At 52.3% G+C, this 70,075-nt stretch overlaps 1 pseudogene; it reads right to left on the reverse strand.

Annotated features, from left to right (window-relative positions):
- Positions 1-47,028: 47,028 nt before the first annotated feature.
- LOC135363181 (histo-blood group ABO system transferase 2-like) lies at positions 47,029-47,641 on the reverse strand (annotated as a pseudogene).
- Positions 47,642-70,075: the final 22,434 nt, after the last annotated feature.

Consider the following 70,075-nt stretch of genomic DNA (forward strand, 5'->3'; position numbering starts at 1 on the left):
ACTGAGGCTACGGCTCACGCACGGTCTGGGGCTGCACACACTGAGGCTACGGCTCACGCACGGTCTGGGGCTGCACACACTGAGGCTACGGCTCACGCACGTCTGGGGCTGCACACACTCAGGCTACGGCTCACGCACGGTCTGGGGCTGCACACACTGAGGCAACGGTTCACGCACGGTCTGGGGCTGCACACACTCAGGCTACGGCTCACGCACGGTCTGGGGCTGCACACACTGAGGCTACGGCTCACGCACGGTCTGGGGCTGCACACACTCAGGCTACGGCTCACGCATGGTCTGGGGCTGCACACACTGAGGCTACGGCTCACGCACGGTCTGGGGCTGCACACATTCAGGCTACGGCTCACACACGGTCTGGGGCTGCACACACCCAGGCTACGGCTTATGCACGTTCTGGGGCTGCACACACTGAGGCAACGGTTCACGCACGGTCTGGGGCTGCACACACTCAGGCTACAGCTCACGCACGGTCTGGGGCTGCACACACTCAGGCTACGGCTCACGCACGGTCTGGGGCTGCACACACTGAGGCTACGGCTCACGCACGGTCTGGGGCTGCACACACTGAGGCTACGGCTCACGCATGGTCTGGGGCTGCACACATTCAGGCTACGGCTCACGCACGGTCTGGGGCTGCACACACTGAGGCTACGGCTCACTTACGGTCTGGGGCTGCACACACTGAGGCTATGGCTCACGCACGGTCTGGGGCTGCACACACTCAGGCTACGGCTCACGCACGGTCTGGGGCTGCACACACCGAGGCTACGGCTCACGCACGTCTGGGGCTGCACACACCGAGGCTACGGCTCACGCACGTCTGGGGCTGCACACACCGAGGCTACGGCTCACGCACGTCTGGGGCTGCACACACCGAGGCTACGGCTCACGCACGGTCTGGGGCTGCACACACCGAGGCTACGGCTCACGCACGGTCTGGGGCTGCACACACCGAGGCTACGGCTCACGCACGGTCTGGGGCTGCACACACCGAGGCTACGGCTCACGCACGGTCTGGGGCTGCACACACCGAGGCAACGGTTCACGCACGGTCTGGGGCTGCACACACTGAGGCTACGGCTCACGCACGGTCTGGGGCTGCACACACTGAGGCTACGGCTCACACACGGTCTGGGGCTGCACACACTCAGGCTACGGCTCACGCACGGTCTGGGGCTGCACACACTCAGGCTATGGCTCACGCACGGTCTGGGGCTGCACACACTCAGGCTACATTTCACGCACGGTCTGGGGCTGCAGTGGCCACAGGCGGAGCTCTTCTTCTGAGGGCCAGCATGCAACACACAGCGCCTGGTTCCATGGCTTCGATGAGCGTGAACTGGAAACACAGAGCTGGTAGGGCCCTCCTCATGTAGCAGTGGGCTCTCCCCAGGGCCCTCTGGGTCCCCTTGACCCCAGAACGGTGTCCCAGCAGGCCGCCGGTCACTTTGTTACCGTGAGCCTTTTCAAGCACACTCGGAGTCCTCATTTAGAGTCTCAAATGCCCTGGGGGCCAAATCTGGAGTTAGAGTGGGATGCTTTTCATGTGATAACTTGTTTTGATGAACATTTATTTTGAGCAGTTTGCATTCATCTTGAATACTTGGGTCCATTAGGTTAATATTAAATCATTCATGAGCTCAGAGGTGGGGCCAGTGATTCAGCTGTGCTCTCCCAAGTAGGGGGCCTGTTGGCCTGCTGCTCCTGCTGCTGGCGGGGGGGGCGGGTGCTGTGCGTGCGTGCGTGCGTGCGTGTGTGTGCGTGTGCACGTGGGTGAGCCACTGGTAGGGGATGGGCGTAAGGGTGACCATGGGCGGGGCCTGGGACCCTCCAGACTGGGAGGTGGGAGGGAGTGAAGGAAGGGTTCACTTCACCAGATTAGAATGAGATTGAGTTCTCTGATGTTGGAGGCCGTTCCCAGCCCTGCCCCCTTAGTAGGTGGCCCTCTGGGTGAGAGGCTGTGCCTTCCCAGGCCAGCGAGTGGGGTGGGGCTCAAGAGGGGCCCTGTAGGCAGCATCCAGTGCCTCTTGTCCTCGCTGTTGGGGATCAGGAGAGCAGAAAGCCAAGAGACCCCAGTGAGCGGGGACACCTCTGTGCAAAGGGAAGGCTGGGAGTCTGGTTTGGGGTAAATTCATGACGTCTCATCAAGATAGTCCCTGGCTGGGGAATAGTACATGCATTCTGCTAAATCAGCGGGCAGCATGACATTTGCTGGCGTTTACTGAGTGGTCTGCACTCCAGGCACGGGGGCTTTCCTGTGCATCCCCTCCTGTGCTCACCCGTGTGCTGGTGCATTCATCTCCTGGGGACACACAGACGGAGGCTCCGGCCACATCACAGGCTGTCAGGACAGATGGAAGGGTGAGCTGAGCCACACGCACCTGGGACACGAGCTGTCCATATGAGGCAGGTGTTCCCGCGGGACAAGAAACTGAGGCTCCGAGTGGTCCTGACTTGTCCGTCCGTGGTTGTCCGGCATAGGAGCGAGAACACTGGTGTGTGCGCCGAGGCTCCTGGGCAGCGGCCATCTCTGCTGAGACGCTCTGAGCAACGCCTGGTCCCCAAGCTCCAGCCCTGGGTTTTCGTGCCGCGGCCTGAGGGTGGGGAGACGCGGGCAGAGTGGGGAGTCTTCCAGCCATGACGTGGGCGCCGCTTGCAGGGGCGAGCCTCATGCCCACGTGGGTCTGCAGGGCCTCCCACAAGAAGAGCTGGTGGGCAGTGAGCAGCCGCCCTCAGACTCACTTCTTTCTGGGACACCACCCGAGTCACAAGGATGCCAGTGTTCTCTGCGGCGGTCCTCCCACCGTCCACGTCCGCTCCCAGCTGCCATCCCTGTGCGCAGAGCTCCCCCCGCTGCATTATTTATGTTCTGTAGATCTGCCTCTTGGCATCTGCTCTGGAGGGTCTGCTCGCGGCCTCGCCCTGGTTGCCGCCCGCGCGGCTGGGAGCCCTCTTGGAGGCCGCTGGAGCCCGCTCATTGCTATTCTCGCGTGCGGCAACACTTCTTCGAAGGCCTGTGGAATCCGGGCATCCGTCCCCCCTCGCTGGTGGGAGAACGGAAGAAAGTCGCCATGCCTCTGGTTGAAGTCAAGTAGCCGGGCAGCGGCGGGCGCCTGCCCAGATTGCCGATGAGCGCTCTTTCGTGGGGAGGCTGGGCTGGGATTGTGTGCACGGAGCCGGAGTGGGGGAAGGGCCAGGGTGCTGCTGTTTTCCTAGCGTCCTTCCCGTCCTTACCTTTGTGAGAAGGGGGAACAGGACCGAGGGTTTGGCCCAGACCCATCTTCCCGTCCTCAAATTTCAGGCCTGGGTGTGGCCCAGGCTGCAGTCCTGAGCAGCCCTGTGCCGAGGGCAGGCGGCCTGAAGCAGAGCCGGGCACTGGGCCTCCAGGGGTGGTGGCGGGTGAGGGTGGTGCTGTGTGCAGGGAGGACAGTGGCAGGCGGAGGTCTGGCCCAGGGCCACCCCGCTCTCCTCCTCTTGACCTAGTACTTTCTTCATCCACACTCTGAGTATCCTGGCGGCCCAGCCTGGGACTGGTGCTTGGAGGGTGGTCACGCCCGCACATCACTGGCAATCACGAATGCTGCCATGGGCAGACGGACAGAGGGCTAGATAAAACTGGTCCCGATTGTTACTATGGCAATATACCTGTTTCTGTCTTTTCTCCAATAAACTAGTAAACCCTTTGGTTCGGCACTCCTCCTGGGGTATTTTACATTCGTAACATTTGGCAAAGATCGATCCTACGAGAACTTGGAGCCTGACTCTATTCTAACATTGGGGTCATGGGGCTGGGGGACATACTGTTCCTGGTCTGGAGGGTCTCACAGCTAGGAGGTATGGGGGCGCAGAAGGAGGCCCACCCATGCAAAGCAGAGGGCAGAGAGTGGGAGCAGGTGGGGAGGTGCTCCGGGTTGCTGGGGGAGAATTGTCCAGGCCATGTGGAGTGGGGAGGCTATGTAGAAGTCCCATGCAGCAGGGTTGGGGGTGGGCTTGGTTGAAGGAGGTGGCCCTTGGTCTAGATGTCAGCCCCTACCCATATACTGTGGATGGGAGCCATCTAGCCAGGGGTGACTCCCCCCCAGTGGAGCCTTGCCATGGAGCTGGTGAGGAGGGCACAGTCTGGAGTGAGTGGGCTCTGTCATGGGGTGGGGGGCTCTCCTTTCCTCCTGAAATGGGCGGGGCTCCCTGGTGTGGGGGCTTCTCACCTTGCTTGCTGGTGCATGTTGTTTTCTTGAGTGCACCCAGGAGTGTTGCTTTCAGATCTGTGAGTGGATTTGATCGTGTAGCTGTGGCCTGAGAGAAGTTGCTGGTGGAACACGTGGTGATGGTGATGGTCTACACTGCCCGAACTGACGGCAGTGTGGACGGATCCCTTCCCTCTGTGTGCTCCCGTGCATACTGGGGCTTGAGCTCACCCTTTAAGGACTCTTCGCTGCTGGGCGCTCCCAGGGATGGAGGACATGGTTACGTGCAAGCCGGCTTTGAAGGCACAGGGCTGCTTGCGGGTGATTTGCCTTCACAGCGGAGCCTGGAGCCGCGTCCTTCAGAATGAGCCCACCACCCTTCCTGATCTGGAAGTTGGAGATAGGGGCATCTGTATCCTGCCCTGTGTCCTTTGTCACCAAGCCCTCAGTCCAAAGCCCACTCCCATCCAGCCACCACTGTGGCTCCCAGTTGGACTTCTTGCCGCTGCCCTGGCCGCCTGCTGCTGGTTCCCAAGGATGCTAGTCCGGCTTTTCCTCAATGATGGCAGCCTCTGGGTGTTTCCCTGCAAGGACCGCTGCCTTCTCTCCAGCCCCTTGCTCCAGGCCTATGGGCTTCCCCTGCCCCAGCCCCCGTCCCCAACCCAGGCTGTCCAGTTCAGTCGTTTTAGAGTCTGCAGGTGAATTCCAGCTTGGATTGTCCGTGTGGTGTAGACTCCAGCAGAGGAGTGAGGGGCTCTCGCTCTGTGTTCTCTGGCCCCTCCGAGTTCTGATTCCATCAGCCAGCAGGTCCATCGGCCTTGTCTCCCTGCCCCTGAGCCCCTTCAGTCCACTGGCCCACTTCCCCTCCCCATTCTGTCCAGGCTTCTAGAAGGTTCCACTTGCCTCCTCCAGGTACAGGGAGCCAGGGCAGTTTTGGACTCAGATAGATGTGGGTCCACGTCCAGTGGGGCCACATTTTCTCTGGGAGAGGTGGGTGGGCACGATCTCTTATCTCGCCGTGTCTGAGCTTCCTTCCCTGTGGGTGGAGATGGGAGCATCTGCCCAGGTGAGGGGCAGCCATACCCATAAAGGGCAGGTGAGCGGTAAAGACTGTGAGGCTTGCAGTCAGGTAGGTCAGCGGGCATCCTAGCTCCGCCATTGCCCCTGTGTGGCGTTGGCCCTGACGGCCACTGAGGACTGCAGACCAAGGGGCCAGGGCAGGAGGACCTGCTCCCTGGCTCTGAGCTCGTCACCCCACCCTCCCTTCTCCTCTCTGCTCATGGCTGTGACCACTGAGTCCAGCCAGGCTCGACCCCAGAGCCTCTCTCCTCTTAGCCCCCACTGCCCCTCCATTGTCCCTGCGCTTCCTGACGGCTCTTCAGAGAGAAGAGACGGGGCTCAGGGAGAGGCCGACCTAGGAGACAGGCCGCATCCTGGAGACAGGGCCGGGTGCTCTCCAGCCGGGCTCCCAGAGGCCTGGCCTTGGTGGGATTGGTCTCTAGGTCCCAGTGCTCAGACCAGCGTCTGACACAGGTGTGTTACTCAGTCTCTGATGTTTCAGTGAAGTGGCTTAAAGGAAATAACACTAAAGAAGTGTGTGCCTGCGTGAGTGCCTGCTGGAGGTGCCAGATGAGTGAGGGGTCAGGCGGTCGGGGGCTCAGAGGGAGGTTAGACCCCGGGGTGGCGTCCTCCCCCGCCCCCCAGCACTGCACCATGAGGGAAGACTGGTCACACCAGAGCTGTGGCAGCTCCGCATTCCTCTCTCTCGTCCTCCCCGTAAAAGCCGTGTGCAGCAGGCCTGGTTAAGGCCGTCAGATGAGAGAGCAGGGGCCCGGGTTAGTGCTCCGTGCAGAGCCACCGAGCTGGTAGGTAGCAAAGCCAGGAGACAGGCCTGCTCTGTGGCTACCTTTGCGACCTGTCACCTGAGCTTGCTGCTTTGGTCCCGGTGCATGTTTGTGAGTCCACCAAGCCGGGCACGGGCCTGGTTGATCCGTGGAGCCCCTTCTCTCAGGAGCACTGGGCAGAGAGCGTAAGAAGCAGGTGAAGAAAGCAGGGAGTTTCACAGCTGGACTCTCCCTCCACTTCCCCTTCCCACACTCATACACACTGACTCACACTCAGCTTTTGAGTGGGTATGTCCTTGCTGTTGAGACCGTTGGAGGTTCGTATGGAATAGCGGTTTTCAGGTGCTTACCTGAATTCTGGGTCTCAAGCGTGTCCTCCCCCCAGCACCTGTAGCAGGCCTGTGTCCCTCACCTGGAGAGCCCTGCTTGCTGCATGGAGTGAACAGCGACAGGGATCGTTAAAGACTGTAGAGAGTCGTGCATTTCCTAGCAGGTGGTTTGTGTCCCGTGCTGCCCGGTAGGGAAGGACCAGAGCTCTTTCCTTCCTGTACGAACCGATGACAGTAACATGCAGGTGTCGTTCATGTCTGGGCCGAGGCCACACCCTGCACGCTCTCGGGCCTCAGGTGCTTCTGTGGCCTAGCCAGCACAGGAAGGATCTTAATAGTATTTTAAAAGCCGTGTTTGAAGTGCACCTACTGCACGCGTGCAGTGAGTGTGCTGGTGGTTTTGTGTTCCGTTCACGCCCGGCTACGGGGAAGCGTCGGCTCCTGGGTGCAGGGCTCTGGGGCCGTCATGAGCTGCCGGGCCTCCAGGGAACTTCTGAGAGACGGCATCTGCATCCCTAAGTGGGACTCTGGGGGTTTGGGGGTTCTGGACAAAGGTGCTCATTTGGGCAGGACTGTGGCAGTTTCTGCCTGATTGTCCGGCTCATTCTATGCACTTGTCAGCTCTGTTTATCATTAAAACGAAGATGCCAGGAGCTGGCCCCCCGCGTGTTTCCGGCAAGTGCAGTGGGGCTCCCTTATGCTTTGCCGCTGTTGTTCAAGGTTTCTGACTCTGTTTTCGGTAAAAGTTGCTGATAGCTTGGCAGGCAAATAATTGCCAAATTACATAGCAGGGAAATGCTGTCGGGGCAAATGATTGGTTCTAAAACAGCTCAGCAGCCTGTGATTTTTGGCTGCTTTCTGTTAAGTGTGAGTCACGCCTCTGTCTTCCTTGGTGTAGAGCCTCTCAGATCCCGTCCTAAGGCCACATGCGGAAGGCAGGTTGTGGTTGGCGTTTTACTGTTAGGGGCCTTGTCTTTGCCCACCTGAAATATATTTGCAACCCCCAAAGTGACACTCACGATCATTTAAGGTAACCGTCAGAATCTATGGAATATAAGTTCCTGAAAGCACAGCCTTGTATTGGTCTGCGTCCCCCGACCTCCATCTGGGGCTCCCCGACCTCCACCAGGGCCCCCTGACCTCCACCTGGGTCCTCTTGACCTCCACCGGGGTCCCCTTACCTCACCTGGGGCCCCCTGACCTCCACTTGGGGCCCCCGACCTCCACCAGGGTCCCCCGACCTCCAACTGGGGCCCCCGACCTCCACCGGGGTCCCCCTGACCTCCACCTGGGGCCCCCAACCTCTCCCCGGGGCCCCCCGACCTCCACCTGGGGCCCCCGACCTCCACCTGGGGCCCCCCGACCTCCACCTGTGTCCCCCCGACCTCCACTGGGGCCCCCCGACCTCCACCTGGGGCCCCCTGATCTCCACTGGGGCCCCCGGCCTCCCCTGGGGGCCCCCAACCTCCACCTGTGGGCTGCGGCCCGCTTTCCTGAGTCCTGTCCTCTTCAAAGGGCCTCAGAGGCCTGTGAGCTTCAGGATGCTCGGGTGCAAGGCCCGTCTGCTAGCTCAGGGGTTCCAGGTGATTGCCCCCCCCGCCTCCTCCCACAGCTCCCCTGCCTGCTAGTGGCCTTGGGGGAGGGGTGTGTCCCACCTGCCCACCTCCCGCCACATCCAGCGACTCACACAGGCGTTGCCCTGGAGGGCAGGGAAGGAAGCCCACAGGACAGACTGCAGGATTTCCCTTCGCCTCTTCTAGAAGTTTATACAAATTGAGCCCTTGCGGTAGGGGCTCTTTTTGTCTGGCTTCCTTCACGCTTCGTAATGATTGGAGATTTATCCATAATTTGTGTTATACATCCGTCAGTGCCGTTTTGTTGCCGAGGGATCCTTCGCTGTAAAGGATCATTTTCTAGAATCCACAGGCGGCTATTTTCTTCCCTCCCTCGAGGTTAGAAGTGTCACTGGGCTGGGGGCAGCTGCGCGGACAGAGGAGGGGCTACCCGGGCCCCAGAGCTGCCAGGCACGGTGGGTCCCCCTGGAGCTGCGCCAGGGCCACAGCCTCCACTCTGGTGGCCCGCAATGCTGAGCTTAAGGGTTTCGATGTAGATTCTCGGGGCATTGAGCACATCCAGGTGAACAAAACCCCCAAGATGCGACACAGAACTTACCGGGTTCATGGTCGGATTCACCCACACGTGAGCTATCCCTGCCACACTGAGATGATCCTTACTGAAAAAGAGCAGATTGTTCCTAAACCAGAAGGGGAGGTTGCACAGAAGAAAAAGATATCCCAGAAGAAACTGAAGAAACAAAAGTTTATGGCCTGGTAGTAAATTCTGCATAAAATAAATGCAAATAAAAGTTTAAAAAATCACAGAATATAGTAAAATAGCGAGGAAATGATCAGTTTTAAATATTATCTCTGCTTTTAATATAACTTATAAATTTATAATGACTTATTTTTAATAGCTGTATTTAACAACTGGTTTGCAAAATGCCTGAAAATCTAACAGCTCTCATGATATTTTTTTTCAAAGATTTTATTTATTTATTTGAGAGAGAGAGAGAGCATGGGGAGGTGGGGAGGTGGGGACGGAGTGGCAGAGGGAGAGGGAGAAGCACACTCACCACTGAGCAGGGAGCCCAACGAGGGGACCCATCCCAGGACCCTGGGATCATGACCTGAGCTGAAGGCAGATGCTTAACCCACTGAGCCACCCAGGTGCTCCTTTCATGAAACAATAGGAGGCAGCTCCAGCACCGCCTGGACATGGGCCTTCTGGACATTCCACAAAACCTCACTTGGTTCCATCATATTGACGACATATAATTATTCAAGCAGGATGAGCCAGAATTGGTGAATATGTTGCTGGTATTGGTACAACAAATGTACTCCCAAGAGTGGGAGAGAAACCCTATGAAGATTCAAGGCCCGGAGCAGAGCAAGATGGCAGAGGAGTAGGAGACCTGGATTTCGTCTCCTCTCAGGAATTCAGCTGGATAGGGACCAAACCATTCTGAACACCTACGAACTCAACAGGAGATCGACGAAAAGAAGAGCAACACCTCTCTGAACAGAAAAGCGACCACTTTCTGGAAGGTAGGACGTGCGGAGAAGTGAATCCGAGGCGATATTCGGGAGGATAGACGGCGGGGGAGGGGGCTCCGACGGCCGCTTCTGGCAAGTGATAGAGCCATGGAGCACAAAATCGGAACGTTTAAAAGTCTGCTCCAATGAGGGACGTCACTCCGGTGGCTGAGCGGGGGGTGGAACCCTCCGGGACAGTGTGCTCTCAGGACCCTCGGGGTCACAGAAAGACCGGGGGTGCCTGAGTGCGGCAGAGCTCCCAGGTAACGGAGCAGGGAAGCTGGCTGCAGAGGCAGAGCCCAGGCGCGGGACCTCAGCTCGGAGTGGCCATAAACCGTGATCCGCAGCCCAGTCGGGCCCCTGCTCCTCCAGCAGGGACCCGACAAGCGGCAGATCTGGGGAGACTCACCTTCCTCCCCCGGGAGGAGCCGCGCGGGAGGGCACCGCAGGGATATGCTGGGTTTGGAGACTCCACCCGGGGTCGGGTGCCAGAGAGAGAAACGCGCGGTCACAGGCCGGGTGAGCACGGAGTGCGGCCGGAGACCGGGGAGACTGGAGTGACTGACGGCTTTTCTCTGGGGGCTCACTGAGGAGGGGGCCCCGAGTTCTCGGCTCCTCCGGGGCGGAGATTGGGAGGCCGCCATTTTCACTCTCCACCTCCAAAGCTGTACAGAAAGCTCGCAGGGAACAAAAGCCCCGGAGAGCAAACCCGAGCAGATTACTTAGCCGGGAGGGGGCAAGGGCGGGGCAATTCCGCCTCCGGCAGAGACATTTGAGAACCACGGCAACAGGCCCCTCCCCCAAAGATCAGCGAGAACAGCCAGCCAAGACCAAGTTTACCGATCAATGAGAACGGCAGAACTCCAGCGCTAGGGGACTACTGCACATAGAATTCATGGCTTTTTTACCATGAATCTTTAGTCTTTCAAAGTTAATTTTTTTTAACTGTCTTTTTTTCTTTTTGAATTTTTCTTTTTCCCTTTTTCAACCAACATCTTATCAATCCCTTTAAAAAAAAATTATTTTTCATTTTTAGAGTCATATTCTATCCCTTCATAGTAGTTGCCCCTATTTTTGGCATATATATATATATATATATATGTATATGTTGTTCTCTCTTTAAAATTTTGAGATAGTTTCTTCTAACAGATTAAAATATACCCTAAATCTCTAGTACATGGTGTTTTCTATTCCCCTGCCTGATCACATTCTCTCCCTTTCTTTTTCTTTTTTTAAATCCTGTCTTCTTTTTTCAAACAACTTATCAATTCCTTTTATAAAATTTTTTATAATTTCCATCTTTACAGTCATATTCCATCCCTTCATCATATCAACCCTTATTTTTGTACATATATAAGTTTTTCTTTCTTTAAAATTTTGGGAGGCACTTTCTTCTAAAAGACCAAAATACACCTCAAATCTAGTGTGTGGCACTGATCTATATACCAGCCTGATCATATTTGATGACATTCTGTTTTTGTTGTTGTTGTTGTTGTTGTTTTCTTTTGTTTGTTTTTGTTTGTTTTTATCTTTATCTTTTTCTTTTTCTTTTTTCTCTCGTTCCATTTTTTTTCCCACTGCTTCAGGTCTTTTCTGATTTGTTTAGAGTATATTTTCTGGGGACATTGTTACTCTGCTAGCATTTTGTTCTCTCATTAATCTGTTCTCCTCTGCACAAAATGACAAGATGGAGAAAATCACCTCAACAAAAAGAACAAGAGGTAGTACCGACTGCCAGGGACCTACTCAATACGGACATTAGTACGATGTCAGATCTAGAGTTCAGAATCATCACTTTAAAGATACTAGCTGGGCTTGAAAAAAATATGGAAGTTATTAGAGAAACCCTTTCTGGAGAAGTAAAAGAACTAAAATCTAACCAAGTAGAAATCAAAAAGGCTATTAATGAGGTGCAATCAAAAATGGGGGCGCTAACTGCTAGGATAAATGAGGCAGAAGAGAGAATCAGTAATATAGAAGACCAAATGATGGAAAATAAAGAAGCTAAGAAAAAGAGAGATAAACAACTACTGGATCATGAGGGCAGAATTCGAGAGATAAGTGATACCATAAGACGAAACAACATTAGAATAATTGGGATCCCAGAAGAAAAAGAAAGAGAGAGAGGGGCAGAAGGTATAATGGAGCAAATTATAGCAGAGAACTTCCCTAATTTGGGGAAAGAAACAGGCATGAAAATCCAGGAAGCACAGAGAACCCCTCTCAAAATCAATAAAAATAGGTCAACTCCCCGACATCTAATAGTAAAACTTACGAGTCTCATAGACAAAGAGAAAATCCTGAAAGCAGCTCGGGAGAAGAGATATGTAACCTACAATGGTAGAAACATTAGATTGGCAACAGACCTATCCACAGAGACCTGGCAGGCCAGAAAGGACTGGCAGGATATATTCAGAGCACTAAATGAGAAAAATAGGCAGCCAAGAATACTCTATCCAGCTAGGCTGTCATTGAAAATTGAAGGAGAAATAAAAAGCTTCCAGGACAAACAAAAACTAAAGGAATTTGCAAACACAAAACCAGCCCTACAGGAAATCTTCAAAGGGGTCCTCTAAGTAAAGAGAGACCCTAAAAGCAACATAGACCAGAAAGGAACACAGACAATATATGGTAACAGTCACCTTACAGGCAATACAATGGCACTAAATTCCTATCTTTCAATAGTTACCCTGAATGTAAATGGGCTAAACACCCCAATCAAAAGACACAGGCTAATAGACTGGATTAAAAAACAAGACCCATCGATATGCTGTCTGCAAGAGACTCATTTTAGAACCAAAGACACCCCCAGATAGAAAGTGAGGGAGTGGAAAACCATTTACCATGCTAATGGACACCAAAAGAAAGCTGGGGTGGCAATCCTTCTATCAGACAAATTAGATTTTAAATCAAAGACTGTAATAAGAGATGAGGAAGGACACTATATCTTACTTAAAGGATCTATCCAACAAGAAGATCTAACAATTGTAAATATCTATGCCCCTAACATGGGAGCAGCCAATTACATAAGGCAATTAATAACAAAAGCAAAGAAACACATTGACAACGATACAATAATAGTGGGGGACTTTAACACCCCCCTCACTGAAATGGACAGATCGTCGAAGCAAAAGATCAACAAGGAAATAAAGACTTTAAATGACACACTGGACCAAATGGACTTCACAGACATATTCAGAACATTCCACCCCAAAGCAACGGAATACACATTCTTCTCTAGTGCCCATGGAACATTCTCCAGAATAGATCACATCCTAGGTCAAAAATCAGGTCTCAACCGGTACCAAAAGATTCGGATCATTCCCTGCCTATTTTCAGACCACAATGCTTTGAAACTAGAACTCAATCACAAGAGGAAAGTCGGAAAGAACTCAAATACATGGAGGCTAAGGAGCATCCTACTGAAGAATGAATGGGTCAACCAGGAAATTAAAGAAGAATTAAAAAAATACATGGGAACCAAGGAAAATGAAAACACAACTGTTCAAAATCTTTGGGATGCAGCAAAGGCAGTCCTAAGAGGAAAGTATATAGCAATGCAAGCCTTTCTCAAGAAACAAGAAAGGTCTCAAGTACACAACCTAACCCTACACCTAAAGGAGCTGGAGAGAGAACAGCAAATAAAGCCTAAACCCAGCAGGAGAAGAGAAATCATAAAGATCAGAGCAGAAATCAATGAAATAGAAACCAAAAGAACAGTAGAACAGATCAACGAAACTAGGAGCTGGTTCTTCGAAAGAATTAACAAGATTGATAAACCCCTGGCCAGACTTATAAAAAAGAGAAGAGAAATGACCCAAATCAACAAAATCATGAATGAAAGAGGAGAGATCACAACCAACACCAAAGAAATACAAACAATTATAAGAACATATTATGAGCAACTCTATGCCAGCAAATTAGATAACCTGAAAGAGATGGATGCATTCCTAGAGATGTATCAACTACCAAAACTGAACCAGGATGCAATAGAAAACCTGAACAGACCTATAACCACTAAGGAAATTGAAGCAGTCATCAAAAAACTCCCAAAAAACAAAAGCCCAGGGCCAGATGGCTTCCCAGGGGAATTCTACCAAACATTTCAAGAAGAATTAATACCTATTCTTCTGAAACTGTTCCAAAAAATAGAAACGGAAGGAAAACTTCCAAACTCATTTTATGAGGCCAGCATTACCTTGATCCCAAAACCAGACAAAGACCCCATCAAAAAGGAGAATTACAGACCAATATCCCTGATGAACATGGATGCAAAAATTCTCACCAAAATACTAGCCAATAGGATCCAACAGTACATTAAAAGGATTATTCACCACGACCAAGTGGGATTTATCCCTGGGCTGCAAGGTTGGTTCAACATCCGCAAATCAATCAATATGATACAATACATTAACAAAAGAAAGAACAAGAATCATACGATCCTCTCAATAGATGCAGAAAAAGGATTTGACAAAGTACAGCATCCTTTCTTGATCAAAACTTCAGAGTATAGGCATAGAGGGTACATACCTCAATATCATAAAAACCATCTATGAAAAACCTACAGCGAAGATCATTCTCAATGGCGAAAAACTGAGAGCTTTCCCCCTAAGGTCAGGAACGTGGCAGGGATGTCCACTATCACCACTGCTATTCAACATAGTATTGGAAGTCCTAGCCACAGCAATCAGACAACAAAAAGAAATCAAAGGCATCCAAATTGGCAAAGAAGTCAAACTCTCACTCTTTGCAGATGATATGATACTTTATGTGGAAAACCCAAAAGACTCCACCCCAAAACTGCTAGAACTCATACAGGAATTCAGTAAAGTGGCAGGATATAAAATCAATGCACAAAAGTCAGTGGCTTTCCTATACACCAACAACAAGACAGAAGAAGGAGAAATTAAGGAATCCATCCCATTTACAATTGCACCCAAAGCCATAAGATACCTAGGAATAAATCTAACCAAAGATACAAAGGATCTATACTCAGAAAACTATAAAATACTCATGAAAGAAATTGAGGAAGACACAAAGAAATGGAAAAACGTTCCATGCTCATGGATTGGAAGAACAAATATTGTGAAGATGTCAATGCTGCCTAGAGCAATCGACACATTCAATGCAATCCCCATCAAAATACCATCCACTTTTTTCAAAGAAATGGAACATATAATCCTAAAATTTGTATGGAACCTTAAAAGACCCCGCATAGCCAGAGGAATATTGAAAAAGGAAAGCAAAGCCGGCGGCATCACAATTCCGGACTTCCAGCTGTATTACAAAGCTGTCATCATCAAGACGGCATGGTACTGGCACAAAAACAGACACATAGATCAATGGAACAGAATAGAGAGCCCAGAAATGGACCCTCAACTCTATGGTCAACTAATCTTCAACAAAGCAGGAAAGACTATCCAGTGGAACAAAGACAGTCTCTTCAACAAATGGTGTTGGGAAAATTGGATAGCCACATGCAGAAGAATGAAACTGGACCATTCCCTTACACCACACACAAAAATAGACTCCAAATTGTTGAAAGACCTCAATGTAAGACAGGAGTCCATCAAAATCCTAAAGGAGAACACAGGCAGCAACCTCTTTGACCTCAGCCGAAGCAACTTCTTCCTAGAAACATCGCCAAAGGCAAGGGAAGCAAGGGCAAAAATGAACTATTGGGACTTCATCAAGATAAAAAGCTTTTGCAAAGCAAAGGAAACAGTCAACAAAACCAAAAGACAACTGACAGAATGGGAGAAGATATTTGCAAATGACATATCAGATAAAGGGCTAGTATCCAAAATCTATAAAGAACTCATCAAACTCAACACCCAAAGAACAAAGAATCCAATCAAGAAATGGGCAGAAGACATGAACAGACATTTTTCCAAAGAAGACATCCAAATGGCCAACAGACACATGAAAAAGTGCTCAATATCGCTCGGCATCAGGGAAATCCAAATCAAAACCTCAATGAGATACCACCTCACACCAGTCAGAATGGCTAAAATTAACAAGTCAGGAAACGACAGATGTTGGCGGGGATGCGGAGAAAGGGGAACCCTCCTACACTGTTGGTGGGAATGCAAGCTGGTGCAGCCACTCTGGAAAACTGTATGGAGATTCCTCAAAAAGTTGAATATAGAGCTACCATATGATCCAACAATTGCACTACTGGGTATTTACCCCAAAGATACAAAAGTAGGGATCCGAAGGGGTACGTGCACCCCGATGTTTATAGCAGCAATGTCCACAATAGCCAAACTGTGGAAAGAGCCAAGATGTCCATCGACAGATGAATGGATAAAGAAGATGTGGTATATATATACAATGGAATATTATGCAGCCATCAAAAGGAATGACATCTTGCCATTTGCAACGACGTGGATGGAACTGGAGGGTATTATGTTGAGTGAAATAAGTCAAAAAGAGAAAGACATGTATCATATGATTTCACTGATATGAGGAATTCTTAATCGCAGGAATCAAACTGAGGGTTGTTGGAGTGGGGGGTGGGGTGGGAGGGATGGGGTGACTGGGTGATAGACACTGGGGAAGGTATGTGCTCTGGTAAGCGCTGTGAATTGTGCAAGACTGTTGAATCTCAGATCTGTACCTCTGAAACAAATAATGCAATATATGTTAAGAAAAAAAAAGAAGAAGAAGGTAGCGGGAGGGGAAGAATGAAGCGGGGGAAATCGGAGGGGTAGACAAACCATGAGAGACGATGGACTCTGAAAAACAGGGTTCTAGTGGGGAGGTGGGTGGGAGGATGGGTTAGCCTGGTGGTGGGTATTGAGGAGGGCACATTCTGCATGGAGCACTGGGTGTTGTGCACAAACAATGAATCATGGAACACTTCATCTAAAACTAATGATGTAATGTATGGGGATTAACATAAGAATTAAAAAAAAAAAAAAAAAGAATCAGCGAGGTGACAGCAGGACCGAAGATGATGGAAGTAGAGTTCACAGAGAAAAAATGGACAGTAGTTAGTGACTGGCTGGATGCAATTATAGCATCTTAGATCGGTTGTCCCTATAGCTTGAGGATGCTTTCCTGCCTCAGGTCTCCTGGGGGAAGGAGCAAGACTGACACCAAGATTGATGAAGGCTTCAGGACCCACTGAGCAAAGGGTTAGTAATGCCAATCAGAAACAGGAGAGCAAGGGGTCAGCCTGTTTGCAGCCTACGTTTATGATTGGTTTAGGATGACTTGGGTCAAGGTCACGGATGTAAGACCTCAGCCAAGCACGAGGTTAGAGGACAGATTAGTCTCCAGACAAGGAGATGGGAGGATCTGCCAGGGCAAAGTCACAGGAATAGGTCAGCATCATGGCAACATAATCAAAACACAAAGCCAAGAAGAAACAATCCCCAGAAATGGATTTTGGCTGGGGAGCTTGGTAAGGATAGGATGTAAAAGGAGCGTTTGGTAGAAGGCCAGGTGTACAAACTGAGTATAACATATGTACAGTCTAGGAATGGGATCTCTGCAGGCATCAAACAGGACAGATGCATGAACCAGAACGAATGAGTGGAGCACTTTGTATTTATTTGTGCAACAAATAATTTTTAAAAGATTTGTTTATTTATTTGAGAGAGGGGATGGGGGCTGGTGGCAGATGAGGAGGGAGAGGAAGAAGCCAACTCCCCGCTGAGCGCACAGAGCCCACACAGGGCTCAAAACTATGACCCCGAGATAATGACCTGAACCAAAATCAAGAGTCAGAAGTTCAACAGACTAAACCACCCAGGCACCCCTGTGCAACAAATAATTTTTTTTAATTTATTTGAGAGAGAGAGAGAGCACGAGAGGGGGAGGGGGAAAGGGAGAGGGAGAAGCAAACTCCCCGCTGAGCTGGTAGCCTGACGCAGGGCCCGATGCCAGTACCCCAGGATCATGACCTGAGCCAAAGGAAATGCTTAATGAGCTGCCCAGGTGCCCCAACAAACAAGAAGGTCACTTTCACTAAGATTTAAGCTAATGGAAATTAAATCCAAGGACATGCCATTTCACACATGACAGATGGGCTAAAACTTAAAAATCTGTCAATGCCAAAATTGACAAGGATGTGGATTTGTGAGCGGTGCAGAATGAACTGATTCACTGCTGGTGGGAGTATAAATTGATTTAGTGATTCTCAACAGCCATCTAGCAATTTCTAGTAGTTAAGGATGCATATACTCTACAACCCAGCAATTCCACCCTTGGTGTGTACCCTAGAGCAGCTTGCCCAAGTGTGCAAAGACAAGAACATTCACTGCAACATTCTGCTTTTGCTGGCAGGGGGGAAGGTCATCAAGTCATCTCTAGGAGAATTGGTAAATGATACATAGCTATCCAATAGGATGCTATATGGTAACAAAATGAATAAATTAGTTACATATATCAACACAAATGATTTTCACAAGGTTAAATGAAAAAAAAGTTGAATATGGATGCATGCACTGTTTAATTCCATTCTTTTTTTTTTTTTTTTTAAGATTTTATTTATTCATTTGACAGAGAGAGAGAGAGAGACACAACGAGAGAGGAAACACCAGCAGGGGGAGTGGGAGAGGGAGAAGCAGGCTTCCCGCGGAGCAGGGAGCCCGATGCGGGGCTCGATCGCAGGACCCTGGGATCATGACCTAAGCCGAAGGCAGATGCTTAACGACTGAGCCACCCAGGCGCCCCTAATTCCATTCTTTTAGAGTAAAAAAGAATGCTAAACACTAAATTCAGGAGAGTGGTTGCCTCTGGGTATTGGTGGGGACTTTGATCAGTAAGTAAGGAAGTCAAGGGGCTTCAGTTTTTTGATTATGCTTTATTTCTGATGGCCGAGGGAATGCATGCTGCTGTTGTTATATTATTTATGACTTCTCCCATGTATAAAATGTTTGATTACGGAGCTCTTACTGCTGTGTCTGTGAGCACACTCTTGGAAAAGGATGAGACAATGAATGAGCAGCGTTCACTGAGAGGCGTGGAGGGGTCGGGACAATTGATGAGACCTGTGACTGTAGTTTAAGGCGAGCGGGCAAGATGGGACAAAATGCAAGGAGTGGCTCCAGGGAGAGGGAGCATCACAGCTGCAGCAGGGAGACAAAGATTGGAGCGCTGGGGAACAGGGGAGTCTTGGGCATGGCTGATCCTTGCGTGCAGGCAGCTTCTTGGGGAGCAGAGGTTGAACGGTGAGGGGCCACCTGGGGAGAGATCCTGAATTGAGACCAGAGGGTGGAGCCTTTGCACTGTGCACAAACCAGTCATTGCATGGCTGCCCCCTGGGAGGGGGGCCCTGCAGCTGCAGGCAGCTCCTCAGAGGGACTTCTCTGAGCCACCAGCAGCTAGCACTCCCGGCCACGGAGGAAATGAGAGCCTTTGTCGCAAGGAGCGCATCTGCGCAGCACACTGTAGCGCTGACTGCAGTCCACCTTGGCACCACTCGGATCCAGGAGCGTCACAGGGGTCACCACTGGAAGAACATCTCTAGGATTCTGCCTGCTTCCTTTTGTGGAAATTTAAAAGAGGAAGGTTGACCCGATCTTGGAGCCACAGCGGTCAGGGCCCCGCAAACTAGAGCCCCTCCAGCTCGGACCCACGGTCCCCCTCCGGAGGCAAAAGCGGCTCCGGGGTGAATTCCAGAGCAGAGCCACCTCCACACCAGTTCTCCCACCCAATCCGGCACCACTGGGAGAGTGCGAGGCAGCCCGAGCACGAGAGCCAGGTCTCGAGACAGCTCAGCGCTGCTGGGGGAGGCCAGTTTCCTCTGACAAGGCACAGGGACGGGCTGTGGGGATCAGCACAGGGTGATCCCCCTGGCAGGGTGGTGCTCTTCTCTCCTCCTGCTCCTTCCGCACCATCTCGAGACGGAGAACTGGCCTCTGCCTCAGGGCCAGTCACCGCTGCAGAGTCGATGCGGCTGCAGAAGCAGCACCAGACCCAAAGCCCGCTGCAGAACTCGAGGCATTTCCATGTCCTTCTGGGGGGCCTTCGCCAGGGCTCGGGAGCTGGAGCCACGTGCGCCCCAGTGGGAGGAAGCCCCTGGACCTAGGGCTCCATCGCCGGCTGCAGAGCTAGAGCCAAGGCAAGACTCCGAGCTGGACCGGCTCCACAGTCAGCTCCGGCGGCACCTCCGACCTGGATCCAGCGCTGGCTCCCCCTGCAGAGCTAGGGCCAGTGGGAGCAAGACCCAATCCAGCATCAGCTCCAGCCAGCTCCAGCCCCACCTCGCGGAGCAGCTGATGACCTCCAACCAGGGCCAGTTCCAGCACCAGAGTCGGCCTGTCCTCACCAGCGAACGCATTCCTTTTCTTCTCTTTTGGCTTTGGTTTCTTTTCATGTCTCCAGGTATATTTGGAGCTTAAGATAAAATAAACTTTATCTTTTTAAACATTTCAAAGTGTGCAAACCACTGTTATCAACTCCATTTCCCGTGCTGGCACCATCACCCTATCTAGTCCCAGGACATTTAATGCCCTGGACAGAAACCCCGCACCCTCTGAGCAGGCAGGCACTGGCCATTCCCCATCCCCCTGCTCCCAGGCAACCACTGATCTGGCACCTGTCATTTACCTGGGACGAATTTTTCATACACGTGGGATCATACCGTATGTGGTATTTGGGGTCTAGTTTCTTCCACTGAGTAGGATGTTTTCGAAGTTCACCCACGTGATAGCGTGTATCACTACTTCATTCCTGGCGTGGCTGAATGAATCCCATTGTATGAACAGACCACGTTGTGTTTGTCCATTCAAGTGTGGGTGCACCTGTGGGTTGTTTTCATCTTTCGGTTATTGTCCAGAGTGCTGCTACGAAGACTTACGTGCAGGCTGTTGTTAGAGGGCCTGTATTCCATTCTTCTGTTTAGAGAATGAGTGGAGTTCGGCCAAATGAGAACAGTATGTTCAACGTGTGGACGACGTGTCACACCCTTTGCCACAGTGGCTCCGCCATATTACATCTCCCCCAGCAATGGAGGAGGGTTCTGTTTCCCCAGATCCTCTCCGACACTTGTTATTTCTGCTTATTCACTAGAGCCCCTCTTCCTGGGTGGGGGAAGGCATGTGACTGTGGTGTTGGCTTGCATTTCCTACGATCTCATGAAGAAAATCGCCCCATGTGCTCACTGGGTCGTCTGACTATCTTCTTTGGAGAAATGTCTATTATTTTCAGTGGGCTTGTTTAGGTTCTTAAGTTGGAGGAGTTTTGGACACATTCTAGATGCAAGACTCGTATGAGATTTGCAAATATTTCCTACCATTCTTTGGGTTTCTTTACATCCTCTTGAGATTACCCTTTCATTAACAAAAGTTTTTAGCAACGTTGAAGTCCAGTGTCTCTGTTGTCTCTGTTGTTGCTTGGGCTTCGGGTGCCATACAAGAGACACCATATTGCCAAATCCAAGGGAAGGAAGATCTGCCCCTAGGTGCTCTTAATTTCCTTCTGAGTGTTAAGAATTTTCGCTCTTAAAGTTCATTCTTGGATCCATGTGGAGTTCATTTTTTATAGGGTGGAAGGGAATGCTCTGACTTCACTCCTTCGTATGTGGATATCCGGTTCCTCAACACCGTTTGTTGGAGACACTGTTTTTGCCTCATTGAATGATCTTGGTCTCCGTGTTCGAAAACAACTGACTGTACATGTATGTATTCCTTGATTCTCAGCACTATCCCATTGATCCATATGTGTTGGTCTTCTCTGCTCATACCTTTCGGGAAATATTATAATCTCGTACAGAGTTTTTCAAATTCTTAGGATTATTTGCATAGAAGATCATGTCCTATATAAATAACCTTTTTCTTCTTCCTTTCCATTTGTGAGCTTTTAGTAACTAATCTTGTATAATATCTCTGACCAAACTTCCATGACAATATTGAAATGAAGTGGTGGACATGGGCATCCTTGACTTTTTGGGGATTTTAAGGAGAAAACTCTCTACTCCTGAGACGGAGACGGCATGGCCTGCCGCCAGCTCGGGACTGGCCAAAGGTAAGGCATGTCCTCACAGGGCAGCCCCTCCTGTGTCTGACCTGCAGCTGGAAACAGACACATTCCTCCCGGAGGGAAGCTCTGGCCACTCTTGCAGGGAGTCTGGGGGAGCCCCAGCTGACTCACCACCGACCTTTGACCTCACAGGTTAACCCTTCCTAAACCAGACCCTTGCCCCAGCCATGCTGTCTTAGATATGACAGCTGTATCCAGATGGAGCCCATGGTGCAGGCCTGTGTGTCTACGGATGTTTTTGCACAGGTCTTGGTGTCCTTCCTCTGGCTGTGCTGTACGTGAACACATACACTGTCCGTGCACGTTTGTGGTCAAGATGTCAGCATCCGTGCAAGCCCCTGTCCTGCACCTGCACTTTTGAGAATGTACCCTGTCGTATGTATCTGTTGCGGGCTTCGGGTGCTTGCCTGAGGACACGGATGTGTACACAAGGATGTACTTCCTCAGAGACGTGTCAGCTGTGCTCACACCTGTGTGGTCTGTCCCTGCATGCCTTCCCGTGCCTGGCATGTCTGGGCCTGCTCTCCCACCCTGACAGGCACCCTGGATGAGCTCAGGAAGACTAGGCTGAGGGAGCAGGCCCAAGGATGCACCTGAGATCCAGAGACCCACTGCTTTCCTGGGCATCTCCCAGCCTCACCTTGGGATCCCTCTCCCTGGGGCTCCACATCTGGTGCTCAATAAATGATTGGTGAACGAATGGATGAAAAGGGGCTCTAAGGGGCACAGTCTGGAGATGGGGTAGGCAGGCCCTCCAGGATGGGAGGGAGGCTATTGGCAGGAGCGCCAGTTGTGGACTGGGTCGGAGAGCTCCAGAAGAGGCAGTCAAGGCTGGCCAAGCCCGGGTTGGGGGCAGCAGGGTCTGCGGGCCGCCCCCGCGCGCTCCCCGGGGACGTCTTGGGTTGCTGTCTGCACCGCCGGGGCCGCGCTGCCCCGCGGGTTATTTATGACCCCCTCCCCCTCCCTGGCGGCGGCGGCGGCGGCGGCGGCGGCGGCGGCGGCGGGGGCTCTGGCCTCGGCCCAGCGGCAGAGGGCCCCCAGCGGGGGGACCACTAGCAGCGAGGGCGCCGCCCTGGCCGCGAGGAAGGCAGGGGCGGGGCCTCTGAGGGCCGGAGGAGGGGTTTGGGCAGCCGCTCCCACCGACGTTTCCCAAGGAAGGTGCCGCCAGGCCTGAACTCCAGGCGGGGGGAGGTTCTAGAGCCAAAATTCTGTCCTTCTGACCTCTGGCTCCAGTCAAAAGCGCAGAGCAGGTGCCAAACCAGGACACAGGTGGACAGGAGGAAGAAAGTGAGCAGATCCTTGTGGCAGGGGTAGAATGCCCAGGAGTAAGGATGCCTGATCCCTGTGGGAAAGTGGCTCTGATCCTGTGGGCAGAGAGGTCTACTTCCCATGAAGAGGGGGAAACAGGTAGGGGTGGGGGTAGGGGTGAACTGATCAGCCAAAGCCCTAGAAGGGGGTCTCCTGAAAGTCAGGGTGTGGCCCTTGGAGGAGAAGGGGTCCTGCAGGGAGCTTTGAACCCAGTCATGGTCATTTTAGGAAGCCCCTTGATCCTCCAGAGAGAGGTGGAACCAGATAGTAGCATGGAGGTTAGGCTGGGTGAGCTAGGTTAGTTTAGCCCCCTTACCTTGCCAGCTGGGTTCCACTTCCGAAAGCCAGAGTTGGGGCCTTCTTTGCCCCTCCTTCACCACTCTGGGCCTGTTCAGGATGAAAGAAGTCAGGGGTGAGTCAAGGGTGGTCCTGCAGAAGGGAAGGGAGGCCCCCTCCACAGGCTACATGGTACCTTCTCAGATCTAGAGATAAACTTCACTAGCCTTCCGTCCCCAAACCTCAGTTTAAAGGTCAGGGGTTAGGAGGCCTAAGGGTCAGTGAATAGGTGCAGGCAAACATGAGAAGAACTGAGTGGAGGGGACCATCTCTTGAAAGCGGTGTCAGGGCTGTAGCCAGACAGTTGGCCTCACGCTGAGGCCTGATAACCTCTCCACACTGTGCCATGACCACAGCTTAGCATGATGGCTCCTCTGTGGGCCTTGGCTCTTGGGCAGGAACAGCCTCCTGCATCCATTAGACATGGAGGCAGCACCCCTGAGAGCAAGACGCGGGCCACAGAAGGTGAGTGTGCACCTAGGCTCAGGCATGTGCAGGTGTCCAGTTTGCACGGAGGGCAACTGGGCTGAGGGTGGCACACCATAGAGGACCACTCACTTTCACACCCACATTCACACCTGGCCCCTTAAATCCCAGCAGGCAGATGTACAAAGAGTAGAGCAGAAGGGGGATACAGAGGTTTGGGTGCATAGGTTCCCAGACACGTTCCTGGTCTCAGCCCAGACCTTGCTCCCCAAGTCAGTCTTGGGGCTGGCTGGTGCCTCAGTTGCAGATGATCTTGGCAGTGTGCATCAGCAAGGGAGAGCAGAGCAGTGGCCAGGGGTCAGGCTCATGCCCAGCTGGTGCAGGTGCCTGGGAGGAGGTGGGTGAGGGTGGGGTGCTCCCTCACTCCCATCACTCCCTTGCACAAGGTGCTCATGCAAGCACGCCTGTGGTCCAGCTCAACCCCCCAGAGCCCGGTCAGAGAGATGCCCACAAAAATGCCGTGCCAAATGCATCTCAGTGTGGGTCTAGGCGCTGGGATGGGATCTGAGACTACTTTCTAGCTTGTTCAGAATAACACATCAGAGAAAGACAAACCTGTCTCATCAGCTATTAGTAGGTTTCTGTTTCTCTTCCTAATGCTTCTACTGCAAGGCTGGCATGCTGGCCTGCAGGGAGATGGGAGTTGAACACCAAGGGACAAGCCACCCTCATGCCAGGACTGGGCCAAGGCTGACCTGCTTCCTCAAGGCACCAAAGTGGACATGAGTGTAGAGGGTTCCTCTTCGCCAGACTGGCTCATACTAAGGAACAGAAATGTGCTCAAGTGTGCAATCTCGCACTCATCGGCCCCTCTTCCTCCCCACATCTTCCATCCCTCAACCAGACTGCATCTAGCCCACCTTCCTGCCCCACAGCATGGCTCAGATATTGTTTGTCCTGGAGTCAGAGAGCCTGGATTTAAAACAGCTGTATGACATCAGGAGAGTTACTTGACCTCTCTGTGTCTCACCCTCCTCATCTATAAAATGAGAATAATGAGGAAAACTCATATTGAGACGATCAAGTGAACTAAGGCATGTAAAGTGCAGAGTAGTAAGGCGGCGGTAGTTGACAGCATCCTTTTCGTGTTGTTCACAGAACATGAAACCTCCCCAACACATTTGCAGAGGCCACACACCACAAACCCACAGCCTCACACCCTGCAGATGCAGAGGAGACCACCCACGCCCGACACTGATGCCCACCACCCACCGCCGCTGTGAAAACACTCCTACCCAGAACCGCCAGGCCAGCGGGCCGCTCCTAATCACAGGTCCCTCCTGCGCCAGGAGCCCACTCTCGGTCCTGGGCCCGCCCCCTCCCCAAGTGTAGCCCGGGACTCCCAGCTGCGCCCCATGACTCCCTCAACGATAGCGCGGTCGGTGCGCGCGGCTTCCCGCTAGCGTTCGCTCCTTCGCACACCCTCGCGCGCTTGGAAATAGGGCAGGGGCGCAGCCCTGTCCCACCGCCCCCGCCGCCAGCCTTGTGAGCCCAGTCGGCCGTCACGCACCCCCTGCTGGAGCCCGCGCCCGCCCGCCCGCCGAGCCCGGGCCATTTAAATGGGCCAAGTTGTGGCGGCGGTGGCGGCGGGAGTCTCCCAAGTCCCTGCCAGGCGGGCGCGCCCCAGTGTACGCGGGTGCGCAGCCGGGGCGCCGGGGCGGCGAGGTGGGGCTGGGGCCTGGGACCCCCGGGCGGGGCGGGGCGCAGGGCCAGAGACTTCTGGACTCCACTGCCCGGCTGGGCCCTGCGGGCGGACCAGCGAGCGGGGCCGCCCCAGGGGGCGCGGTCGCAGGTGGCCCAGGGCCCTGTGGAGCCCTGGGGCCCCGGGGCTGCGGCGCTCGGCAGGTCGATAGGGGATCGAGAGGAGCTCCCGCAGCACCATGTCTCGGGCAGCCAAGGCCCCGGCAGCCGGCCGAGAAGCGGCCCATGGTGGCCCGGCGGGCGGCGCGGCCGCAGGTGCTTGGGCGCAGTAGCGGGTAGGGCGGGCGCGCGGCCGGGAGACTCCCGGGCCCCCCGCCCTCGAGACCCAACGCCAGCCCAGGTCCGAGCAAGTGGCGCCGGCGGCGGAGAGCCAGGCTACAAGGCCACAGGCCCGTCACGCCAGCGGTCAAGAAGGAGCTCCCAGGCCGCGAAGACCTGGCCCTGGCTCTGGCCACCTTCCATCCGACCCTGGCCGCACTGCCACTGCCGCCTCTCCCAGGCTACCCGACACCGCTGCTGGCCGTGGCCACCCTGCCCCAGGCCGCCTCGCTACCCGCCGCGACCGCTGGCTACGAGGCGCTGTGGGCTCCACCACTCCGCTCCCCGCGCGCCTACCTGAGCCTGCACGAGGCCGCCCCGCACCTCCACCTGCCCCGGGGCCCTCTGGCCCCCGAACGCTTCTCAGCCACTGCGGCCGCGGCCCCAATTTCCAGCCGCTGCTGGACAACGGCGAGCTGGGCATCGAGGTGGAGCGCGGCGCCAATCGCGCGCTGCTCTCCGTGCGCAAACTGGGTGGGGGTAGGGGTGAACTGATCAGCCAAGGCAGCAAGGGTCCGTCCATCCGCCACCGCGGCGAGTGGCTCACACCCAACGAGTTCCAGTTCGTCAGCGGCCGAGAGACGGCCAAGGACTGGAAGCGCAGCATCCGCCACAAAGGTGCGGCCGCGGCGGGGGCGCAGGCCGCTACGGTCCCTCCCCTCTGCTCCCCGAGGACCCCTGGGTCCGGACCCCCTCATTCTGCCACCTGGGAGACTCCATCTCCGCCCGGAGAGGGCGCTGCGACTCTGGGGCTGCCGCGGGGACACTCCCCACCCCCCCCCCGCCCCCAGCACGGTCGCCTTGGCGGACCCGAGCAGAGCGCCCTCGGCCTCCACCGCCACCTCAGCTTGAGCCGCGGTGCTCTGGGCTCCCGGCTGCACACGAGCCGGCCCCTCCTCCCACTCGGAAGGTCTTTGCGGGATTCCTGGGCTGTGTGGCCCAGGGGAAGTTTAGGGGAACTCGGGAGACGGCGGGAGGCCGGCTGGGCGGGACCCCACTTCCCTCCCGGGTCGGGAGCCACCAGGTTCCAGCGGGAGTAGAGGGGCCCACGGGCGCCCGGGGTGCGGGTGCGAGTTGCTGGAAGGCAAGGGAAGGTGTAGGGGTGTCGTAGGCAGGTGGGGGCCGCGGGGGCGCGCGTCGAGGCGGGGGCGCGCGCGGAGCTGGAACGGCGGCGGGGCTGGGAGCAGCCTGCTCAGAGCATTCAGGAGTCTGGCTCCGAGGGCGCGTTGCGAGGGCGCCGGAGCAGGCAAACGGGGGAAGCGCAGCGAGCGACAGGGGCGGGGGTGGGGGATCCTTAGAAAGTTGGGGACCCCGTCGCGCTGGGCTTTGAGGCTCGCGGCTCTGCTGTGGCTGCCCTCCTCCCGCTGAGGGTTCAGACACAGCCCTGGTCCCGGCGGCGCCGCTCAACCGCGGGCAGGCTCGACCTTCGTGAACCCTGTTCCCAGTTCCCCCGGACCGGCTTGGAGAGAGGGTGGAGAGCGGGAGGAGGGACGCAGGGGGCGGGGAGGAGGCCGCCCTTGGTCAGGGGACGTCGCTTGCCGGGATCTTGAGTTTCTGAGCCCGGCAGATCCCCGCGGCGTCTGCGAGGGTGTGGTGGGCGGCAGGGCCAGGGAGCGGGTTCGGAAGTTGGATGTTCCTACACGTGCCAGGAGGGGGAACCGGCCGTGCAGCTTACTGCGCCCCGAAAGCGCGCCCGTGCGTGCCGGCTCTACCTGTGCCCCAGCCCTGCTCTCTCACAGGTCCTGCCTCGGCTCTCCTCACAGGAAAAGTCTGAAGACGCTTATGTCCAAGGGGATTCTGCAGGTGCACCCTCCGATCTGCGACTGTCCGGGCTGTCGAATATCCTCCCCGGTGGTGAGATGTGGGAGAAAAGTTGGGGCTTTGGGTCTTCCTTCTCCCCTGTGGAGCGTGTGCCTGTTTTCTAGGATGCAGAGTCCTAACCTCAACCCTGCCAGTGTGCAGGAGTGAGCCCCCGCAGGGGCAAATAGGGGAGACTTTGCTTTGGGTGGGAATCCTGGGGCAGCCCTCCGCTCTTTGGATGCAGGACCTGACCATTCCCTATCTTGGAGCTGCTGCTTCTCAGGTCTTGGGGACAGCCTAGGCTGTAAAGGTCTCCTCCCTGGACAGTGCCATCCACCTGGGGCCTGGGACCCTGCCCTGTCACAGGTCTGGGGTGGGGGTGGGGGTGTCACTGTGTCAGCTGGCCTGGCTTGGGAGAGGGGCTGGTCCTAAGGTAACACTTGTTCTGGGATGTGACACTGTTGGCTGGCCTGGATGTACATTCTGGGGTGGTCACAGCTTGGAGGTGAGTAACATGTGTCTCTGGGATGCCAAAAGCTAGAACCCTGCTGGGCAAGGCCCTGGATGTCCAGGAGAGTCTGAGGATACAACCCAGTTGGGGGCAGAATCTGAGCAGTGTGGGCCTTTGGTGTCAAGATCTGGAGGTGGAGGCTGATGTGGGACCCCCAACCCAGTGTAGACATGTATTGACGCCCTCTTTGGCCTAGGGGAGCAGCAGAGATTGGGGTGCTGGGCCTGCCCCTGAATCACTGTCTTCCACATCCTATGTCCTCCAGGCAGCCATAGTTGGAGGACTGATCTGAAGAAGAAATTGCATCTTGAGAGGAACCAATTTTGAGCTGCTCGGGGAGAGCCGGTTAGGGTCCTGGCTGCTGGTGGTGGTTGGGATTGTGCTGTTATTGCTGGCGTCTGCAGCCCTCCACACAGGAAGGGGTGAGAGAGGACCCAGGACACCACCTTCAGCTTCTTTACTTTGGACTGGAAGTAGGAAGGAGGAAGGGATGTTTTGGTTTCCTCATGGACCCTGGAGGCGGGTAGCCTGAGCAGGCGGGGAAGCCACAAACACACCTGTGAATACAGACACCAGATCAGACACACAAGTTGGACAGGGGGACGGGGATACAGCCATGCCTCTCCTGTGTGCCTACCCCACACACCTGTCTGCCATGAGCTCGTGGTCAGAGTACGTGCGCACAGGCAGCCCACCTCTTACCTGCTACGACGGTACCTGCCTGGGGCAAGAAGCTGAGCTCCCGCTCCACTTAACGCACCTTTTCAAGCAGCTGGTACTGGAGAAGAGTCTTCTGGGCACCCTCAAGGCTAGCCTGGGGTTTCTGTTCGGGTTGGAGGGTCCCAGCCTGTCTTAACCCACCCTTCCAGAGGTCTCTCACACGAGTGTGGGGTTCAGGTGGCCTGAGCCCAGTATCAATTTCCCCGGGACATTGCTTGGATTGGAGAGGGGTGGGGAGATCTGGCAGGGATGAGGCCACGACCTCGAACTGCCTACCTGTCTGGGGCTCCCGGGTCCCTGTCCTGCATGAGGGATGCCTCAGACCTGGGCCTGCCTCTCCTGAACCTGGTCCCTCCCAGGCCCATCCCTGTACCCTTCCCTTAGGAAGGAGCTACACAGACCCCCTTGTCTTTCCAGCCCCGGCTTTCGCCACATAGAGATTGTCTTCCTCCATCCCCCACAGCCAGGCCCGAAGGTACATACACACCTCACAGCCACAGATACCCCAGGGGCACAATGTGGGTGTGCATATTTGGTGCAGGGATCATGCAGACATGCAAGATGGCTTTCCTGTTCCCCTCCTTGTGTTCTGAGGCGCCAATGGTTGACTAGCAACAGAGGTTTGTCACAGAGTTTTCAAATCTGTGCGCTGCTGAGCAGGGGTGAGTGGCTGAGGTCTTGGGTGTGCGTAGGAGGAAAGTATGCTCCCTGTCCTTGGTCGGGGTCAGGGCTGCCCATCCTGGTCCCTCTTTCTCAGCTCCCCTCCCACAGGAGCACCTCCAAGAGCCACCGCAGGCCAGCATAGCTGGTCTGGCCTCGTCCCAAGTGGCGGTATTACTGCCCTCATTTTCCTCTCCTCCTCGCCCTACAGATGAGAAGCAGAGGGAAATGCATTTCCTTTTCTTCTTAAGAGAATAGTTCAATTAAGGCAGAAAGACAGGAGAGGAGGTCCTGGTGCTTGGGCCACAGGCTAGAGAAGGACAGACCGGAGTGGGACTTCCCAGCAGTGCACACTTCAGACAGGCCAGCGGTTGTTGAAAACACTGCCCTTGGCGCCCAAGAGCTGGACCAGACAGGCCCTCGCACCTGCGGCTCAACCACTCTCTGCTCTTGCTGTTAGAGCACAGGGCCAAGGCCAGGGTCTCAGAAGGGGCCACAAAGCAGGCCATTTCATCTCTCAGGCCTACCCTCAGACTCCCACCCGGCCCCAGTGCTGTCCAGGGTCTCTCACTGAGTATGTTGCAGAGAGGAATACGGAGGGTGTCCCAAGTGGATTCATAAGGGCAAGTATGGGGGAGACTGTGGCTCGCAGTGGGGGGCCTGGAGAGGGGGGCAACTGTGGTCCCCAGACCAAGCGAGGGGAGAAGACTAGGGCCCCCTGACCCTGTTGGGGCCACTGACCAAATCTGGAGCTGGGGTGGGCTGGGTCTGAAGGGAAGGTCCCTTATTCTGGAGGGCAGGACGATGGTGGCTGCTTAGCAGTCCTGCAGGTCCAGGATGACACGGGTCCAGGGTGAGGCGAGACCCTCCTCCACACTTTCCTCCTCAAGCTCGTGGGTATGATGGCATTGTCCTTGCAACAGGAAAGAGGATGTCCGAGGGTCCCCAGGTGACTGAAGAGATGAGAGAGAATTAGATAATCCCAAGGTCCCTGCCACCCCCCTGAAACAGCAACCCCTTATTAAATAAGAAAAGGGTTCCTGCCCACCCGAAAATAATCAGTAACTTTTCTTCTTCCACTGGGGCAGCAGGACCTAAGGACACTGTAGGGAGCCTTGGTGTATAGTGACCTTGTATAGTGTGCTCTGAGCACGGACAAGCTCGGTGTGGAGTACCCTCCATGTCTGTGCACAGGACACGCCTTCCTGCTCTGATCTCCCAGCACACAGCACACACATGAGCTCCACATCCTCACAACATGGGTGTAGGGAGGGGAGAAGGAGGTGTTGTGGAAGAAATGGAATCTCTGTTTCTGATCCAGAGGGTAGGCTCACTAGGGGCCCATGGGACAAAGGGTCTAGGTTGGTAAGGGCTCCCCATCAAGTGACCTGTGAACCCCGGGCCTGCAGTTTGCAAGGGGTCAGCAGGATCAGGCCCCAGACTCAGGCTCCAAACAACCCTGAACTGGACCCTGCGTGGCACTAGCAGAATAGAAGACAGGACTTGGCAGTGGCTGGGGGTTCATGCGGGAGCTTGTGGGACGGTCCAGCAGACACAGCACACAGAGGTACCTGCACGTTGAACACGTGGCAGAATGCAGACATGCTGTGTTGTGCACACGTGGTCCCTGGGGCTCCCTGGGGCCGAGAAAGCTGGGGTCTGCCTCCGGGTGGGCACCCCCACACACCAGCTAGAGTGCAGAGACTGGACAAGGCAGTGTCACGAGGAGCCTGGCCAGGGCCTACAGCCCTTCACTGCACCCCGTTCCCCATAGCAGACCCGGGCCTCATCTTTCTGCTCTTGTCTTCAGCTCCAGCCACTGGGACCCATGTGGACCCTCGGGCCTGTCCTGTGGGCTAGAAGCCCTGCAGCGGGGCCAGTGATGGTGCCTATTTGATCTTAGCAGCTGCTCTGAGGGCTTCTGTCACCTGCACCCTGCCTGAGGCTTGGGCCTGGAGTGCACAGCTCCCAGGACCCTGAGGGTCCTGGCTCAGCCTAACCTTCCTCTCTTCCCTCCCTGCCCAGAACCGGGGGCGGCTGGCAGACAAGAGGACAGTTGCCCTGCCCACTGCACGGGTCCTAAAGAAGGAGCTGGCCCCCAGCTTCTCGTCCAGTGATGGTGACAGCGATGGCAGTGGCCCAGCCTGTGGGCGGCAACCAGGCTTGAAACAGGGGGACACCCCACATGTCCCTCTCATGAGGAGAAGGCACTTTTACTGGGGGCCAGGCTCGGGGGAGGCACCCGGGCTCTGGTCGGGACATCAAGACTGGTGTCTCCAGGTAGCTGAAGGCCAGGCCAGGGCGAGGACCCTTTGCCCTGGGGACAGGGCCCAGGTTGAGCTTGTCATGTCTGCCGAAGCTGAAACAGCCTGAACCCCTGACGCCACAAGACCATAGTGAGAACCTACCCTGCCCCCACTTGGAGGGAGGGGGTCGACGAGGTTCCATGTGGGGAAGGAAGGAGGCTCTAGGAAGGGCCGGGGGCTCTCGGAGGAGGGCAGTCAGGGAGACCCAGGAAGGAAGGGCCTGATACCACCACAGCCAGGCGGAGAGAAAGGAGCTGAGCAGCCCCCTTCCCGGAGCTGGCCCTGAAACTCTCATGCTCATTCTCCTTGGCAGGAGGCAGCTTTCCTGGCTACCCACTGTCCCTTCCAGGCTTGGGGCCACTCTTCCTGACTTCCCACCATCTCCTCTCCTGGCAGAGACACCTCCCACTGTCCACTCACCTCTTCATGCCTCCATCTATCTGTCGTCGGTCCATTCATTTGTCTGTCCATCCAGCACATGTTACTCACTCCCAGAGTTTCTAGGCCTTTTCTCTTCCCACCTAGTCTTTCAACGTGTTCCAACATCTCCTGCCCTAAAATAACCCTCCCAAACCCCCAACACCCCCACTTCCCAGCCCTCCTACCCTCGCTTGCTAAGGTGACACACCCACACAGGCTTCCAACCACCACCCCTCAGCCTGAGGGTCTTTCTGGGAACACTGCTATGAGTGAGGGGACAGGCAGAGGGCAGAGCTGTTTCCTTACTTGACCTCTCCTTTTGGCATCCCTCCTACCTACAAGTGCGGTGGTCGCTTTCAGGAGGCAGACTGGTAGCAGCTGGGACCCAGGAAGCTGCACCCACCTGGGCTGACTCTGGACCATTGGTGCCGGCAGTGGCCATGGGGCTTGCTCCCTGACGTGTTCCAGCCTGGCTGGAGCAGCTCTAGCAACTAGGAATTTGGTTCAGTTGCATGGCTGATCGCAGAAGAGGCTGCAGCTCCCCTCTCCACCCCCGCCCTCAGCACAATGTGGCAGCTCTCCTGGGTTCGCTGCAACAAGAAGGACAGGTGTGGCAGCCTCATTTCTGTCCTTCCCAATTCCTTTGGTGAGACCAGGAGTCGGCTCCTGCCCCACGGTCCTATCCTGGTGGCAGCCACTGGCTGGTTGAGCTGGTACCAGATAGCACTGGAGACAAATCCGAGCCAACCCAGTTCCCTTGGGGCCAGCGCTCTGGGGAAGATGAGGGCTATGCCATACACACACCCTGCTGTTCAGGTACCAGATCCTGGAGGCCACTTTGACCCTCCGCTTCTTTCCTTGCAGAGTCCACACCCACTGGGACGTGAACATCTCCTTCTGAGAGACGTCCTGCAGGTAGGGTCTGGGCTTATCCCCACACATCGTGCGTGGGCAGGATGGAGCCTTGTTGCTCCATTTCCCGTGGGTCTGCTTCTAAATCTTTCCAGCCTCCCTCCCTTCCTCCCCTCCCTAGTCTGTGGTCTGTCGGTCGGTTTGTGCCCAGGCCCTAACAACAGCACAGGTGGGTTCTGGGCAGCCTAACCCTCCCACATGGGACTGACCATTTGAGTCAGTCTGCCCAAAGATGAGGCCATGACCTCCCCCTCCCACCCTCCCAAAGACCCACCCGGAGATGAGGATGGTGATGTGTGCCTGGGGTCTCATAGGATGCAGAGGCGTTCACTAGGGAAAGAGGATGTCTGCAAAGATGTGGAAGAGCAAGGGAAGGGGATGTGGGGCTGTGGGGGGCTGGCAGGTCTGGTCCAACTGAATGCTAAAGGACTTTGGATGCTGAGCCTGTAGGACACGGTGCTCCAGGCAGTGAGGAGCCACCCGAAGTTCTTGGGCAGAGGGGTGATAGAGTGTGTGTTTTGATGGGGTCCTTCTGGAGGCCCTGCCCAGGAGGTTGGAGGTTTGCTCCAGTCTGCAGTGGTTCAGGCTGTGGAAGCATGATGGAAGGCAGGGGGCGGCGAACCCAAGACATAGCAAGGAGATAAAAATGAGGGGACCTGATGAGGAAGTTGGGAGGGCACTGGGGAGACCCAAGTTCTAGATTCCAGATGAGCAAAGGATGGTCAGTCTGTGGATGGAGCCCAGGCTGTGGCTTCTGGTCAGTGGGGTCAAGTCCTACCCAAGGGCTTCCAGGGAGGGTACAGGAAGGGCCCAGCCTAGGAGACAGTAGGCACCCAGCACAGGCCCAGCTTCCTCAGCCAAAGCTGAGGGGCCATCCCCCAAGGTGGGAGCCTGTCCTCCCCACTCCCAGCCTGGTTCTGTGCCATATGAATTATTATTTACGTCTCTGAAAATATCTGGGTCCTAGAGCCGAATTACAGTGAAAACATCTTTAAACTTATTTCTACCTCATTTTGAAGTTGCCTGCTCAACTGATCATTTTTATGAACCGTTATGAACATTGATGACATTTTATGAGCCTTTTGCTTGGGAAGCTACAGGATGAATTTGTCAGTGAAGCTTATAGCGAAACCAAGGGAGGTTCCTCCACTCCTGGAATGACTCCTCCTGCCTCCGGTAGCCCTTTCCTCACCCACCCCTGGCCTTGTAAAGTGAGAGAAGGTCCCAGGTGTCCAGACAGAGGGTGCCCCCGGTAAGGGGCCAAGTCCAAGTGCATGTGGGCTCCTTCAGTCCTGCACAGGCACTAGGGGTGTCTGGGACGATTTTCTGGATTTTACCAGAGAGGAGACTGCGGTTTTGGGGCAGGGGTGTAGCGTGCCGAGAGGACTTACAGGCTATCTGCCCCCACCTGCTGATGCGGCACCTCGGCTTCGGGCCAAGGAGGGCTGCAGGCAGCCTGGCTTGTCTCTTCCTGGCTCCTTTTGACGCTGCCCCTCTGTCCTTCATCTCTAGTCTCCTGTCTGTTCTTTAGCCTCAGTCCATTCATCTCTATGCTATTCCCATCGTTTCTGTCTCTGCGTCCATCCATTCAGTAGTGCCTGTCTGTTCATCTGTCATCAACTCTCACTTTGTTTGTCCCTCTCTCTCCACCCATTGGCCTTCACCTGTCTGTCCATCCATCTGTCCATGGGTTCCATCCATTGGCCCACTTGCCTGCTTGGAGCTCCGAACCAATTTGGATATTCTGTTGCACTTCGGGACACGGACAGGAATAGTTTTGCAGTTTCTGTGTTGTGAACTGTCCCTCCTTTATCCACAGATCAGCCCCACCGTGAACCTGAGTGGGCCCTGCCGCTGGGGGCGAGCCAGAGGCTGTGGGCGGTCCGTGCTGACAGCCTGAGGAAGCTGGTGGAGCCGGGCCAGGCCCTCTCCTGTGGCCCCTCTCCCGGAGCACCTCCCAGAGGAACGCCTCCCCAGCCCTTCCCACACCTGCTGCTCACCAAGGTGAGCAGGGCCCCCCGTCCCGCCCGGAGGCTCCCCCTCACCTGCGGGCTGTGTGTCTCGGGCCTGGCACGTCCCCTCTCCGAACCTCAGGTGTCTCCTGAGGACCCTACATGCCACGAGGCCAGGCCCCACACACGGGGTTGCCGTTGGGCCTGTTGGGACCGCTCCCCGACCCTGTGGCAGGCCCACGGGGAGGGTGGCCTGGGGCTGAGGCGGTTCCTCTCCACGGTGAAGGAGCTCTCTGCCGCAAGCCTTGGTGTCCTGTGTCCCAGGCAAAGCCGCATTCCTGGCTGTGAGGAGGTTTCAGATTCCATCTGGGGCTCCCATCCTGGGTGGAGCCAGAGCAGGGATCCCTGGGGGCTGGCAGAGGGGCCCCAGAACCACTCAGACATCTGAAAGGTGCTGGGTGGGCTTCATCGACTCCACACATGGACAGGAAGCCCCTTCTAGACATTCTCCATAATTCAGGGAACAGGGCAGACAAATGTCCCTGCCCCGCGGGCCTCTTTCTAGGTGGGGGTCCGCCGCTAAGCCTAGACGACAAAGCAGAGATGGGCACACGACGTTCCGCGGGACGCCCTGCCGGCCTCCTCTACATACGGATCCCTCTGCTCTCATTGTCCGAAGGATGACGGGCCCTAGGACGAAGAAGAGCCCTTGTCTCCGAGGTGGTGAGGGAACGCCGGGGACCGGTCAGGTGCGGAGCCATGGGTCTCGCGCACATCCGCCGCAGGGCTCGGTCATGGTACAGGAGCTGTGGGCAGGTCGTCTGTGCACACCTGGCCATGACACACCTGGCTGGCCCTCTCGGTGGGGAGGCCTGCGTGCCTGGTGCACCTGTCCCCCACCTACCCCTGGAGGAGCAGCCACGTTCAAGCCTTTCCATGTCCGACCCTCAGGGACAGTTGGGAAGCTGGGGCAAGAGAGGCAGGGACTGGCCCAGGACAACTGAGGGGTGCAGAGTCCAAGGAGCTGCTCTCCAGTCCTAGGCCAGTCCCAACCCTCCCATGAGGTTTGCTTTGGGGGTGAGAGCCCCTCAGATCCTCGGGAAGAGCTACCCACCCCGTCCCATGTGGGGACATGACCTTGGCATCCCCAGGCACGTAGAGGCACGTGCACCTGCACACCCAGCCCCCCCCCACACACACACCACTCTGACTGCCCAGCTGGGGGTCAGAAGGGGAGGACACCCTGGGAGCGAGGTGGGTGACAGTGGGGAAAGAAGAAAAAGGTTGCAGACAGCTGGGCCATGGGGCAGGGCATCTGGACTCCTGGCAAGAACCCAGATCCATAGCATGGGGAGGGGAGACAGGCCAGGCTGAGGGTCAGGGGTCCCCAAGGGGCCCAACGGGTTTGCCAGGGCACTGGGAGAGGACAGGGTCTGGGTTCCGGTGTCCATCACCAGCCTGGGCACTTGGAAGCAGGAAGAGATACCCACCCCCAAGTCCACAGGGGCTCCAGCACAAAGGCCCCAGCTTACTCTTCTGTCACTTGGGCTGTAGAGATGCAGTGTCCCTAGGGTCCCACAGGCTTGTGGGAGAGCCTGTTGGCCTTGGATCTCCATCCCCGACCCCCTGTGCTCCCAGTCCTGGGAAAATGCTTTGTACTCCCTCGAGGTCCTTCGGAGCAGGGGACAGACTGGGGGCTTGGGGGGCTGAGGACCTGGGTACACAGAACGTGGCAGAGCACTGACCACTAGTCTGGGGACCAAGGCCAAGACCCTCCTTGTTGCAGCCTCCGGGTCCCCATATGTAAGAGGTTCCAGAATCACTGCTCTGGTCAGGCTGAGGAGGCCTTAGGAAGGAATGGAGCACCGGGACAGAAGAGGGAAACACGGACAAGGGAGGCTTCTGAGGTTTCTCACATCACCCCTGGAGTCCACAGATCCTGCTTCTGTGAGAGACACAGAGACAGAGACAGAAACAGAGAAGGAGACAGAGAATGAACACACGACAGAGGGAACCAGAAGTCACAGACTTTCCTCCATCAGCTTGGAAATGACATCCCAGCATTTGGCCCCATTCTCTTCCTGAGAGCGCGGTCACACAGGCCATCCACCCCGGAGGGGAGGGGATTCCACAGGGATGTGTGAGCAGGATGCGGGAATGCCCGGGAACCACTGTGGGGACTGCCCAGCACATGGGCGCAGACGAGGCCCCGGTGCCTGAGCCTAAACCTAATGGGAGCCCCTGGAAGTGTGTGTCACCAGAGGACCAGGTCAGAATCCGTTCATTGCAACCTTCCCACAGGGGCTGGGAACAGGCAAGAAGGGGGTGGCTTTGCTCAGACCCCAGAGCAGACCCAGGCCCCTCTGAGCTGTGCTCCATGTCCCGCCCAGCCCCTGGCTCATCCTTGCATTGCCAGGTGTGCCCCAGCCTTCTGTGATAGCAGGTCCGGAATGTATGTAGAGGCCCTACCCCTGATGGCGTCCCTAGGAGTAGAAGCCAGAACACCCCACTGTGCAGATGGGGAGCCTGGGGAGGCCCTGAGAGGCACAGGGTCTGTCCAGGGTCACAGCCCTGGGCACGCAGGGGAGCCCAGTCTGAAGCCAGCTCTGTGTCCTCACAGCGGGGCACCGGTTGCACCCAGGCCTTGGGAAGGCTGTGGTGGGGCTGTGAGGGAGTCACTGTATGGATGGGGCATGGGGGGAGGGGGAGCATTGAGCAGCCGGGGGAGGGGGCCCTCGGGGGTGGGGGTCTTGTGTGAGGAGGAAGTTGGGTAAGGGGACCCCAGGCAGTGGTGACCTCATTTCCCTGACAACAGAGTCCAACAGAATTTGGAACCCAGGTAACAAGGCACCCACATTCCAGAGACAGCCCCCTGCCCAGCTCATTTCGTTGGAGATCATCCAGCCATGAACATGTGGGCTTGTTGCCTCCCTAAGTCTGGAGGCTGCAGGCTGAAGAAAGCCCGCCCTGCAAACGCTGGCCCACGCTGGGGATGTCAGATCAGGGCTCCCCAACGCCTCTGGCCGTTTGGCCGGAAGGCCCGAAAGGTGACACCAGGAGGCCCAGAGCCGGCCATCCAGCACCACACGCTCTGATCTGACCTGTGCAGCCCCAGGCCCCCCTCCGTGTGTGTGTGTCTGTGCGTGTCTGTGTGTGAGTGTGCGTGTGCGTGCGTGTCTGTGGGTGTGCGTGCGTGTGTGTGTAAAGAAGGGTCATGCGGGGTGGGGCCACCCTGAGCAGGAGCAGGCTGATGAGGGGTCAGATTCCCAGTGAGCAGGTCATGTTCAAGGTCAAGGCTGGCCGTGTGGGATGGGGTGTGCGGGCGCTGCCCCTTCTACCCAGGGTTTATCCCGATAGCCCTGCAGGGATGGGTCACTGCATCCCGGGTGCAGGGCTGTGCACTCACAGGTCTGTGTCTGATCTGGGAGCAGCAGGGGGACTGGGCAGGAGGACAGTGAGGATGGCCGGGCAGGGCTGTGATGCCTCCAGCCGGCTACCCGTCCCTGTCTTTGCAGAAGGCCACGGATGACCTCCCGAGGCGGCTGGCGGACAGGACCTCCTCCCTGATGGAGGGGTTGACCCCACAGGCATCCCCAAAATCAAGTGCTGGGGATTGCCGGGCAAGACCTCCAACACCACCCAGACCACTGTCCCAGATGGTTGGTCACCGGACAGTGGTCCAGGAGCCGGAGCCCACGGAGACCGAGCCCGAGGGTGAGAAGGCTGGGGCTGGGTGTTTGTGGTGTGTGGGGATGGGTCGGTGCTGGCCCCACAGGGAGGAGCCCCCAGAGCCTGGTGTGGGGCCTGGAGCAAAGACTGGGCGCAGAGCATCCAGCGTGTGGACTGCAGTCGGGGAGACACCCCAGGGAGGGCTCCTTCCTGGCTGCGGCTTCTCTGGGAGGCCCTGGGCTGGGTTCTGTCTCCACGGAGAGCAGGCTCGGGCTGAGCTTTTCTCCTCTCACAGCTGCTCCACCTCCTGAGGAGCTAGAGCCGGTTCCAACTCCATCGGCAGCTCTGGACGGAGGGGTGGTGCCTGCAGCGACCTCAGGAGGAGACCAGGAGCCGGCAGGTGACCCGGCACCCACCCACGGACAGCCTGACTTGGACCAGGAAGAACTTGCACCTGCCCCGGACCCAGCTCCTGCTACTGTTCCTGCCCCTGACCCAGCTCCTGCCCTGGATCCTGCCCCTGACCCAGCTCCTGCCCTGGATCCTGCACCTGCCACTGCTCCAACCCAGCTCCTGATCCTCCTCCTACCCCTTCCCCTGCCCCTGCCAGAGCCACTGCCCCTTCACCTGCCTGAGCTCCGGTACCTGCTCCTTCTCCTGCTCCTCTCCCTGCCCCTGCCAGACTCCGCTGCCCCTTCCCCTGACCCTTCCTGGGCTCCTGTTCTTGTCCCTGACCCTGCTCCTGCTCATAACCCTACCCCTGCCAGACCTGCTGACTCTTCCCCTGCCCCTGCCTGAGCTCCTGTTCCTGCTCCTTCTTCTGCCGCTGCCCCTGCCCCTGCGCCTGCCGGAGCTCCTGTTCCTGCTCCTTACCCAGGTCCTGTCCTGGATCCTGCACCTGCCATGACTGCTGATCCTGTCCCTCCCCTTTCCCCTGCCCCCAGCCCTGCTCTTACAACTGGCCCTGCCCCTGGCCCTACCCCTATCCTAATCCCTGCCCCTACTCCTGCTCCTGCAGGGCTCCCAGAGCCACATCCAGAGCCCACAGCCCTGTGGGGAGAGCTCCTTGTACAATTGCCCTTAGTTCCATCGCCGGACCCCGACGCCCCGCCAGATTGTTTCATCCCCTCCCCCTATATTCTTTCTCTCTGGTTCATATTGTTCTGGTTCATATTGTTCATTTTCATGTTCTGTATACTGTTTATTATTTGTTTTAAATAAAATTACTTGTTTTCAACTGAACATGTGATGAGCATAAGTGCATTCCCAATGCTGTGCCACCACACCCCAGAACATTGCTGCGGAATATCTCGTGTCCCAAAGGAGTCCCCGAACCAGAAGCCCCCCTTCCCATTTCTCCCCCAGCCCAGACCCTGGAAACCCCTAAGCTGCTTTCTCTCCCTGTTCCTTTCCCTGTTCTGGATGTTTCTGTAAGTGGAATCACGCAATAGGTGCCTTTGTGTCTGCCCACCTATTTTCAAAGGGGACTTATTTTCGTCTGTGTTTATTTGTCATAAAATTTCCCTTATTCGATATTAAAATGCCTGATGGATTACAGATCAGATGTAATCAGAGAGGCCGCTTTAGGAATTATGGGCACAATCTTGGGGCCGAGACCCCTGTTCCTGCTGGGACACCACAGCCTGACCCCAGACAGGACAGGGCTGGCTCCTCCTGTGGCCCACACAGAAACCAGGGAAATGCAGAAGCTGGAAGACACACCACAAAGGGCAAAAGCATTGCTCACAACCCAAGGCCAGAGAAAGGTTTCCGATGCCTCTTGTCCAAACAACACATCAAGTCACTGGGTTCCACAAGGACAGACACCAAACGCACGCAAGTCCAAGGGGGGAGGACAGGCACGTGCAGAGTCAGAGATGAGGGAGCTCCCGTGGAAGGACTCTAGCAAAGGAAACCCTATGGAGGCAGCACTGGTCACCCTCAGACTGCAAGGTGTCTGGTCTGGGGAGAACGTGAGGAAGCGGAGATCCCCTGCAGGTACCCTGGAGAGAAGGGTGACAGGCACTCCTGTCTGGGAGAACAGTGAGCAGCACCCATCCCAGGCCACAGGAGCACTTGGCATGCTTGGCCTCTGACCAACCCCTGGAAACTCTGGCTCGGTTTTTCACAGATGTGTTTTCCAGAGTGTTTATCACAGCAGTGGTGGAGAGAGCAGGGAATGGAACAACGCTAATGCGCAAGGAGATGGATGGGATCCACAGTCCCACTCCTCATGATAGAATGTCCTGTAGCCACTGTCGCATTGTCATTCGGGGCACAGGATCCGGGAAGCCCCTCCTGAGACCCCTCCTGCCTCCCTGTTCCTGGGAACATTCAGAATTAGAGGAGGAGGAGGTGGAGAGGATCCAGGATGACAGAGGGCCAAGGAGAAGGAAGGTCAGCACTGGGAGGACCTGAGCCACCATCCAGGGCCCGGGCTGTGGTGCCATCGGACCTCACCCCAAATAAGGGCTCCTGATGGATGGATCCAACTTCTGTGGTTTCCCTCCCTCCCTCCCTCTCTCTCCCTCCCTTTCTCCCATCCTCCCTCCCTCTCACTCCCTCCCTCCTTCCCCCCTTCCTCCCTCATTCAGCAGAGGACCGGGGGTCCCTGCTGTGTACTGAGCACTGGGGCTTCATCAGTGTGCACCCCCCAACCCACATGGTCATGTCCACTGTGGGAGGTGACAGGGGTCAGTCCTCACGGCTAGGAGTGGTGATGAGCACCAAGAATCTGCTCCTGAAAACAGAGGCCAATTGCACAAAGAATGGAGAGACCCATGCTTAGCACTTCCTCTAGAAAAATCGAGTCCTGAAAAGTGATGAAGAGTGAGTATATCCTAGACTTCCTGCAATGTGAGTTCTAATGGCAGGTATGCACTGATTCTTAGAACAAACAAAGTAAATTACCCAGTGTCGACTGAGGGGTTGTGACTAACTTTTCTGACCCAATGACAGCATTTCAGCTAACATCTCCAGGGCTTCCAAGTTGTCCCAAGGGTCTCTGCGATCCTCTGATCCTTCCATTGACCTCCTTGGGAAGCTCTGTCTTGTCGTCTTCCTTGTCTCCTGCCCCTTCTGGGACCCTTCTCTGGCATCCCCGCCAGGGCCACCCCCACCAGGACTTCCTGTGCCCTGTGGCCTTTCGCCCGCATCCCATGGGGGTCCTGTGAGCCCGGTGCATTGTGCAAAGCCTGGGCGCTCCCTCTGGGGTCACTTGGCATCTCCCCTGCAGCTGCCTGCATCTTCCTGCACTGGGTCTCCTCCAAGCATTCTGTGAGGCCAACCTGTGTCCGTGTCACGGGCACGGAAGTGAGAGTCCAGAAGGTCCAGATGACCTGCTCCCAGTCCCAACGTGTGGAGCCTGGGCCAAGGATGGTCAGCGAGCAGAGGAGGACTTGAGCCTAGGAAGCCTGAGGGAGGACATGGCACAGTGAGCCTGCAGGAGGAGAGTGAACACCGTGGGGACCTGGCGCTCAGGCCTACTGGGAGACCACATCCCACCCTCACTGGCCCTGTCCCCAGGGCTGGAGGTCGTGCAGGTATCCATCCTCCCAGCCTGTAGGCTGCCTGTGGATGCCAGGAGAGGAGGCACCTGGTGCAGGAGAGAGCCCTCAGGCAGAGAGGAGGGGGCAGGCGCTCCCCCAACAGCTGGAGGAACTCGGGGTATCCACCCTCCCAGGCTGCAGGCTGGCAGTGGCTGGCAGGAGAGGAGGCACCTGGTGCAGGAGAGAGCCCTCAGGCAGAGAGGAGGGGGCAGGTACTCCCCCAGCAGCTGGAGGAACTCGGGGTAGCCACCCTCCCAGGCTGCAGGCTGGCAGTGGCTGGCAGGAGAGGAGGCACCTAGTGCAGGAGAGAGCCCTCAGGCAGAGAGGAGGGGGCAGGTACTCCCCCAGCAGCTGGTGCACTGGGTCGGGCTGAGGGGGCATCATTGGACAGCAGCTGGGGTCTCCACACAGACCCTCTCCTTAGGCTCAGCACAAGCTTGTCTGGATGGCCTTTGTCCCCCAAATACAAAGTCTGGTCCAGGGCCCTCCCACCAAGTCCTGACTCCCAATCCTTTGTACTCAGCTCAAGTGACAAGAAATGGCCAATAGTTCAGGTGGTGTTGGGTGCACAGGGAAATTTGCTTTTCTGGCCCATGCTGTAACATTGCTGGCATTTTAAAGATCTCAGGGCTCTGAATCAAAAACAGTAGGATGCCGGGGACCCCAGCTGGCTTTCTGGAAACCTACCTCTGTGCCTTGCAGCCTTCCCATCCCACCAGCTCTGCTCAGAATCCCTCCAGGCCACAGACCCACAGTCTTGGGTCCCAGACAATGTGCCTTCAGAAAGTGATCCCGGTGGGGCAGTAGGACACACTGCAGATTCCAGCAAATCCCCCTCCCAGAAACTGAGGGTACCGCTGGATTAGCTGTGTGAAAACAGCCAGGTCAGGGTTCCAGGAAGACACCAGAGGCACAGGAGTCACTGAGGGGCATCTGAAGGTCAGGTACGGGTAGTCAGAGCTTCCAGGCCCTTCTTCCCTAAAGCTCCTCATTCCTCAGCCTTTCTTCCAGTGATTCTGCTCGGTTTCTATCTGCCCCAACTGTTATCCATTGCCTAGGCAGCAGAGACTCACATATGCCTTTAATGTTTTGGACAATGAATGTCCACTTCAGTACATAGCCACTTCACTACTGGGAGAGTTGGTAGAAAGCAAAAAGTCACAGAGGACTCCAAGGGTCTGGACTTGGTGTTTCCCTCTCCTGAGATGGGGACACCTGTGGGATGAGCAGGTGGCCAGCTGGTGGGGGGTGGGCAGGGACCTGATGTGGACAGATGGGGTAGGTGAGGCCCGAGGTCCCCGGGGTATGTGCCTGGCATCTGGACTGAATAGGTCTTCAAAGCTGCAGATTGGCTGGGATCATCTTCAGGCGGAGGAGGAAGGTGAGGGGAGCAGAAGGGACTGAGGAGGCTTGGCTTAGACAGGAGAGGGCTGAGACACTCCTTTGGGGGGAAAGTGGGTCAGGTCCAGGCTCACAGGGACAGACCTTGAGGCCATTGGGCTATGTGAAATAAGCCAGTCCCTAAAGGATCAATACGGGAGGACCCCACTTGTGAGGGACAGAGAGCACTCCGATTCATAGAGGTGGAAGGAGCTGCTGGGTGCCGGGGCTGGGAGGGGAAATGGGGGGTTAGTGTCTCCTGGGTAGCGGTTCAGTTTGGGAGGATGACAAAGTTGTGGCAGTGGATGGAGGTGGCAGGTGCAAAAGAGTGAACATACTTATTGCCACTGAATTGTACCCTGAAACGTGCTTAATGGTATCAGTTGTATGTCTCTTACACAATAGGAGAGTAGTGAGTCAGGAGGACGGGACCATCGAAAGTCCCAGGAAGGCCCAAGAGCAGGGATCCTGTATCTCAGTTCTCGCTCTCATGCTCTGCGCCTTGTTGGGTATCTGAGTTCACAGTGGCATCAGTAAATGCTTGCTAAGACACAGTGCAGGCAGATGGTCCAGAGAGAGTGCACAAACCATCTGTGGGCACTGAGGAATCCCAGCGGCACATGCATCCAGACTGAGTGAGTGCCCACATTTCACAAACACCAGCATAAATAGTCATTTAAAACGAAGGCAGATGCCACTCTGGAAAACACTAGGGAGGTTCCTCAAAAAGTTGAAAAAAGAGCTACCTTATGACCGAGCAATTGCACCACTGGGTATTTACCCCAAAGATACAAATGTAGGGATCCGAAGGAGCACGTGCACCCCAATGTTTATAGCAGCAATGTCCACAATAGCCAAACTATGGAAAGAGTCTAAATGTCCATCAACAGAAGAATGGTTAAAGAAGATGTGGTGTGTGTGTATATATATACAGAGAATATCATGCACCTATCAAAAAAATGAAATCTTGCCATTTGCAACGACGTGGATGGAACTACAGTGTATTATGTTAAACAAAATAAGTCACTCAGAGAAAGACAATTATCCTATGATCTCAGTGATATGAGGAATTTGAGGAACAAGACAGAGGATCATAGGCGAAGGGAGGCAAGAATGAAACAAGACGAAACCAGAGAGAGAGACAAACCATAAGAGATTCTTAATCTCAGGAAACAAACTGAGGGTTGCTGGAGTCGAGGGGGTTGGGAGGCGTGGGGTGACTGGGTGATGGATACTGGGGAGGGTATGTGCTATGGTGAGCACTGTGAATTGTATAAGACCGATGAATCAAAGACCTGTACCCCTGAAAGAAATAATACATTATACGTTAATTTAAAATTCACTAAAATAATAAAAATAAAACAAAAGCAGGTGACCTCAAGCTGTATTGCAAAGCTGTCATCATCAAGACAGTATGGTACTGGCACAAAACAGACACACAGATCAATGGAACAGAATAGAGACCCCAGAAATGGACCCTCAACTCTATGGTCAACTAATCTTCCACAAAGCAGGAAAGAATACCCAATGGAAAAAAGACAGTCTCTTCAATAAATGGTGCTGGGAAAATTAGACAGCCACATGCAGAAGAATGAAACTGGACCATTCTCTTACACCATATACAAAGGTAAACTCAAATTGGATGAAAGACCTCAATGTGACACAGGAATCCATCAAAATCCTAGAAGAGAACACGGGCAGTAACCTCTTCGACCTCAGCCACAGCAACTTCTTGCTAGACACGTCTCCAAAGGCAAGGGTAACAAAAGCAAAAATGAACCTTTGGGACTTCATCAAGATAAAAATCTTCTGCACAGCAAAGGAAACAGTCAACAAAACTAAAAGTCAAGCCATGGAATGGGAGAAGATATTTGCAAATGACATTACAGATAAAGGGCTGGCATCCAAGATCTATAAAGAACTTCTCAAACTCAACACCCAAAAAACAAATAATCCAATCAAGAAATGGGCAGAACACATGAACAGACACTTCTCCAAAGACACACAAATGGCTAACAGACACATGAAAAAATGCTCCACATCACTAGCCATCAGGGAAAAAGAAAATAAAACCACATTGAGATACCACCTTACACCACTCAGAATGGCAAAAATCAACAAGGCAGGAAACAACAAATGTTGGTGAGGATGTGGAGAAAGGGGAACCCTCTTACCCTGTTGGTGGGAATGCAAGCTGGTACAGCCACTCTGAAAAACAGTATGGAGTTTCTTCAAGACGTTACAAATAGAACTACCCTACCACCAGCAATTGCACTACTGGGTATTTACCCCAAAGATACAGATGTAGTGAAAAGAAGGGGAACCTGCCCCTCAATGTTCATAGCAGCAATGTCCACAATAGCCAAACTGTGGAAGGAGCTGAGATGCCCTTCAACAGAAGAATGGATAAAGAAGATGTGGTATATATGTACAATAGAATATTCCTCAGCTGTCAGAAAGGATGAATACCTACCATTTACATTGACATAGATGGAACGGGAGGGGATTATGCTAAGTGAAATAAATAAATCAGAGAAAGACAATTATCATATAGATTCACTCCTATGTGGAATGTCAGGAATAGCACAGAGGACTACAGGGGAAGGGAGGGAAAACTGAACAGGAAGAAATCAGAGAGGGAGACAAACCATGAGAGACTCTGGACTCCGGTAAACAAACTGAGGGTTACAGAAGGGAGGAGGGTGGGGGGATGGGGTAACTGGGTGACGGGTATTAAGGAGGGCACATGTTGTGATGAGAACTGGGTGTTATAGGCAACTAATGAATCACTGAACACTACATCAAAATCTACTGATGTACTATATGTTGGCTAATGAATTTAAATTTAAAAAATTAAATAAAATTAATGAATAAAAAATAAATCCACGGCAGGAAATGGAAATAACCCAGAGGGCGCCATGCTCCTGGAGGCTGAGCTAGCGGTCACGGCCAAGGCCTCTGGCGGTGAGGTCACCGGGGTTCTGAGAGGTGGCTCGGTGCACCCCTGACCCTGAAGCCCCATGGCCATGGCAAGGTGCAAGGACTGGGAGGGAAGACCCAGCCAGGACCTGTTCTGGCTCCACGGCTGCTACAGGGCTGCTCCCAGCCCCACCAGGCGGTGTCTGTTTAGAACCAGGGAGAAAACCTTTCCCTCAATTGTTCTTTTTAAAAATGGTTGCTCAGCATTGACACAGAAAAACTTCTGACATAAAACTGGAGCCGTTCACAGCTGCAAATGACCCAGAAGTGAAAAAAATGTAGTGAACGCAAAGAGAGGACGTTGTATCCCCAGGCAGGCCTCCTGTGAGCAGGTGCGGCTGGGGCACTGGACACGCCAGTGCAGGCTCCACAGTGTCCCTCGAGGGGACAGAAGTAGGAACCTGCTCTGATGGCTCCGCTGAAGTCAGCACCCCCTGCTGGAGACGGGGACAGCCCCTCATGAGTTCCAGGTGTCCTGGTGATTCTTGGGCACGGCCCAAATCTCAGCTTCTTCATGACCCGGAGCCAGCCCAGCAGCTGCACCCAGGTCCTCCAGGGCCAGCCCAATAGCTGTGGGTCCCGCAGGTCCTCCAGGGACAGCACCTTGGTGGGCTTGTGGTCCAGCAGGTACCTGTTCAGGTGGCTCTTATCGTACCACATGGCCTCAATCCCATTGGCCCAGTTGACCACCATCACCTGGTGACAGGCTGAGGTCAGTCGGTGAACCTCCGCCACAACCCCCCAAAAAAGGCCCCCATGTAGTAGAAGTCACCCTGGTCCTTGGGGATGTGGGCCTGGGACTGGGACCAGCGCTCATAGCTTAAGTCCTCATGGGCCACCCAGTAGAAACCGGGGTGCAGGGTGCCAAAGAGGGGGGACAGGATCTCCACGCCCACGTGGTCACAGAACTTCATGTCCACATCCCCGCACACCATGTCATCCACCTCATAGAGGAAGCACTCCTCATAGAAGCAGCTCATGATCGCCATGTGCTGCATGGACACATCCTGCCAGTGTGGGGCACCGCGGACCTCAAGAACCACCACCCTTCAGTGCTCCTGGAGGGGCACACGGGACACAGCAACCAGCTGGTCGGTGAAGACATAGTAGATGACCCTGTGTCCACCATGAAGTGATTCTGCAGGAACAGCTCCAGGATGACCCCGTATCCACAGGGGCAGGGGACAGGGCAGGAAGAGGGTCACTGCCAGAGGCTGGCAGCAGAACCCCAGAGCTGGGGGTCATGGACGTGTGCACCTTCTTCATGGGGACAGGCCCTGGGCTGCTTTAAGCAACAGCCACCTCCTGACCTGTCCTGAGTGAATCTGCCGGCAGGGCCTCCCTACCTTCTGCTCCCAGAGATGGGGGCCATCAGTGCCCCATCTTACAAAGGGGAGCCTGAGGCTTGGGAGGCTGGAAACCCATGCAGCCGCACAGTCAGCATGCTGGAGCCAGGAACACTCCCCCTGTGCTGAGCTCCTGGGCAAACCCTGCAGGTGCCCTCCCCTAGCTGCCCCCCTGCAGGTTCTGTCCCCACCTGCCATGAGTTGAGCACCTTTGGGCACAGCCTGTGTTTCTATGTCCTACAGACTGGGTAGAATCAGCAGGGCCGGCCAGCTGCCCCACTTTACTTTGAGTGGGCTGTCGCTGGTCCCCAACAGAGCTGTCTCCACCCCCTATAGGGTCCTCCCTTGAAGGCTACTGGGCCTCTGGATGACAAGGTCCATCAGTAAACCACTGGTGTTCCTAGGAGGGGTCACCCTCGAACTCCCCAGATCAGGAATCAGGTTCAGCCTGTGGAGAGGGAAGGGGAAAGATGACCCCTGGAAGAAAAGGGGGCTTGCTTAGACCCCAGCCTTGAATCCAAGGGTGTAGCTTCTGGTTCCAGGTCTACATCTCCCCGGCCCCAAGAAGTTGGAAGTCTTGTCCAACTTCCTCACATGGCTGGTCCCCCTTTGAGGGGACTACCTGCCCCTCACTATGGGGACAGCAGCTCCCCCATTGTCAGCAAGGGTTGTGAGCCCCTCTGAGACTGATTTTTTTAAAGACTTTTTTTTGACAGAGAAAGAGACAGCTAGAGAGGAAACACAAGGAGGGAGAGTGGGAGAGGGAGAAGCAGGCTCCCCGTTGAGCAGGGAGCCTGACATGGGACTTGATCCCAGGCCCCTGGGATCACGACCTGAGCCGAAGGCAGACGCTTAATGACTGAGCCACCCAAGCGCCCTGAGACTGAATTTTTTACGCAGGCACTAAGACTACTTCCCTGTGCCTGCCCCCATACCTCGCAGGTTAGTAAATCGCTCACACAGGGAAGGCAGGTACTACATTTAAATTGGGGATGAGCACACACACCCAGCAGACATGAGTCAGGTCACCAGGGGGCAAGTAGAGGCCCAGCCAATGGGAGAACAAGCCAGACATGATGCAAGGGGAGAGAAGAGTGCTCCTGGCAGAGGGCACAGAGAATGTAAAGGATTGGAGTCAGGCCCAAGGAACATGTGGGACAACCACACAGCTTGGTGGCCCACAGAGGGGGGCTGCAGTGGGAGAGGTGAGGCTGGAGAGGACAGACAGGTGGGGAGCGGATCGCAGAGAGGCTCAAAGGTTATGTTCTGAAACGATCAATCTGGTTACCGGACGAGAATGGTCTCTATACAGCAGAGGACAGGGAGACCCTAATCCTAACCTCTAACCCTTAACCCTAACCCCTAACCCTAACCCTAATCAAACATCATGCTCAATTTTGAGGACTAACAGCTCTACTCTGAACTCACAAACAAGTCCATCATTCTGGCTTTCACTCATTGCCCAGTCTTGTACTGAAAGTTCTACCCAAAACAATAAGGCAAGAAATAAGGCGTCCATATGTGAAAGGAAACAGTAGAACTAGATCTATTTGGAGACCAGAGATGACATCATCTTATACAGAGAGCTTCTTAAAAGAATCAACAAAAAATCATTACCGCCAGTTACCTAATTCAGCAAAGTTACAGAGCAAAATATCAATACACAAAAATCTCTCTTATTTGGATACACTAGCAATGAATCATCCAAAAAGGAATTCAAGAAAACAATTCCATTTTAGGGAACATCAACATTGACCAAATACTTACGGATAGATATAATCAAGGTGCAAGTCCTGTCCACCGGAAGTTACAAAACATTGCTGAAAGAAAGGGAAACTTGAATAACTCTGAGGACACCCCACGGTGATGAAAAGACATACTATTGATAAGATGGCAATAGTACACAATGCGATGTGGAAATTCAATGTGTTCCGAAGGAAATTCACAAAGGCCTTTGGGAAGAATTGCACAAGCTAATCCTAACAGTCATATGGAATTTCAAAGGACCACAAGATAGCCAGAACAATCTTGAAAAAGAAGTTCAAAGGTGAAAGGTCATACTTCCAATGTTCAAATCTTAATACAAAGCCAACAATAAGTCAAACGTTGTGCTATTGTCGTAAAGGTATGCATACACCCTGAAACAGAGAATGCATTGTATGTTAATTAACTGAGTTTAAATTAAAATTTTTTTCAATAAATAAAATAATTTTTTTAAAACAAGGTATGCATACAGATCAGTGGGATTGAACTGAGAGCCGAAATAAACCCCTTCATCTATGGTCCACTGAATTTTGACAAGGGTCGACAACATTACATTGGGAGACAACTGGTTATCCATGTGCAGAGGAACGATACTGGACCCTTACCTCATACCACATAGAAACATTAGCTCAAAATCAGTAAAGGCTTAAATGGAAGAGGTAAAATTACGAGAAATAAATGGGGCTAAATCTTCATAACCTTGGATTTAGCAATGTTTTTAGATCTGACACCAAAGCATAAGAAAAGAAAGAAAGAATAGATAAAATCATATCCCCCAAATTAAAAATATTTTCAGGGCGTCCAGGTGGCTCAGTAAGTTAAGCATCTGACTCTTAATTTTGGTTCAGATCATGATCTCAGGGTCATGAGATCAAGCCCCATGTCAGGCTCCACGCTGAGTGTAGGGCCTGCTTGAGAGTCTCTCTCCCTCTCCCTCTGCCCCCGACCGCTCGCACACTCTCTCCCTCGCTATTAAAACAAATGTTAAAATAATTTTAAAATCTTGGTACATCAGAAGTTACTAACCTAGGGGCGCCTGGGTGGCTCAGTTGGTTAAGCGACTGCCTTCGGCTCAGGTCATGATCCTAGAGTCTTGGGATCAAGTCCCGCATCGGGCTCCCTGCTCAGCAGGGGGTCTGCTTCTCCCTCTGCCCTCTTCCTTCTCGTGCTCTCTGTCTCTCATTCTCTCTCTCTCTCAAATAAATAAATAAAATCTTAAAAAAAAGAAGAAGTTACTAACCTGAATATGAAAAGACTGCCCCCAGAAGGAAGGAAATATCTGTACCTTATGTATCTAGTAAGAGTCTGTTGTCCAGAATATATAAAGAGCTTTTACAACTCCTCAACAAAAAGACAACCCAATTTTTAAAATGGACAAAGGACTTTGATAGACCCTTCTCCAGAGAAATCATGGGGAGTTGGGTGTTTAATGCATACAGAGTCTCCCTCGGGGAGAATGAAAAAGTTCTGGAGAATGATGTATAACCGTGGGAACTCAGCTAAGGCCAGAGAACTGTGTACCTAAAATGTTTTAGGTGGTAAATGTTATTTATGTTTAGTCACAGTGAAAAAATGAATGAGGGACTGATGCATGTCACAACATGGATGGACACTGAAAACAGCCCAAGTGACAGAAGCCAGACAGAAAATACCACTCAGATTAGAGCCATCTGTACTATTCCAATCCATCAGGGTTGTGCAAATAGCAGGTCTCAGGAGCAGCTCCAGAAAAAGAAAACTGAATCCGAATGGAGAAAGACATTTCAAACAGTGGGGCAGGTGGCGACAGCTGAAGTGGGTCTGTGGTCTGGGTTATAATGTGGAAAAGGAGATGATTTCCTCATTTAGGGTTACGTGGTGCTTCTGCAGGAGAGTGTCCCTGTTTGGGGTAAAACGCACTGAATCACTCCGTGTGAAGTGATAAATGTAGTAAGGAGACGACAGCTGGGGGGTCTGAGTGTGGAGATCAAGTGTATTTGTGCTGCTGTGACAGGTTTACCACACTTTGAAATCTCTACAGAGTCAACTACTCTTCCAAACAGCCATGTCAGCACCAGGTCACAGAAGCAGAGAAGACATCAAACTCCAGGATGGAGGCCAAGCCCTCCCAGATCCAGTTCACCCATCATGGAGCAGCCACTCGCCCTTGTAGGAGGCCACATGGTGGCAAGAGACTCGTGGGAGGATTAGGTCGGTGCCCCCTGTCTCTTGGGTGCAGTAGAAGCAGTAGAATCTGGAATTCCAATTTTCCACAGTGCTCCACCAAAAACTGGTTAGAACTGTGAAAATGCATGAAGGGAAGCCTCAGGAAAGTGGACTGGGGACACCAGAAGGGGAGGCTGGAGGGGAGAGCCTGCCACTCAGGGTCGTTACAGGAACAACTGTCAGTTACAGACCCAACATTAGAACCCTCCACAGGAGAGACTCACCAGTCACAGGCCCCAGAGGGGAAGATGCAGGTTTCACCTCCTCCAAGAAACCCACCACCCCTGCCGCTCAGCAGGTGACAACCCTCCATCACCTGAAGCCCTGCTTTTCTCCAGTGGACTTTCCTTCAAAACAACCCTCCCAACTTCCCCCACCTTCCCAAGAAATAATGTTTCTCTCCTTTCTTTTTCTTTTTTTTAAGATTTTATTTATTTATTTGAGAGAGAGAATGAGAGACAGAGAGGACGAGAGGGAGGAGGGTCAGAAGGAGAAGCAGACCCCCCGCTGAGCAGGGAGCCCGATGCGGGACTCGATCCCGGGACTCCAGGATCACGACCTGAGCCGAAGGCAGTCGCTTAACCAACTGAGTCACCCAGCGCCCTATTTTTATTTTTTTTTAAAGATTTATTTATTTGACACACAGAAAGAGAGAGAGAGCAGGAACACAAGTAGGGGGAGTGGGGAAGGGAGAAGCAGACCCCCCGCCGAGCAGGGAGCCCGATGCAGGACTCGATCCTGGGCCTCCAGGATCAAGACCTGAGCCGAAGGCAGTCGCCCAACCGACAGAGCCCCCAAGGCGCCCTCTCTCTTTTCTTTCTTGCACTTGCCTGTGATGTGGCCGTAGCTTGCTTGTCCTGGATTGCAAGTCTCTGCTATTCCCAAATAAACCCATTTTGCTGGTAAAATAACTGGCAGTTTTAGTTTAGGATTAACAGAACTAACAAATTCGATAAATTTGCAAGAAACGAAACCAACATACAAAAATCAGTTGCATTTCTATGTGCTCATAACAAACTATCAGAAAAAGAAGTACAGAGAACAATGCATTTCCACCTGCATCAGAAAGAACACTATATCCTGGAATCCATTTCACCAAGGAGGTGACGGACCTGTTCTCTGACACCCTGATGACCGGCAACGAGGGAGACACACGGAGACGGGGAGACACTCTGAGCTCACGAAAGAGCGGACACTGTGAAAATGTCTACTCTGCCCAAAGCCGTCTACACAGTCCGCGCCGTCGCTGCCCAACTTCCAGCCGGGTCTTCACAGACCCCGAACCAACAGCCCCGAAGCGGGTGTGGACGCGGGGAGGACCCCGCAGGGCCGAGGCCGGGGGAGCACGAGCACCGCGGCGGGAGGCCGCCCCCGACCACAGACTGCCGGAGGAGCCCCCGGAACCGAATCCGGGCGCGCATAAACACGTGCGCGTGGGCCGCCGGGGCAGGTCCGAGGCCCGAGAGCGGAGGCCCGACAGCCCCGCGCGCCACACCGCCCACGAAGCCCCGGAAACGCCCCAGTCTGTGCACCCGCCCTTCCTCCGCGGGGTCCCGTGAGCGCGGACCCCCTCAGACGGCTTCTCCTCACCTTCTCCTCCCACCGCGGGTCCTGAGGAAGCTGGGCTCCTGCCCTTGTGGACGCCGCCCCACATCCTCCACAGCGGGTCCTGAGGAGGCCGGGCTCCTGTCAGCGTGGACGCCGCCCCGTGTCCTCTACAAGCCTCCGCAGCGGGTCCTGTGGGTATGGACGCGGACCCATGTCCTCCCGAAGCTTCCACAGCGGGTCCTGAGGAGGCCCGGCTCCTGTCAGCGCGGACATCAGGTTCCGAGGTCCGGCTCCTGTCCCAGCGGCTGCGCAGGCCGGGCTCCGGGCAGGAGCCGGGGTCGGGCGCCCTCTGCAGGCGGGGGACGCAGTGCAGGACAAGGTGAGCTCAGCGGTCAGTGGAAGCACCTGCTCGCTCCGGGGTCCCGCGAAAGCCATTAAATTCTGAAAATTCAAGCTGAATGGAGCCCAATATCCCCCCAACTTCTCCAAAATTAGCTAAGGAACAATTAATTGGAAACAATATGGAAGGACAACACTCCCTTACCCAAACAGTGCCACTGAACATGACCCTGCCCCTGACTGAACATGATTCTGACACAAACTTCATCTCAAGCCTGGTCCTGACCCTCACCCAGGACCCTAACCCTAGCCCGCAACCTGAACAATGTTCACAATAATCAAAAGGTAGAAACCATGCAAATGTCCATCAGTGGCTAATGCATAAACAAAGTATGGTTAAGGGTTTGGGTCTGGGTTCAGGGTCAAGTTTGGGGCAGGGTTCTAGATCAGGGTTTGGGTTTAGGATCAGGGTGAGGGTGAGGGTTTTGGGTGAGGGTGAGGGTACTGGTTAGAGTTAGAGTTTAGGGCTTTAGGCTTATGATTTAGGGTTTAAGACTTAGGGCTTAGGGGATAAAGTTCAAGGTCAAATTTGGGGTTTGGGTTCAGGGCTCATGACTCAGAGTTCGGGTTCAGGGTTTGGGTTCATGGTTCAGGGTTTGGATTCAGGACTTGGTTCAGAGTTCTGGTGTGGGGTTCAATTTCAGGTTTGGGATTCAGGGTTCCAGTTTGGTGTTTAGGGTCACGTTAGGTTTTAGGGTTAAAGTTAGGGGTTAGCGTTAGGTTTAGGGATTACACATGTTCTTCAGTTGTCATCATGGACACAAAATTTCTATCTGAAGTTTCTAAATCTGAAATCTATTTAGTCTGGGTGTCAGGAGCTTGTTCAGATTTTAGGGTCACAGTAACTGCCTACCAACAGCATTCTGACCCTAGAGTTTCCCAGTCACCCAGATGCTATTTGTTTTTGTTTTTTTTTTCTTGGTTCAAACATGCCCTCTCCATAGAAGGGTGAGCTGGTGGCAAATTTGGGGTGATTTCACAGTGGTAGAGGTGTGAAACCAAATATTGTGGAAATGTCCATAGAAAATGAAAAAGGAGACAAATAATTTGTCGACTCCTGATTCTTCCACAACAACAAAGACCAAGTTCCCGACAGAATCTGATAATGTTCCCTAGGAAGGACTATGGTACTCATTACCAGTACCAAAAGAGGGCCCCCTCCCCTGGTTTAAACTAAGAATCACAGGAGGATACTTCCTATTTTGTTGTCAGAAATAAAATTTTATTATTTGGATGTTCCAGTGGACAATATGTGGAGGGCATTGCCAACATTTCCCACTCTCCCCAAATCCTCATCAACACACGGATACAATGCAGACAACATAGTAATGCACTGCTCATTGGAATTCCAAGAACAAGGAGGGCTATTAGAACTAATAAAAATATATCTACTATTAAACTCAGAAAAAGCACTCTTTATGGGCACTTAATGAGGACCCCTATCCTTAAGATCTAACATCTCATCCTATGGAATCCACCCATAAAAAATCGTCAATAACAATAGCCTGCCAACCACTGTAACCACCCCACGATTTACCTATAGACTTGTAATACACACTCCAACCGCTAGAGGCACACTTCTCAGCAGCCGAACAGGACTTGCCCACCCCCGGGGGAACAACTGTTACAGTGATGTAAAAAAATCCCACTCCTTGGAAATCCCAGCCGTGAGGACAAAGGCACAGAAACTACACCCATAACTTAATAAAAGACAGACATCTCGTTAGCCAGATGCTGCAGATCACCACCACTCTCACGAAGTCACTCCACAGTGGACTCCAGATCTGTCTTCTTCCCAGGATTACGAGGTGCGCCACATTCTTCCAATACGCCACCCTTAGAACAAAACCTTTAACTGTCCTCGTCGGTCCTGTGTGCAGGCTCACAGTGAGCCCTGCGAAAGCCGGACACCTTCTTGAGAGCACTCAGCCTCTCGCGCCTATCCTAGCAGATAGAGGGTGCCGCCGCTCTCCCCAACTTCTGTACCAACTGGAAAATACTTTGAACAAGTCTTGTCATACTCCATACAAAAGGCATATTCTTCATCTGCAAAATTACTGACGGTGAAACACCACGGATTCCTCGCACCTTCTTGAACCTAGGTAAATTGGAGATACAGGTTGGCCAGAGCTATTATCCCCAATCCCCATACCCCCCGCACACACACACCCTTACCTTGTGCATTCCAGACTAGTTTCCATCAGCTTTGCTCATTCTCAGCCATTGTGTCTGCAGAATAGTAGAGTAGAACTGAGGTGCCGGGACTGAGGTGCTAGGTACTAAGCCAGCACCTTGGACCCACTCACTACCAGAAATCAACACTCATTTTATCAACAGATGCATCACAGAAGATGTTGCCACCATAGCAATTAGAAAAGTCGTTACAACAGAGGAACTAACAACCTGTACCAGTCTCCACGGCCCCCTCCCTGGCTCCAGGGATTGGCTCATCCATGGACATGTGACCTGGTCCCAGCCAGTGAGGTGGCAGGAAACTCGGATCTCGGCCTGCAGAGCATAGCATGGGGTGGACCACCCAGGCCGGGGGCTTTTCCATCAGGACTGCAGAAGTGGCCTAGGCGAGGCCAGTGCCAGCCCCACAGAGTGCCCAGGAAGCCAGGGGCTCGATAACATTGCTGAGGGCTGAATCGAACTCGTCCTGAAGCCCACGCATGCTAGGTCCTCCACTGACTCCCAAGAACCGTAAATGTGCTCACGGTCTTGGCCTGAACAAGATGACCGTCTGCGTGGTATATACCCCGCAAGATGTACCCTCCACGCAATGGGGACATATTCAGCAAAACCATACCTACATGTACTTCAACCAACATCTCATGGGAAGCTTGCGGCATTCAGATAAATGCGGGGGAGTTCCTAGGCCTTAATTATTGGTCAGTCTCGCTATCATCTTTCCTTTCAAGTTTAGGGGCCGGGTCAGGCAGGATAGATCCCAGTGTACGCCCACGTTGCCATTTCAGAATAAGAGCCCTCTCCCCCACCGTCCATCAGGTTGCAAATCTGGGGTGTGGGAAACTACCACCCATGGGCCAATGTGACCTCCCCCTGTATTCTGTAAATTAAGTGTGGCTGGAACATGAGCTATGGAAGGTCTGTGGCTGCTTTCAAGCCACAGTGCAAGAGTGGAATCATCGTCAGAGAGACCATGTGGATCGCAACGTCTAACAGAAAATCTTTACAGAAGACTTTACAGAAGAGTCTGTGCCAATCCCTGTTCTAAAAGGTAATATTATCATGTCACTCCTTTGACTAGAACGTAGCACCTTCTGGGTAAAATCTAATTTCTTTACCCCCACAGGCAAGGACTTCCATTGTTTTAGCCAGAACTGCATATCCATCCTCCTCTATTTATACCTTTAATGGCACATCTACATGTCTGCTGCCCAGTGTGAATTCACTGTAGTTTACATGGTACTGATGCTCAGAAATGGAGGTGTAAGTGTGAACATGTGAGTGTGAGCGTGTGTTGACTCTTTGTTAGCCACGGTATGCGAGTAGAACACAATACAGTAGCGTGCTTTCTGTCTCACAGTGACGGCCACATTATGTGGTTACCTAATGACATCAGAAGGAATCCACCTTCATAGAACAAACTTCGTCTGGGAAGATTCTCAAATCCCTTGTCCTGGGCCCTATGCTCCACCGCGGCTGGGGGCACACAGAGGGACAGAGATGCCTATGGTTCCAGGACAAAAGATCCCGAAACCAATTACTTACCTGTCATCCAGCCAGGCAGCTGTGAGAGAGATCTACTCGTAGCAGAAAGGACAGAACGAGAGACAACAAATGACAACATGGAGTGACAAGTGCCACTACAGAGGACGCTCAGGAGGACTGGGGTTTGCAGGGTTGGCCAGAGCAGGGGCAGGGGGACCAGGAATGCTCCAGGAGGTTGATCACAGTTGTGTCCTTGCCTGGCTACACGTGTCAGTGTGACTGGCCATTGGCCAGACAGGAAATGACAGGGGGGGAGGGGGGGGGGTCGCTACAAAAGAGATTTCTTTCCATACAATTTTATTTTGCATGCTTTTCTGACTCCCTAAAGCTGGATGAGTATAACATGAGGTATGTAGTTTGCCATTTCTTTAAAGTCTGAGGTACGGTACACAGAGCACACTTGAGATTTATTTTTGTTGCTTTCGCAGTCTGATGACTTTTCCTGCCTTTATATCTGACCCAAGGACAGGGAACAAAGTCAACACAGATTTGCACACTTTGAAATGTCAACAGAAATCTGCAAACCCAGGTTCCCACAGGATTGGAAGTTTAAGGACCAGAGTGACAAAAAAGGGGAGGAAGATAGCAAGTAACCAAAAGAAGATGTCATGTGTCTGTGAGCTGGCCACCTTCTCTACCTGTCAGAAGGAAGCCATGCCTGACAGGAGGGAGCCACACCTGGACCTGGTCTCTCTGGCCTGCCCTTGAGCAGAGCAGAGGATGTGCTGAGCTGGGTGTGGGTGTCGGGGGAAGAGATGGGCAGCTGGCCACAGATGTTACCTGCCAAGTACCTGTAGGACCAGCTCCCGGTCCTCAGCTAAGGTTAAACAATAAATACGTTTAGTTACATATTTACTGTGACAGGAAAGGTGCTCAGTGCTTTGGGTGACTATATTCTTAAAAACACTTTATGGAGGTATGACTGACATACAAAAAGCTGTCCATAATTAATATATGCACCTTGACCCTGAACCTAACCCTAATATCTAGTTAAGATATACTCGATTTAGAATATGGCTTATAAATTATATGGTGGTTTTTAGTAGCTAGGGGATCCAGGGACCAACCTATTCCATCTTCTTCTCCCTCGAATTTGACAGATTGGAACATATTCTGCCACGTGCTATATGGAGAGCGGCCACACGGGGGCAACAGTGAGTAAAGAGTAGGGCAAACCCGGGCACAAAGCCAATTCTTCCTTTATCCTGTAAAACCTTGCTCATTCAATGTTCACAGATCATTCTATAGATTATTAAAAGTGTGACTTTGCTGAACTTTTTAAAAAACAAACTAATTCTTTGAAACCATTAAAAATATAAGATGTTTTAAAAAATCTCGGAGTTGGCGAGCAGATGAAGACCCAAGGGCCTGGGAAAAGGCTGTGACTATTGAATATGTTCAGATCTAATTAGGAAACAAGTATGATTTACAGTCCACTTATTTTCACAAGGAATTTGTGTCAACTAACAGTACTGAACCCACACAAAAGAGTGCAGCTCAGAGGAAAACAAAATGAGAATCAACAGCCTCAAGAGGCAGAGAAAGAGCCACACCCGGGAGCAAAGAAGACATACCACAGAGGCTAGGCTCAGGCTGATTTGCAGCCCGTAGGTCCTCTGGAGCTAGAATGCCCCCAATGCCCCTGGGGGTCGTGGGTCGGGCAGAGCTCAAACCCTGATGCTGCATTGTTGTAACCAGTGACAGGTCTCCTGGTCACTTCCTCCATGAGACACCCCCCACGCCCTGACTACTCCAGCCCGCTTCTGGGAATTCCCATTCCTCTTTCTGACCCCGTTGTTTTTCCCTTCACTTACAAAGTATATAGTATGTTTACCTACATACTATTCTGTCATTTAAACGTTTTTGACATGTTCTCACTGCACTGTACTTTGCATCATCCACCCTGATGTATAATCACTTGTTGCATTGCATGACTTAACTGGGGACTAGGAATACCCTCACGGTGTCATGGGGCTAGTGTCCTGGGCAAGGTCCTCACTAGGTCCTCATCCTGCAGCTGTTGCACGAAGGCCTGATCCAGGCACTGCTGTTTTCGTGCAAGCAAGACAGCACAAGGCAAATAAGCCAAAACCTTGGGTTTCAGTTCGGATACTCATGGCCCCTCAGCCACATCAAATGGCGTGAGGGCACACCCTGAATATACTTGCTAGTCCAATGTTGCCCTAGGGAATTCCCATGGAACAGCCATTGTGTCAAATGGGGGAAAGCAGTGTGAGTGGGGAGGGTGGGAGTTAGAATTCCTGAGATAGAATCAGTCTTGGAGACTGCTTAGCACTTAATAGGAGTTCATTACATAGTTCTTGAATGAATAAATGAATCTAAAAACATTTCCTAATTTTAGAAATGATGAGCCTGAAGCTCAGATTAAGTGACTCACCTAAATTGTACTGGAAATTGGTGACAGAGCCAGACCGAGATCTGAGATGGCCTCCGGCATGATCCCCCTGAGTGGCTTTAGCTCGAGCCATAATCACGCATTTAAATTTTCTGGACTCCCAGGCTCTCATGTGGCTCTTCATGTGGCATATTCTGGGAACAAAGGTCATGTCAGTGTCACAGAAACCTCTTACACTGGTTATAATGAGACGTTGTGAGGTCAATGGAATCCCAACCCATAGGCCATCTCACAGTTTGTCTGCAAAGATATGGTTGGTGGGAAACCCACATACTGACAGAGGGTTAGTGTCAGAATACTACTGAGGTTAGGTGCAGGGTCAGGGTGGGGATGAGGGTCAAGGTCACCCCAAAGGTCAAGGTTAGTGTGAAGATAAGAATCAGGGTGAGCAGGGTCAGGGTCATAATCAGTGCTTTAGGGCTACTGTCAGGGTCAGTTTTAGTAAATGGTCAGAGTGAATGTCAAATTATGACTCATTTTGAAAGTTAGGATCCAGATTACTGTGACAGTTGGGTCCAATTCATGTTCAGGGTGAGAGAGGGTTCCAGCTCAAAGTCAAGATCAGAGTCAGAGTGAAGGTAAGGGTCAATTCTGGGTCAGTATCATGGAGAATGCCAGATTCAGAATCAGGTTAAGGGTACACTGCAAGGTCAGTAACATGGTGAAGGTCAAACAAGGTAAGGGTCACGTTCAGGACCAAGGATAGGGTGAGTGTAGGGTCAGGATCAGGGCCCAGTGTGACATCAGCATGGTGGCCGCAAGAGTCTTCCCTTTTTTCCTCTCCCCTTTTATTTACAACTACTTTGACATTCATAATCAAACAAAAGTGCCTCTGCTCATCACACCAGGACACCCAGATTTCTATGCACCTGTGCATCAGAAAGTAGGTGGACAGGACTGTGAAGCGGGTTGCAGATCCAAGGAAGTTGATGAGCCTGCCCCACCCTGACTTGCTATGATAGGGGAAGGGTCATGGGATCAAGCCCCACTTCAGGCTCCCTGCTCGGCACAGAGCCTGCTTGTCTCTCTCCCTCTCCTTCTGCTCCTCCCCCTGCTTGTGCTCTCTCTCTCTCTCTCAAATAAGTAAATAAAATACTTTTTAAAAAGAAAAGAAAAAGACATTACAACTGAGACTGCAGAAAAACTGGATTGTGAGACTAAACAATTACAAGCCAAAAACTCAGATAACTTAGAAGAAACAGATCCATTCCTAGAAACAAGCAACCTACAAACTGAATCAGGAAGAAATAAAAAATCTGAACAAACCAATAGAGACTGAAGAAATTGAATCAGGAATCAAAAACCTTCCAACACAGAAACCTCCCTCAGGACCAGACAGCTTCACTAGAGATTCTACCAGACAGTCAAAGAAGAATTAACACCAATTCTTCTCAAACTCTTCCAAAACATTGAGGAGGAGGGACTACTTCCAAAATCACCTTGCGAGGCTGGCATTGCCCTGATACCAAAGCCAGAGAAGGACGCCACAAGCAAAGAAACCTACAGACCAATATCTCTGATGAATCCAGATGCAAAAACTCTCAACAACATATTACCAAACTGAATTCAAGAACATATAAAAAGGATTATACATCACGAGCAAGTAGGATTTATCCCTGGAATGCAAGGATCATTAAACATACACAAATCAATAAATGTGATCCATCACATTCATAAAATAAAAGGGAAAAAATCACATGATCATCTGAAGAGATGCAGAAAAACCACTTGACAAAATACATTATTTCATAAAAACCCTCAGCATATCGGGTATAAAAGGAACATACCTCAGTATATTAGAGGCCATACGTTATGAGCCCATGGCTAACATTAGACTTGCTGGTGAAAATTGAAAGCCCTTCGTCAAGAAGCAGGAACAAGACGTGGATGCCCACACACACCACTCTTATTAAGTTTGGTATTAGAAGTCCTTGCTAAAGCAATTAGCACAAAGAACTAACAGGCATCCAAATCAGGAAGGAAGAAGTGAATCTGTCACTGTTTACAGATAATATGATTCGGTCTATAGAAAATCTAAAAGGCTGTTAGAGGTCAGTCAAGTTGCAGGATACAGAATCAACTTACAGAAATCGCTTATGTTCCTATACACTAAGAATGAAACATCTGAAAAAGAAATAAAGAAAACTACCCCATTAACAATAGCATCAAAAACAATAAAATATTAGGAATAAATTTAACCAAGGATGCAAAAGTCCTGTACAGTGAACTATAAGACTTTGTTAAAAGAAATCAAAGAAATGGAAAGACAAACAAATGGAAAGACATACTCTGTTCATGGATCAGAAAAATTTATATTGTTAAAATGTCCTTCTTGAGGAAAAAAGAACAAAACCAGAGATATCACACTTCCTGACTTCAAATTACACTACAAAGCTTCAGGAATAAAAACAGTATGTTACTGCATAGACAGACAAAAATAGACACATAGACCAATGGAACAGAATAGAAGGCACAGAAGTGAACCCCTGCTTATACAGTCAAAAAATTATTCAACAAAGAAGCCAAGAACACACAATGGGGAAAGGACAGCCTGTCAACAAGTGAGGTGGGGAAAACTGGATGAGTACATGCAATGAAATTAGACCCACCAGTCACAAAAATTCACTCAAATAGATTAAAGACTGAAACAGAAGGACCTGGTACTATAAAACTCCTAGAAGTAAATATAGGGAGGAAGATCCTTAACGTTGCTTTTGGCAATGATTCCTTGAATATGACACCACCAGCACCAAAGACAAAAGTGAAAATGAACAAATAGGGCTCCAGGAAACTTAAAACCTTCTGCACAGCAAAAGGAACCATTAACAAGACAAAAAAGCACTCTACAGAATGGAAGAAAATTTTTGCAAGACATACATTGGATAAGGAGTTGAGGTTTTTTTTAAAGATTTTATATATTTATTTGACAGAGACAGACACAGCAAGAGAGGGAACACGAGAAGGGGGAGTGGTAGAGGGAGAAGCAGGCTTCCCACGGAGCAGGGAGCCTGATGCAGGGCTCGATCCCAGGACCGTGGGATCGTGACCTGAGCCAAAGGCAGACGCTTAACGACTGAGCCACCCAGGCACCCTGGATAAGGAGTTATTACTGAAAATATATAAAGAACTCATACAACTCAAAATCAAAAAAATCTGACTGAAAAATGGTTGGAACGAGACCTTTCTCCAAAGAACACATCCCAGGGCCAACAGACACATGAAAAGATGCTCCACATCACTCATCATCAGGGAAATGCAAATCAAAACCACAATGAGATATCACTCACACCTGTCAGAAGGCCTATTATCAAGAAGACAAGAGATAAAAATTGCTGGCTAGGGTCTGGAGAAAAGGGAACTCTTTCATGCTGGTATGCATGTACATGGACTCAACCACAATGGAAAACAATATGAAGCCTTCTCAAAAATTAAAAATAGACCCAACAATGATGCAGTGTGATTCCACTTCTAGGTATACACACAAAGGAAATAAAAACAGGGTTTTTGAGAGAGATATGCACTCCTATGTTTACCGCAGCGTTGTTCAAAATAGCCTGTAAGTGAATGGATAAAGAAGATGTGGTATATAAATACAATGGAATATTAGACAGCCATGAGAAAAGAGGACATCCTGCCATTTACAACAACATGGTGGACCTTGTGGAAATGATGCTAAGTAAAATAAGTCAGACAGAGAAAGACAAATACTGTAGGACATCATTTATAAGTGTAATCTAAAAAACCCAAACTCACAAAAACAGAGCAAAATGGTGGTTACCAGGGGTTGGGGAGTGGAGAGGACAGGGCAGATGTTGCCTAACGGTACAAATTTATGATGAACAGTGAGCACAGACAACAATATTGTATTATAATCAACAAACTTGCTAGGAACCTAGAACTTAATTATCCTAATGACTAAAAAGACAGGATAATTATGTAATATGATAGAGGTGCTAATTGTTGCAATCATTCCATGATATATAATGTATTAAGATACATAAATGTATCAACATGTACACCTTAAATTTATACAATGTTGTATGTCAAATATATTTCAATTAAAATAATGGATCAGGGTCAAGATCTGGGTAAGTCTATAGGGTGAATATCAAAGCAAGGTTGTGCATCAGGGTCACAGTCGAGGATAGGATAAGGGCCTGTGTCAGTTAAGGATTTGAATAAGGTTCAGGGTCAAGGTCAGGGTTAAGTGAAGTTTCATGATCAGTATGTGGGTGGATCAGGATCATGAGGGTCAGGAACATAATCAAGTCCAGCTGAGGTTCAGTCAGATCACTGTTAGTGGAAGGGTCAAGATCAGTGTTAGGGTGAGAATCAAGAAGAGGGTGAGGGTTAAATTCACATGAAGTCCAGGATAAGGGTCGGTGACAGAGTGAAGCGTCAGGTTAAGGCTGAGTTTTGTCAGCAAGGTGTGAGGGTGTCTCAGGGCCTGAATGACAATCAGTCACATCAATCCAGGGTTGTTGAGTGTTAGAATCAGGGTCAAGACCAGGGTTCAGAGTAGGCTCAGATCTGTGTGAGGGACAGAGTCTGGGTGACGGTTGCATTTTGGGGTCAAAATCAGAGTCTGGTTTATCAATAAAGGAAGATCAGGGCTAGGGTCAAATTTAGATGACTGTCACTTTTATGGTCAAGGTCATGACGAGAGTCTGGGTGAGGATTATGGTCAGAGTCAAAGCAAGCCTCAGGGTTAGAGTTAGGATAAGGTCACAGTCAGGGTCGTGGTAAGGGTCAGATAGCATTAGGATATTTTCAGTGTGAAGTTCTTACTGAAAATCAGGGTTATGTGAGGGATGTAGTCAACATCAGTGTCAGAGTCAGACATGATCAGGGGAGGGTCCGGGTGAGACCCTCAGGTAAGAGTGAGGTTGAGTGAAGGTCAAGTTGTGGGTAGGATTAGGGAGAGCATTACTGTTAGAATGAGGGTAAAGCTTAGGGTAGAATCAGAGTCAGGGTCATAAGTCAAGTTCAGAGTTGGAATTAGGGTGTGTGAGGTTGAGGTTCAGGGTTAAGTGAAACAGGGTCATGGTCAAGGTGAAGGTCAAGTGTCACAGTGAAGTTGGTCAGCAAGCCCTTCCCCACCACCCAGCACCACATGCAGCTTTTGCAGATGCCACCTCCTAAAACGCTCTCCTGCACTGAGCTCACCTGCTTGGAGTCCTCAGTGCTGCCTAACCCTCCCTGCCGACCTCCATGGGGATACAAGTGTCACGAAGGCAGGGATCTTGGAACAGAATGTTTTGTCCATTGATGGATTCCAAGCACTCAGAAGAATCTGTGGCCTACAGTAGGTGTTCATTTGAAAGCTTATTTATTAAGCAATGAGTATCCATTAAGGTATTTCTAGAGGGAAAAAGTACATCTGGAAATAAAAGAAACTGTTCACAGTAGTTCTCTGTGGAAAAATTACAAGAAACGTTCATGGTTGACTTGACACATGTCCAAACTATTTAAAATTTTTAAAAATTAATGTTGATTATTTTATAATGACCAAAAATGGATTCTTCCACTTTGAGAAAAAACAAAGAACTCCAGGTAAAGTTCCTGGTAAAGTGACAAGAGACTCATTGCACTGTAGCTATTACCCAAACCTCAAACAACTGGCCACCTTTTGGGGAGCCTTGGAACATCCTCAAAGAAACCCTACTCTAGTTCTCTTCTCTAAGGAGGAAAGACAAACCAAGAGACAAGACAACAGAGAAGGTCTATTTATTCAACAGCAGCTTTGAAAAGGAATCCTTGAGACAGTGAGGTGATGTATTTCCCCATTTCTACTTCACTTCTTTGCACATGGTTCTGTCCTTCGCAGGCTAGAGCCTGATGCAGAAAAGGTGACTGTCTTAGATGTATGTATACATGACCTTGGAGGGCACAGTCTGGAGGTGCAGATGGATGGGACATTTGTAAAAGTGGGACAGCAGAGTCTCACTGTAGCCCACCAGGAAGTAGAACTTCTGTGCCCTCAGGACCAGGGCACAGATATCCAACTGGTTAGCCCAGCGCTTTAAGATCAGCTGGACAGTCAGACACCCTGGGAAGGTGCCCAGCATGAACTTTAGGAGGGAAACATCCTCCACTGTTGGCTCTGCAGCATGGTCCTCCCCATCCAGGTTACCTGAAAGGAGAAGGGCACCTCGAAGACTCAGCAGAAACTCCAGAGGTAACATCCAAGAGCACTGGGCACTCAATTCCACCCCCACTCTAGTTTCTTCACTGTTCTTCTACAAGTGGAATAAAAATAATAACACTTTAAAGTTCAAAGTACATTACTTCATTACATTCACAGACAAATCCTGTGAAGTATGAATTATCGGTTATTGCAAAAGGGGAGACTGAGGCCTTAGCAGGGCACAAAACTTAGATGATCCTTTCCTGTTTAGCCTTTTCCCACTCTTTCTGGATGTTTATAGAGGCACTGGCCATCCCTTAGCCCAGAGAGATGAGGCCACCAACTACTTCTGAGACTGGGGACATGAGCTCTCTCACCAGCCAGGGCCATGGCCTCAAGCAGTGGATTCTCAGTGTAGATCCTGAGACTCCTACACCTCGTACAGTATGCCTGAACAGTCTCCACACCCATAGTAGAAGGGAAGTAGAGTCCTGATGATGATGTTTGGCTGATTTGTGGTCCTTACTTCCAACCACTGAGCCCTAGAACTTTTGCCTCCAGATAATGCTGTTATTGTCATTAATTAACATGCTTGATTGAGGTGAATCCCTTAGAAGTCTCCATCCCTTAGAAGTCTTTGTATTTGTCTGTTGCAGAATCAACACTTCTCTAGGCACATGGACATGGGATGTGCTGGAGTTGGCTCATATTAGCTCCTGACTGTTAAATTTTGGGGACTTTTGTGAGAGAGAATTAAACTATTGGTAGCTTGGACCAGCCATTGTAGGAATATTTACGCCACAGAGCTTGGCTAACCCTTCAATCGGGGGCCGTATTTCCCCCAACCAAACTGGTTGCCAAACACTTACCAGCAAGCCTCTGATCACCCACACAACAACTCTGTGCACCCTCTCCCTTTGATGTAGAGAATCTGAAGCAGAGAAAGATTAAATCCCTTGTCTCAGACAGTACAGTCAGTGAGCACGAGAGCTGATATTTGAACCTAAGTGGGCTGGTTGCAGGGGCTGCACGCCACCCTCAGCGCACCACGTCCCTGCAGGGAAGGTGAGGCCCCAGAGGTCAGAGGCTCCTGCTTTTGAACAGCATTTGCCCTCGGGCTGGGGAGAAGGTAGGTTGTTTCAGGGGCACAGGGATTAGAAGGGTTGATCTGATGCTAGAGGGAGGGATTGCATAACTCCCATCCTATGGAGACAAAGCTCATTAATTTTATTAAGACCTTAGGGTCCCACAGTCCACAGACAATTAGTCCCTGATTGTGGTACAGAGGCAGGGGACTATCTAGAGGAACCATGCCAGCATTTGCTATCCCTGTGGTAGGTAAAGAGGTCCCCCACTGCTTCTTTCTGTCAGGAATAACAAGGTGGTCTCCTCCCTACCACTCCAGAGACTCCCCCAGGCTTCTAGATATTCCCCCAAGCCTCTGATCCAATCATGTAGGATCCCATTTTTTAAAGTACTCAACTTCCTTCTGTTCCATCGACTTCTGTCTGAGTTGGACCTGACTGCAACAGCACAGAATTACAAAACCTTAGGACTGGAACAGTCTAAGGCTCATACAACATAGCTGACTCATTAACATGCCTGTCCTCCATTGCAGTAGGGGCTCATGGGGTCAGCTAATCAATGGCACCCTGGCCCTGGTCCAAATCACAGTGGCTCTGTGAGGTCCATGGACCTACCTAGTAGTCATTTTTATAGTTCCTGAATGTGTAATTGGAATGCATACACCTGGTGTTTGGCAGAATCCCCACATTGGTTCTTGGGCCAGTGGAGTAGGTGATATGGTAGGAGGATGCTGAGGGGGAGTCCCGAATCTGTACTCCCTTCTCCACAAAGACACTAAGTCCAGAGCAATATCACAATCCAAAGGAAATGGTGCAGATTGATGCAGGGGGTGGTTGTTCCTATCCTGTCCACTTCATTGACCACTCTGGTCACTACAAACACCCGACCAGATCCTGGAAGAAGACAATGAGCCACCAGAAACACAACCAGGTAGTTGTCCTAACTACAGCTTTCATGCCTGATTAACATGGTTTGGGGCTTAGTTACATGGCTCTTGGGTACTGGTGAATGTGTTTTCAAATACTATCAGGATGGAGGACGAGAAGCAGTTTGCATCTACATGGTGTGAGTAAAACTGTACGTTTATGTTACTATATCATAACTCTGGCATCATAACGTGGTCCAAAGGGACGTGGACAGCATGTGCTGGTATCTACACTGTGTGTGCACGGCTGTATGTTTACGTTACTATACCATAACTCTGGCATCATAACGTGGTCCAAAGGGACGTGGACAGCATGTGCTGGTATCTACACGGTGTGTGCACGGCTGTACGTTTATGTTACTATATCATAACTCTGGCATCATAACGTGGTCCAAAGGGACATGGACAGCATGTGCTGGTACTACAGGCAGAAAAATGTGGTCTGTCCTATTTGCTGATTTCTGTAGAAGGAATATTTCTACCATACCCAATTTTAAGCTGCCAGCGTGACTTTACTGAAAATGCAGATTTGGAGAGCTGTACATGGTAACACACCCCCACGCAGTATATCATAGTATTTTTTTTTAATCATACAGACACAATAGATGTCAATAAGCACAGTTTAGCATAAAATATAGCTCTTCCCATAAGCAGCCTGAGGTGATCTCTGGAAATATTTCACTATTCACTTGACCCAGATAACCCTACAAAATCACGCCAATCAAGAGGTTCGAATCTTTGTGTTCACTTTAGGAACACACATGAAACTGCCCAGGCCATCAAAAATATGCATATCTGGAAAGCCACCAAGTATTGAAGGATGTCACATTGCAAAAGCAGCGTGCACCACTCTCTGGCTACAATGGTGGAGTTGGGAGGTGTGCCCTGGCCAAACAGTGGGGCTGGACACGGGGCTGGTGGCCCAAAAAGAGTGCTGATTTTTACTGCACATGCTTAAAAATGAAGAGAGCAATGCTGAGCTTAAGCGTTTAGATGTAGATTCTCTGGCCATTGAGCACATCCAGGTGAACAAAACCCTCAAGATGCGACACAGAACTTACCGGGTTCATGGTCGGATTCACCCACACGTGAGCTATCCCTGCCACATTGAGATGATCCTTACTGAAAAAGAGCAGATTGTTCCTAAACCAGAAGGGGAGGTTGCACAGAAGAAAACGATATCCCAGAAGAAACTGAAGAAACAAAAGTTTATGGCCTGTTAGTAAATTCTGCATAAAATAAATGCAAATAAAAGTTAAAAAAATCACAGAATATAGTAAAATAGCTAGGAAATGATCAGTTTTAAATATTATCTCTGCTTTTAATATAACTTATAAATTTATAATGACTTATTTTTAATAGCTGTATTTAACAACTGGTTTGCAAAATGCCTGAAAATCTAACAGCTCTCATGATATTTTTTTTCAAAGATTTTATTTATTTATTTGAGAGAGAGAGAGAGCATGGGGAGGCGGGGAGGTGGGGACGGAGTGGCAGAGGGAGAGGGAGAAGCAGACTCACCACTGAGCAGGGAGCCCAACGAGGGGACTCATCCCAGGAGCCTGGGATCATGACCTGAGCTGAAGGCAGATGCTTAACCCACTGAGCCACCCAGGTGCTCCTTTCATGAAACAATAGGAGGCAGCTCCAGCACCCCCTGGACATGGGCCTTCTGGACATTCCACAAAACCTCACTTGGTTCCATCATATTGATGACATATAATTATTCAAGCAGGGTGAGCCAGAATTGGTGAATATGTTGCTGGTATCGGTACAACAACTGTACTCCCAAGAGTGGGAGAGAAACCCTATGAAGATTCAAGGCCTGGGGCGGAGCAAGATGGCAGAGGAGTAGGAGACCTGGATTTCGTCTCCTCTCAGGAATTCAGCTGGATAGGAACCAAACCATTCTGAACACCTACAAACTCAACAGGAGATCCAAGAAAAGAAGAGCAACAACTCTCTCATCAGAAAAGCGACCACTTTCTGGAAGGTAGGACGTGCGGAGAAGTGAATCCGCGGCGATATATTCGGGAGGATAGACGGCGGCGGAGGGG

The sequence above is a fragment of the Mirounga angustirostris genome, unplaced genomic scaffold (genome assembly GCF_029215605.1).
Source record: "Mirounga angustirostris isolate CCGP_5_RB_7025 unplaced genomic scaffold, mMirAng1.0.hap1 SCAF_49, whole genome shotgun sequence".
NCBI lineage: Eukaryota > Metazoa > Chordata > Mammalia > Carnivora > Phocidae > Mirounga > Mirounga angustirostris.